A 60,361-nucleotide genomic window follows, 5' to 3' on the forward strand; every position below is an offset into this window, starting at 1 on the left:
AAAGGGAAATGAAAAGGTATTCTCGTTAAGCTGCACTTGGAACTTGAATAGCATCCCTAATACTGTTTCGTCACGTCTAGTGCCAGAAGCATCTTTTCACGCAGAGGTATAAATTCTTTGGTGTACCAGTAAGTGCTAATTGTTTCACTTCAAGCATAATTGTCTAAATGTCCATAAATGGTTCTTTTTTGTTACGTAGTAAAAGATTGACAGGAATTAAACTCAAAATAACTTTATCAAAAGGTTTTCAGGAACTACCGGGAAATGAAACTTAATACTTGAATACTAATTTTAAATTCAAAGTGGCCCATACAGGGTTTCGGCAAGGCCGTACCACTCTTGCGCTCTTTCATTCTTGAGGGATTTCTTTTCAGTAGGTGCCGAAGCCACTGCCATCTAGCGGTTATCTGCAGTAACGACGCGATATATAAATGGGCCCTATTTCAGATTGCCTTTAAAAAACGGTGCAATTTTGTTTAAATCACAAATTGTTCCAACATACAGTACTGTATGTAAATAACAAAACACACATTCCCCTATCCAACAGATACGACTGCAGGTGTATACCAGCTGAAAATGACTCTTTTCAAAATATTTGGAGATGGAATTGCCCACTGAAATCTACAAACCAGACCATGTTATTAAACACTGTTCTGTGCTGTACAGTTTTTCAGAACCCAGCTTTGAATCAAATGTTTTTTGAGTGAACACAAAATGTAAGCATGTCAACTTCACTTTTCAAGAAACTACAGTCAGGCTAGGATGCACTTTTTTACACAAAAGGCTGTGGGAGTGTGGCACAAGCTTCCCAGCCACGTTGTAGAAACCAATACCCACAGCTGGATTAGATCCTCAGATCATTAAGCTACTAACTACCAAACAGGCTAAATTGTCTGAATGATCTATCATTTGTAACTATTGTTGCATAATGTCCTGTTACAACACCTTGGGACATATACTTTCTGGAATTTACCAACCCCCAAGGTATTTCGGTCCTTTCTGTAATGGGTTGTTTTTGAAGAGGAGCAGGGAGTTGAACTGAAGTCATATCAGGAGCTCGGCACGCTGGGAGGTACCAAGTCTCGGTGCGCGCCGCCACAACCGTGTGTGTAAAAATATTTGCCTTCCCTTTATATGCCGTTTTGATATCGGCTAGATTTTAGCTCATTTTACATTTTTAGGACTGTGCAAGTAAAAAGTAACAGGCTCTTCCCACACTCCCATTCTTGGTGGTAAATATGTGCTTCCTGTGTCTAGTTTTAAATGTCCTGTAGTCTCTGGTTTATGTGTCGCTGTTCATCCTGAAGTAAATAAAAGACACGATAAATAGAGCTCACCACAATTGCAATCTAAAGAGCAACAACAAACAAAGGATTGTGTTAAAAATATATAGACACACAGGTTGTTCAGCATTAGAATGATTAAAGCTGTAACTAAAAAAAAAAACCAAAGACAACTCATGAAACAATCCATATACCCAAGATGTGTATTGGAAAAATCTAGTTTAATATTTCGCATCATAAGAGGGAATAAGTGCTTTTTCCTTTAACCTTTAACAGCACATAACCTTGCAGTTGCTTTTAAAAAACCTTTTTAAAATATATATACACACACAAAACACAGTGCAGCATATCCCAAATGTGACCACAAGCATGTGTCCCAGCACCTCCTTGAACAAAAACGGCAGTGACGGCCCAGAACAGACAGCTGGCCCTCAGCTCTCAGAAGCAACACTTGTTCCTTCAGGGAAAGGAAACGGATTCCTTGCCAACACCAATCGGCCGCGTCAGTTTCAAATCGCCGAAGGACACAGGACTTGCAGCTCTCCGGGTCGGGCCAGGTGACCAGTCTCCCTCCCCGCCGCTTACTGGCTTATAAGAAGCCAGAGATCGCCAGCGCTTGAAAACGTGGAGTTCATTCCCGCCTTAGGAAAAGGGAGCAAATAATTGGTTTCTTCCAGCTAGGAACGGAAGGAAATGGAGGTGTTCCAGTTTATCTTCGGTGGGGTGGAATGAGGTGGCCACGTTTTTCAAGTGTTCTCATCACAACACACGTTGCCCGCCTCTAGTGCCTGGTCTGCATGAGACCTGTCTGTCTAGGACGACCCTTCACATAATTTGAACTGAGTCCAGGGTGTGGGGGAGGAGGTTAAGTACCACCAGATCACACAAAGCGGACCTGGCTGCCCTTTTCTGAGTCGCTCCGACGCAGCTTCAGTCCAGAGAGAACCTTCTGGGCTGTGTGCTCTTCCCCCGGATGTCTCTTAAAAGATAACTTGTCCCTGCTGGCAGGCCTGGCCCTGCTGCCAGTGTTGTTATTGGACTGGTTGGTGTTGAGGTTGGCCAGGCTGCCCGCGGGGCCTTCAGCAGGCCTGGCCTCGGGTCCGAGGCCCGAGCCGGCCTGGGAGAGCTGCCTGGTGGAGCCGGTACCTGAATCCGCCTCCGTGGTGCGCTCCGGGACGGGCGGGTCACGCAGGCCCGAGCAGACGGGGAGGAGTTCCTCCTCTGGGTGGTGTCCAGCTTTCAGGAGCAGCCGGGCGGTTTCAGGGGTGATCTCTAGCCTGCGCCGGGTTTGCCGCAGCGCGCCGGCCTCCGGTGAAGAGCTGCGGCTGCTGTTGGCGCTGCCGGGCCCGGTTCGCCGAGGAGGGGAACACCCCTCACCCTCTGGGTTCCCCCCGTCCCGGAGGGCTCCAGTCCGGGTCTTTGTGATGGGAGTGGCCTGCCGAGAATGTTTGATGGGCAGCCGACTGAAGTGACCTCTTGACTGAGCTCCTGTGACCATCTCCGATTCCTCGGCCTGTTCCTCTGGAACGCCGGCCTCGCTTACAGGTGAGTCCACAGCTGCGGGAGAGAGAGAAAAAAGAAGGACGGAGAAGGAGTGAGAAGAAAGGACCTGGAGAATTAAGGAGAAGAACAGATGAGGAGATCAACTCAGAGACACAACAGAGATGTACGGACACAGGCCAAGGAGCAAGACAAAACAAACACACATGCCAGAAAGAGAAAAGGAGCTGTAGAGAACACGCTCACTATGTCCTCTGCTTTCAACATCTTAACATCAGTGGCGTCTAGCTCAGCTCAATTCCTAGATGGTTGTGCTCATAACGCAACGTAGCGCCAACGTATATACAAGCATAGTGTACAAATAATGAACCACATAGCCGAGCACAGTTGAAACTGGCATGTGGCAGAAACAGCAGGCATTGCAAATTGATCAAATCCAAAAAAAGCAGGTGCAACAAAGGGCTCTTGGCCTTTAACAACTGTAAGAGATGCATTAGAGGTCCTGAAACTGTGTGTAAAAGACAAGTAATTTCCTACGAAAACTACTTTTTTAAAACCAGCTCGATCTGGAACCCTAAACAGACAACACTCATTAGCAAGGGGATACTCCATTAACTCGGAACTTCAGATGGAATTGTTCGGCATTGGCATATAGACTCAACTCGGTGCCAGTAATTTATGAGCAGGTGTTCAGTTTGGGGCAGCAACTGCCTTTAAGTGGCCCCATGTTCAGCTCTAATGGCAAACGAAAGCAGTCGCTGCATGCCTGTTCAGTAAGCTTTCACTGGCAGATACACTGTCCCTTCTCCCTCACTGGCCCGCCTACCTGCTCTGTCATTGGCCTCTGGGCTGAGCTGATCCACCGCCTCATTGGACGAAGACTTGTCCGATATATAGCCCTCGCTCGAGTCTCTCTTCATTGCAAGGTTCTGTTAGAGACCAAGAGAGAGGCACAGAGGGGTGCCAGTGTCACGTACGCTATGCAACAGTAAAGAGCCAACTCTAGGTTGATTTCTCTCCCTGACTCTCTCAGAATGTCACCGACCACTGCCTTTGTCCCTTATGTGTGCGGTACAGTCTGGCCGATGCTTGACATAGAATTATTACTCCTGCAAGCATCAACTGACAATGATCCCTTCTATTTTGTGGTCCTTGTGGCCTGTGTCAGTGAGAGAGCTCCTGGATATCTTGTATAAAAAAAATTTAAAATGTTAGGGAAGGGTGGTAGTGATAGCATAGCTGCCTCCCTGGTCTGCAGAGATTTGCTTCCAGTTGCTCATTGGCTCCGAGTACACACAGGGCCATTCCCTAGACAGGTTAATCTTGTAACTCAGAGCTCTTAGTATGCAAGCAATTGACACATGCAAGTTCTATAGTGGGTGAACAGCATTTTACAACCACTCTGGAAGCAGCTGTGCCTATTATGGGAGTCCAAACGGGTCAAAACCCCCAAAGCAGTTAGTCCAAAGCCTTGCCTTGACTCTATGCACTCCACAACATGCTGGAAGACAACTGGGGTATGAGTCTATTTAGCTGCTAAATGTTCACATGCTCAAAGCATTGAGCGCTGCAAGCAGTTCATTAAAGTTCATTCCTAGAATGAGCTTACATTCTCCTCTTACCTTACTGTCTCACATTCTCTGCCTCTATCACAGGTGCACGAAGGTGACTTGAGTCTCCCAGCTAACCAACAATAAGACCACAAGGATCGCAACAAACTGCATCCAATTAGCGTAAAATGTAGCTCATGTAAAAACCCTTAAAGGGGAACTGCAATGCTGTTTTTATATTTCAGGGTTAGAAAGAATCGGCATTGATGAGTTCATTTCAAACCAAAATTAAAGTGAAATGTACACAGTAACATGTTAAACCTCCAATTTACATCACAAAATAGACTAAATTTCCAGGCATGTGCAGAGCCATATTCTGCAATTTAGAATAAGGCAACAGAACGTCTGTTTAGGTGAAGCAGCCCAATTACACTGTAAACAAGCAGGCTTGTAAATACATCTCTTTTAATTCAAGTAGAAATACTTCTCTTGATTTCTATAAGGGTTTGCCAACAAATACTTGGCATAAAAACAATTTACTTGTGAACTGCATGCAGAGTTAACATTGGAACCTTTCTGAAATGCCTGCTGCACAACCTGTACATCACATTACATTAATCATTACAGTGACTAGTGAGCAGGAAGGGCCGCATCATGTTGCAGTTTGTGGGAACTCAAATGTGAGTTTGTGACATGAAAACTTAGCTGTACAAAGTTATTGATTTTGTGCTTAATTCAAAATTAATAAAATGTTTCTATAACAAAAATGATTTTTCTTTTTTACTGCAATTTAATAACTGAGAAATTGGGACTGCAGTTCCCCTTTAAGAACTTTAATATTTAATCAGTAAAAACCACATGTCCACCAGCATATCCAAACGTCCAACACATTAAAGTGCAACAACTATACACAGTAAAGAGCTAGTCAAGCAAAATAAACAAGTAATATCAATCAAACAGGTTTTGTATGGTAGAAAGCAATATTTCAGGACAAATTAACACTAAACTGGATTCAATCAATTCAATGGTTAGCTGCTCAAGAACTCAAGGCAGTGTAGTTTAATCAAGCCACGTTCTTAAGAGTGTCTAACATTGTCCTCTTCCTTATGTATTTAACTTTGCCCACATTATCAAACTTTGTTAATGAGAAAAGCCAGAGCAAAATGTAGCTTTTTAAGAAAAGCTGAAAATAAAATCAAAGGACACATTAGGACTCAAGCACAGAGCATTGACTGCACACTTCAGCACAAAAAGCAAGACTCGGCATGTTAATCTGAAAGCCACAAATGCATTAGTCCTAGTTTAAGGTTAGGCCTTGTGCACTGTTATTCTGGCAAGAAAATAAATTGTAACTGCAGAATGGCGGTGGAACTGCCTTGTGTGTTCATTAACAAAACTCCAAACTGATTCGGTCACAAAGGGGTGGCTTCATAGCCTTGTCTTTTCTATGGATCTCTCCCAACTATATTTTCACACACAATTTAATACTGAATGTTCAACAACAGACATGGGTCAAGAGGTTATAATAAAGGAGATGATAACCTTTCAACTTTAAATTATGATAAAAGAAAATCAACCTGTTGAAGCCCAGACACTGTTCATCTCCGTCTCATTTAGAATTGGCCAAAACACACAACTAGACAGTGATATGTATGGTGTCAGTTTATCATTTTGTTTTCTTACTACCTACAAAGTAGTAAATCACAATGTACCATTGAGGTATTGTACAGTGGTGAAAGAAAGAAAACTTTTTTTTTCTGGCAGCAGTCATTGAACCAGTCTGGATATTGCCTTCTGCCAGATATAAAGAGAATGCATCTACCCTCCTAAAACCTCCTTGACAGATATGCTCTTGGGAAGACCTAACATCAAAGACAAAACCTTTAGCCATGCCAAGTGTGGAAAATGCCACATAATAAAATTTAAAAGTTCAAAATAAAAGTTGAAACAATCTATCACAGAAATTTCACAGCCACTGTTGTGTGGTAAGGTATGAGCTCCATGGATCACATCAGGCCCACTCAATTGCATTGGGCCAATGGGATTCTATCCATTCATCCATTTTCTGAATGCTTCTTCCAATTCAAGGTCACAGGGCAGGGCAGCCAGAGCCTAACCCATAAAGCAGGATACACCCGGATAGGATGCCAGACCTTCAGAGGGCACACACTCACACTGGGGCCACTTTTCCCAGAAGCCCATTAACCTACAGTAGCAGTAAGTCTTTGAACTGTGTTGTGGGAACCAGAAGACCTGGAGGAAACCCAAGCAAACATGGAGAAAGCAAACTCTAAGCAGATGGCACCCCAGATCCAAAACTGAACATAGAGCCCCAGCACTGTTAGGCAGCAATGCTAACCTCTGCGCTACCGTGCTGCTCAAATGAATTTTACCGTGTTGCATATTTCTTAAATGACTAATGATATGGTATAGATCGGACCTGATGTTGTCTGGAAAGACTGACCAATCCTACACCCAGCGGTACTTGGTGCCCTGCCATTGGGTAATCTCGGTCACTATCTGCTATGCTCATACTTTGTCTGCCATCATTTTGGATTAGCTTTGCATGTCTTAGATTTAAGTCTTTCGATTTCCTAGGTTCTGGCTCGTGCTTGTCCAGCGTTCCATAATACCTCTAAAGACCTTGGGCGCTCCTGGCTGACTGGAGAAGCCTGTTCAGGTGGCTGCTGTGTCCTGGGACTTCCTGGCTCCGTTGATAAGACAGGCGAAGAGCGTGGCAAGTTCTCCGTCCCAAAAATGTGCTCATAGTGGGTAATGAAGAACTCCACTAATACGGCCTGGTAGCTGGTCTCCAAGAGATTGATCATGGACACATCCCCTGCCACAAGGGGGCGCATGAGGGTAGGCCCAAAAATGATGCCCAGGTTTTCTGGGGACATCTTGTTGACCTCAAACTGCTCTGAAACCCTGGGGGGAGAGAGACGAATCCATCAGCGGTAGACCTCATTTTTTTTCTTAGATTTAGGAGTTCTCTGCCCTCCTCCTGCCCTTAAGTCTATAAAGGGAAAGTTTAACATTTGAATTTCCTGTACGAATACAGTTCTCTATGTACAGTACATAAGCTCCTTCTAGCACTGACATCTAGGAATCATAGGGTCAGCTCATACTGGAGCTGACATTTTAATTCTTGCATTTTGTTAGATGAACTTAAGAAATAACACCATTATCACAAATTAAAAGGGCTAGCTGAGAAGGATGCAAGTCTTAAATTTGCAAAGTTTTGAAAACATCCAGTAGTCATTGCTAATCCACCATAGCAGCAGCAGAGCAAGGCCTGGGTGGTACCTGAAGAGGTGGGTGATGAGGTGGTGCAGGGTGTTGTAATGTGACACTGGCAGTTTGCTCAGAAGGTCCTTCAAACACTGCACCAGGTCCCCCTCCATTGAAACAGTCTCTGCGGTCGTCTCTTTCTCGCTCATCCGCTGGATGTTCTTTCCCAAAGTTATGAAGTCATCGTAGAGGTCAAAGATAACCAAAGGCTCAGGCAGCTAAACCACCACAAATCAAAAACCAAAATCAATTCCATGTATTCGTCCGTTATGGTACGTCCACAACGCACTGCATTTTGGAAGCAGGACACATTTTGACCAGTTTTGCCAATAGAAGAAATTTACAATCTGTAACGATACATATACATCTCCATAGAGAAACACTTCTTTTACTTTTTGAAACTCAAGCGCTCCAGCAATTCCTATTCCCCTCTGGGGAGAACAAGACCTACTGTACAGTCGTGCCTTTTTTTAAATGTCCACCTGCAACTACTGGCAGGTGATGCAAGCTCCACAGTGCTCAACAGGAGAGTCAGGGCTGAATGGGAGAATGGCGCATCTCTCACTGATGTCACTGCAAACCTTTAGGTCACCAGTTTCGTCTATCAGAAGGCCAAGAGAGGCTTGGATGACTAATCCCAGGCCAACCCTGCTGACATGAGTTGCACAGCACCACTACAGGAATCCCAATATAACTCAACCTGGATCAGACTAGCCATGTCTGGATTGTAAAGCTCATTCTGCGCTTTGAATGAGCGCCTTCACTGTTTCAGACACTCGGGCACTCCCATTACATGTGTAATTTTAACTGGAGCAAGCTGTCAAAGCCACAATTTCAATAATTAGAACGGTAATCTAAAAATGGGATGGAAATGTTCAATTAAATGTAAAAAAAACCTACCCATCTTAAACAACTCATTCAACAGAACATTTGCCACCAGTATCTCATGTAGAAGGGGAAGGTAACCTTGGTACTGCCATGCAACTAATAAGTCAGTCAAACCTGAACTGGAGTTACCGAAATAAGCAGCCCCCACCTCTTTGAAGAAGTGCTTGAGCACAGAAGTGATGTCATGGGGCGAGTGCTCCGACAGGTCCACCTGATCCCGCTGTATCTCGAAGGCCTGGCACAGTTTCTGAATGCGTGGCTTGGAGCCACTGACGCGATAGACGCCCTGAAAGAGATGAAAACGCCCGTGTCAGTTAAACATCCGACAGCGGTGTCATCTGATCATATTGTATTGTATTGTGCCAGCAGCCATATAAAACCTGCAACTCAAAACTGGCAACCCACTGAAGCTCTGCAGGTATGAGCCTGGTCAGTACCTGGATGGGAGACCTCCTGGGAAAGCTACGGTTGTAGCTGGAAGTATCAGAGGAGCCAGTAGGGGGCGCTCACCCCTCGGTCTGTGTGAGTCTTAATGCCCCAGTAGATTGACAGGGACACTTTGCTGTAAAAAGGTGGTTCAGACTCTCTAAGGTGATTAAAAATCCCAGGGTGTTTCTATAAAATAGTAGGGGTGTTACCCTGGCATCCTGGCCAGATATCCCCCTGGCCTTTACCAGTCATGACCTCCTAATAATCCCCATCTGTGAACTGGCTTCATCACTCTGTTCTGCTCCCCACTGATAGCTTATGTGTGGTGACCATACTAGTGCACTATGGCTGCTGTCGCACCATCCAGGTGTGCCTACACATTGCTGGTGGGGGTGGAGGGGAGTCCCCATTACCTGTAAAACGCTCTAAGTAAAGTGTCCAGAAAAGTGCTGTTAGTGCAAGTAATTATTATTGGCAAAAAGGAGGCCATTCATCTGCAGAGACCCGTTATGCCTACCTGTACGGCCAGTGCCCGGCTCTCAATCTCAGTTGTGCAGCGACGCACCACAAAGGGCACCTCCTCTGGGAAGTCCCTGGGTACCATGGAGAAGTCCAAACCAAACACAAAACCCCGCCTCTGGTCACACTCCTGCTGGCACGAGTCCAGGCACTTCCTGTGGAGGACCAGACTGCACTGCAGGACAACAAGATAGTTATCATGAAGCTCACTCTCATTCTTATCAAGCATTGCCCTGCCACCGTGTTTAACACTAACGAGCTTCGTGATGTAACATGTCAGATCCCCAAAACACATCGGAAAATGTCAGTGTTTTACAGCAATACTTTCCCGAATGCTCGAGTCATTCTGGAAAGCCAATTGTGCTAAAGTGCATGACCAAGAAAAAAGGTGTTATATCAAAAATCTCTCGGGATACCAAGAAAAAGCTTAAATTGCATGCTCCTTAAAAGAAAGTGGTATTAACATCAACGCATCTGGAAAGATCAGATGAGACGAATGAGCTGTACTCCATATGCAATTTCCAAATTTTATTTAACCAAAACAAAAACACAAAGGCAAAAATGTACAAAGCCGGTTTTAAAAAAGGAAATCTGACCAACGGTTGCTCTCAAAAATTCAAGTCTTATATATTGCGCCTGAAAAGCCACAGCCTCCTTTGGGATTTTTATTATTTTATCTGGGCTGCTCAAAGATCTTGCGTATAAAGACGTCACTGTCAGCGAAGAGCTGGCTCGCTCATCTTTGGCGCTGCCAGTTCTGGTTTTCCATTTACCTCCTCACACTCAATCCCGTTGACCAGGATGAAGTTGTCGCACTGCCGGCACTTCGCCATCTTTCCCTTCATCTTGCGAAGCCGGTGAGTCTGTGCGGCTCGGGACTGAGTGCGGATCTTGCAGATGCTCCCCAGTGTCCCCGTGTTCTCGGACGATGACTCGCTGGCATCTGAGAGAACGAGACGGACGCGCCCGTCATCACCTTCCTCTTATACCGGGAATTCTAGTGCCTTCTTTTATCCACCCAATTTCTAATTGCTTCTTTCAATTCAGGGTCGTGGGGGAGCCAGATCCTGTCCTGTCAGGGTACACCCTGGACAGGACTCCAGTCCATCACAGAACACACACTCATTGTTAATCATAATTTTCATAAAGTTGTAGGTGTCATTATTGCAATACTTATTATTGCTCTTCCGTTAAAAGAATTACTTTTGGCACATCTCAGTCATAAGCTAGTGAGTACCACATGTGCCGTTAACCGATAGACTGAAGGATTTAAATTAGTCAGACAGATTTGGGGATTAGGGATTTATGTGGTCTTTAAACTCCTATTCAAAGGGATTGATAAGGCAAAGTGCTCTGTGATGATGTTATGCGAGAAACCCTTGTCTTGGAATTGCAGATACACCCTGGATGGGATGCCAGTCCGTCACAGGGCAGACAGACACAAAGAACACATACAATCACCCAGAGCCAATTAACATACCAGTATATCTTTGGATTGTGGGAGGAAACCCTAGTGAACATGGGGAGAACATACAGACTCCGTGCAGATAGCACCCCCCAGGTCTGGAATTGATCTCGGGGCCCCAGCACTGTGAGGCAGCAATGTAAACTACTGCGCCAACCTGCTGCATGTAATCTTATGTAAAGGGTTTATCTCCGTGGATAATGGACAGAATTAGATGTATACTTTATTGATCCTGTGAGGGAAATTGCAAAAAACTGATCTCCGGGTTATTTGTTACTGACTCACCAATCTATTTGGCTGAAGTTTCTACTTTAAAATACGAGCAACATGGCAAACTGTATGCATTTGTGCAGGAGTAACACTTGCCTTCATAGAGTTGTCCCGCCTCCTTATCCTCCAGGTCCTCGGAGGACACTGTACCAGTAGAAGGCGCTTTTAGAAGTTTCCGGTTTGGGTGAGCTGTTAAAGAGATTTATTACTTGGAGGGAGATGTGAATAAGGCCACATTCAATCTTCTCTCAGTTCCTATTGCCAAAAGTTGAATTTTCCCCAGCTGCTGCTGAAATGGGACATGGCATGCTGGTTGAGCACAGCTGTTAAAAACACAGTAACACCTCATACCTTCAACAGCAAAAGAGCTACAGATAAATACAGCCCATGCAAAACGTTTAACAGATCAAATAATGGAATAATTTGGTACTTTAAATAAAAACAATAGAAAATGTTGACTGAAAAGGGGTAAGAAGACTGAAAAAGGAACTCTAGATTTAGGAACAATATATTTACACTGTATTCAGCAGTACTTCTGCAGGAATAGCCCTAATGCAGATTTAAATTTAAGTTTGACTTACTTAAAGGATGGCCAACACAACAGCATTTAGTACAAGAAGATGAACATCATGGTCACATTGCAGCATTTGATGAGCTGAATGATACACAGAACTCATTAATCATGCTACTGAAGCTCAGTTTAAGGATTTTCCATCCAAGAGCTGTTTAGACCAAGAACAGTGCCCCCCCCCCCCACTTCAAGAACTTTAAAAGTTAGCTGGTCTATTCAAATAATATAATGAAGGCTCTGCAATATGGACAATTTGCACATATACAAATAGGACCCTGTGCACTCTTGATAGTATTCTGTACAATTTAAACCCTTGGAAACCATGGTAATGTATCGTGTGGTTCCACCTGGATGTGTATCATAATAGCTCTGGAGTGCACAATCCACATGATACAGCTGTTTGAGAGCACCATGTATCTGCACATTAGAACCTCACCTGGGCTTGACTGTGGGGACTCCAGGCTTCCTCCAGTGCTCTCAGTGTCACTAATCCCGGTCTTTGTACATCCAGAATTACGTGCAGCTGAAAAGCATAAAACAAGTCTCCTTCAGAGAGGCAAGAAAGAAAATAAAAACACCAGCATTTAAAGGTTTAAATGTACCACAGTACACCAAAGTAGAGAACGTTCTGCTCACTGAAAGCCGAAAACCACAGATCTCAACTTCAGCCCTTGTTGAAATGCTGTTCTTGTTTTAACACTTCGCAACCATGCCTGTGCAGAAACATGTGATCGGAACCTCAGGTCCTATCACTGTGAAAGCTTAAAGGAACTGGTTAATCAGCTCTGCAGTTGTAGGAAATCAAGCCAACCAATTTGACGCAAACGAGCCTGAAAGGTTCAGAAGGGCACGAAAAAGGGTTCGAATGCACAGAGGGTCATTGGGCCCTTTATGTTCATTTGGTTAGTTCCCTTCAGGATTCTTGACCAGCACTGGCTGTATTAGGACCATCTGATGAGACATCAGGCCCCTGCTCCTCTGAAAGGGACAATAAAAAGCAATTTGACATTTTACACGTTTTTTGCAGGAGGAAAATGAGGAGCCCAGTAAAAACCCCAACAGTCAGACACCCCGAACTAATACGGGAGCCCACTTGGTTCGGTTTGAATGAACCGCATGCAACAGGCTGGTAGTTGCTTGTATTGCGCGTCTCTGTGCACCTGTATGGGCTGGAAAAAGTGGTGGTGCGGTCATCAAGCTTGGCACCTCCAATCCAGCCCACAGCAAGGTTACTGCGCCAACTCATGCTTAATGATCAAAGTCGCCAAGTCAATTAAGCAATTACGGATAAATTTACTCATTCTTCAATTAGGTTCACAGTCCTGAGTGGCAGTACCGTGTTTGACTACCCCTTTGCTATAGCCACAATACTTCACTTCCCAAAACTATATATACAGTAGGCTGTATGCTGTTCAGTAAACAGCTAAATTAATTACATGCTTAGCTTTTAAACAATGTTTTTTGTTTCAGCCAGCTTTGACTTCTGCTAATTGCTTTGCTGGAAAGCTTCTTCTTTTAGAGTCCTAAATGTCCTTCTGCTATTTTATTCTGTATGAATCATAAAAGTAAAGCTTCTCTTTGTGTACATCAGTGAACCGCATACACAGTTATAAACAAAACCTTTTAACCTATACAAAATAAACAAAACAGGGGGAATATAACTGAACATTCCAATTTTCTGAAAACATCGAATTTGCTCAATTAAATCTCAATGCCTCGAGGTAGTTATTCATTTCAAAACTAAAAACCATGTTAAACTACCACGTATTCAAAATTCCCATCTTGGAGAGTCAAGCAGGCTAAAATATTGTCAGCTCCTTAGACTGGCGGTCTGCAATTCTTATCTAGTAGGGCACGTGTGCCTGCAGGGTTTCTGGGATGATTTAGGTAAATGAAGAGCATACATGGAATGAAATACCCTCATATCACCAACATCTTTGCAATTATCTGTATCACGTTCTGCACAGTTCACGAGATCAAACTTCTAGATACTCAGAATAATGTAAGGGCTTACCGCTTTCAGTGGCACTGGAGGGTCGTTTGACGCAGGTCTCTTCAGGAACTGGATAGGGTGAATTGGTCTTCTTGCGACCACTAGAGGGAGACCTGAGAGAATGCATTAAAAGCAGTAGTTCTTGACTGCAGCCTGCACCTCTTTGGTTATCCAACATGTTAAAAAAAGTATTGAGGTAATTTCAAGTAATCATTGAGGTGTTTTCAAATATTACATTCTAAAGCAAATCTGGCACATCGTGCTTCCCCAGAAAGGGCATCTCACAACCTCAAGGTCCCACAGCTAAAGAACCACTGCATTAAAGCCTTGTGAAACTAGATGGAGATTGAATTTAAGAATCACAGAAATGCATGTATGTCCTGCAATTTGCTGCAATACCTGCACACATTTTGAGCGTTTCCTTTCCTGCTGCTGCTTTGCATACTAAGTTATTCAATTTCTGTGGATAAATGGAATATGTTCTGAGAATTATAGTCTGGAAAACACAGATGGTGATTTTAGTCAGGCGTTATGACAGCAGCTTTGTTTTATCAAGACAAGGCCCTTAAGGAGCCAACAATCAGCCGATGGCCAGTGCTGGAGTAAGGCCGTGCTCCTCCATCCCACCTCTTGCTCGACTCGTTGAACTCCTGGAAGGCGAAGGTCTTCTGAACCTGTTCCCTGCGGCGTCTCTTGAAGATGTAGCGCACGTAGGACTCCCCGGGCTCAAAGGGACGGCAGGTCAGATCCAGGTTGTGGTAGCCCAGGGGAACAGGTTCGGTCATCTGCCTCTGATAGTAGAACATGTTGATGGTGTTCTGGATTCAGAGAGATGAAGGGAGGGAGGAACAAAGACATTGTCTGAGCAATCTATAATAGATGGGTTCCACTGAGGCTAGACTGGGGGGAGATCTTCATGGTTGAGTGCATATAAGACCCGTTGTGTTTAATGCGTCAAATCCTATGCTGAAGTTAAGCACTGAAAGAAAATCTGCTGCTTGAAACTAAACCCCTTGATCTATTTACATTTAACATCAACTGAAGCCTGGAAGTCTGAAAGCATTAAAAACCTACATCACGTTACATCCCTTTGGCTCCTATAAGAAAGTGAATGGGTGCAACACAGGCAAAGGAATTAACTCTCGAGAGTATGAGCTAAATATGAGAAACTAGATGTAGTAACTGATTTTGATCTAGTGCCAAGAACCCAATAGGGCGCTTGCAAGGTTACTCTTCCAGCTTGAAAAACTGTATTGTGAGAACTGTGCACTAGAGACCAAGCAGCCAAATCACCCTGCAACTCACAACTGACAGCCCGCTGAAGCTAAGCAGGTGTGAGCCTAAGCAGGTGTGAGCCTGGTCAGTACCTGGATAGGAGAACTCCTGGGAAAAATCTAAGGTTGCTGCTGGAAGAGATTAGAGGGGCCAGCAGGGGACACTCACCCTGCAGTCTGTATGGTTTCTTATGCCCCAGGATAGCGATGGGGAAACTAGACTGTAAAAAAAAAAAGGTGCCGTCCTTTGGAAGAGATGTAAAACCAAGGTTAATGACCACTCTGTGGTCACTCAGCGGTCATTAAAAATCCCAGGGTGATTTCCAAAAGAGTAGGGGTGTTACCCCAGTGTCCTGGACAAATTTCCCATTGGCCTTTACTAATCATGGCCTCCTAATAATCCCCTCTGAATTGGCTTCATCACTCTGTTCTCCTCCCCACTGGTAGATGGTGTGTGGTGAGCATACTGGCACACTATGGCTGCACACTGGTGATGGTAGAGGAGAGTCCCCATTACCTGTAAAGCTCTTGGAGTGGAGTGTCCAGAAAAGCGCTATATAAGTGAAAGGAATTATGAAATGTAACATACTGTACAAATACATCCATGGGGAGTACTGGCAGTTCACACCAGAGGGCACTAGATCAGCTCAGCAAGAACACCACTGCTGTCGACTATGACTTGCATGATTGGAAGTGCACTGCACACAAAACATAGCTGTATAAAACACTGCTGTTGTTCACTGAACCTGAATCAACACCACAGTCCTGCAGGTGTAAGTCTTACATTGTCGATAAGCTTTGCAGACTCCTGCTCAACTTCTCCAAATTAAGCAACAGATTGATCCCCTTATGCCATGCAGAGCTCAGGTTGAATAAAACTCAAACACTCTCCAGGTCCAGGGCTACAGAGCCCTGACAGAGGACAAGCAACTTTATATAATGGTCAAGGGTATGAGGATGGACCAACAAAGCTTGAGAACAGCACAGTATAATCCACAATGTGAAGGCTGTGTATTTCTCATAATAACATTTACCAGTGAGAAGTGGAATTTGGTCCATCTGGCCCATTTTGTTTGTAGTAGTAGTAGTATTTGTAGTAATTAACCCCAGGATCCCATCTAGCTGTTGCATGAATGAATGGTACAGTAGTGTAATGTATTGAGCATTGCTGTGCACCTGTATGGGCTGGAAAAAGAGTGGTAGTGCGGTCATCAAGTTTGGCACCTCCATTCCAGCCCACAGCAAGGTCATTGCGCCAGCTCATGCTTAATGATCAAAGTGGTCTTCAGTAGCCAAGTCAGTTAAGCAATTTAGGATAAATTCAGTCATTCTTTACCTAATTAGAAGGTTCACAGTCTGGCTTGGAATTACCAAATTTGACTATTCCTTTGCTGGAGCCACTGTACTTCACTAAAAGGGTACTAGCTTCAACAGCGGGACTGGACAGCTTCCCAGTAGGCGGTCAGCGTTCATGTCCAGACACTCACCTCTTTCAGCACAAAGTCCCCCTGGCAGATGAGCTTGCGGGTATGCACAATGATCCTCTCCTTGGTCTTATCCAGTTCCAGCTGGCGCTGGGTGGCATCATTCACACAGCTTCTGTACATAATCTCAGCCTCCTGCACCTAATGTGAGAAGACATCATCCTGTGAGAGGGGGTGGCATGGTGGTGCAGGGGTCAGCATTGCATCTCAGCGCTGGGGCCCTGGGTTCAATCCCTGATGTGCTATCTGTGTGGAGTTTGCATGTTTTCATCGAGTTTGTGTTTTTGTCAGAAAGACTGCTCCAGTTTCCTCCCACAGTTCAAAGATTTACTGGTTAAGCTGACTGACTTCTGGGAAAATTGGCCCTTACATTTTCCCAGAAAATGGTGTGCAAGTGTGTGTCTGTGTGTCCTTTATGATAGACCGGCATCATGTCCAGGGAGTATCCTTGTGCCCAGTGCTTTCTTGGATAGGCTCTGGCGTGACCTTGAATTGCATAAGTGGTTATGCAATTCCACTTACAAAGCAACATTGATTGAATCAAGTTTTGCCAAATAATATGAGGATTTTTTGAATATCCATTTGAGAAAATCCATTTTAAATGATTTGGCAAGAAATTCAAGTTTATTTTAGCAATTGACCATGGATGGCTTTTGGTTATAAGAAATTTAAAGAAGTCTCATTTTTGGATGTTCATATACTCTTCAAAAGTAAAAGGAAAAATATTTGTTTTACTTCTTAAACTTCATTTAAATATTTTTTTTTGTAAAAAAAGGTTTAAAAATGTACTGTCATTTTTTCTATCCTACATTCCTAGTGTAATTGGGCCAACAATAGTTTTCAGATGCTCATTCAATATCACTGAAATTTGCCTCCCATACACAGTACACCCCATCAGATGAATGTTCCATCTTTAACTGGTCAATAAAAGCTGGATTCAATTCTCCAGCTGTGCAATGAAATACAGGAACCCAGTTTGTACATCAAGCATTTCCGGGGGAGGTCTGACCTATGCGCACAGCGAACTCTGACCTTGATCTGTGCCTCGTCTCGGGATCGCCTCCGCTTCTCAACAATCTTACTGCCGCTGGCGCCAGCACTGGTGGTGTTGCTGTTCTCCTCCTCTGCTCGTGCGCTCAGAGCCCGCGCTTTTTCCAGCTCCTCACAGCGCTGGATGTACTGCTGACGGGATTTCTTCAGAGCCGCAATCGCCTCGCTCTGCAGGGGGGAGGCAAAACCAGGATGTTAGAGATGGGCTGCACGCAATTCACTTGGAAGTGACATGATGTAAGGCAATATAAGATAAGATCACTTTATCGACAAGAAATTTATACAATTTCTTGCATTAGGAATTTGTCTTTTCGCATACCCCAGCTTGCTCTCCGTGAGACACACAGGCACACAGATGGGGAGAGAGAAGCCTGGGGTCAGAGCACAGGGTCAGCCATTTATACGGCGCCCCTGGAGCAGCTGGGGTTAAGGGCCTTGCTCAGGGGCCCAACAGAGTAGGAGTCCTCTGCCGGCCGCGGGAGTTGAACCAGCAACCTTCCAGCCACAGGTGCAGAACCTTAGCCACAGTGCCGATGCTCCAACCCATGTCTGCTTTTTGTAACCACAGCATTGTACCCCATTACCCTTGTTTCCCAGGATTGGTGTGACCTTGTGCTTTTAAGTTGAGCATGTAACCATTTGTATTTTTCTACTTGAATGCTCATCAAAAAGTATGTTACAATCCACCTACTACTCAGGGACGAGCTGTTTCTATGATCCAATTCTCTTGTTCAGTGTTCTGTTCCTTCATGCTGCTTAGTGCGTCAGGCTAGTACAGAACAGCCAGTAGTGTGTTCCACCCCAGGTAATCAACTCCACGCTCTTCAGTGTCTAACTGTTGGCTCTCAAAAATCAATCCGAGATGCTTACAAGGGCCAAAAATGTGCATAAAATGGTCATCCCATTCACACATTACTAATAAATCCTGTGAAATTTAGCCAGGATTCTAGGGCTAAAATCCATACCCTTGTGAGTAATGTCACAGAATCTTTAAAGACCATACATACAGAAAGACCTTAGTTTATATTCTCATGTGGAGGACAACACCCGACAGAGCAGTTCCCCTTGATTTGGAATGTATGGTGTAGAAGAAAGAGCGTCACCTACTGGTCCTCCAACACTACTTCTACATGATTTTCCCCTAGAAGCTCAGATATGCCATGCGGACAGCTAAGAGTGACAAATATGAAACACGTTAGGCAGATAAGCATGAGAAACTGACAGATAATTGAGGAAGTCAGACAGATAGGCATGAAAATGCGCTGGTGGTGATGGGAATGGGGGTGGGGAGAGACTGTTTAAGGGCCCCACCATTCTCCTCTGCTCCCGAATCCACTGATCCTTGAACTCTCGGCGCCACTTGTCAATCTCATTCCTCTTAGAAGCCAGAGCCTGGAAAAGGTAAGACCATCAATAATTAATCAGTACCTAATCAAAGCCAAAGAGGCAAGTACATGTGGAAAGTCTTCCATCACCTGGAAAACTCCCAGGAAGATTTAAACCACTGTGGGCTGAGTACGCGTCTATCATATTGGGTTGTGTAAACTATACTAAATTTAGGTTTGGTTTTTTTCAGGTGTTTTAGGTCTCTTTATAGCAGCAGCACCTTAAACACTTGTAAGTTTCAAATTAGACCAATTAAACCCATCATTAAGAGTTTCATGGCTGCATATACACTTGCTCTATTTAATAACATTAGGCTTGTCTCCTTTCATTTATTTTACAAGGAAAGCCAATTGAAATTATTAGAGCAATAACAATTGAGAAATTTAAGGGTAATAACTTCCTACAAGACCTCACCCAGAATTTGAACCCACAACCTTCTGGTCTAGAGTCCAGAGACCTAACCACTGCTCCATGTTGCAGCTCCTCTGTGCGAGTCCTTCAGCTTTAAAGCCACGGTCATGTGTCCATACCTGGCAGCAACGATGCTGTATAGTTTCTGTGACATTTTTCATCAAGCCCCAACAGTTGATGTCATGTTCTACGGCCATGGTGTAGATGTACTGCAGGGGCATCAGATCCTATAGAGAAAAGAACCAATTATATGACATCATACCCCTCACACATCTATCTCAGAGCCTTTCACAAATAAGGTACCAAATCTTTTAATTAAAAACTAACTTTGAACACATGGGATTTTGATAAATGATGAAGTTGGAGAGAGGGCTTTCCTTGTCTTATTTCTAGAAGGAGAGCATTCTAATCCTTAGGCCAGGCGTTTCTAAATCTAATCCTTGAGACCCCTACAGCAGGTGTTTGGGTCTCAGCAAAGCTCTTAGTCAGGTGCTTGAAGCTTGACGTGGGAACAAATGCGATTCATTTTCACTTGTTCCCAGCTATTAAAACATTGGAAGTGTCTCCAACTTTTGCAAAAATGAAGACTTTTGTGAAGGTTCCAGTGAAGCAGCAAGATCGTCTAGAATGAAGACTAGCTTGGGCAGGGCATCGAAAAGTGATTTGAAATTAAATTCTCAGATTTCTAAATATCACCCTTCACAGACACACTGACAAGCTTCCACCAAGACTATGCTTCCTGACTGCAGTCCTGGCGAGACACTTATGCTACAAAGAGGTAATTGAACAGATCAATCCATGCATTGAGCAATTAAATCACTTTGACCCCTGACCTGTTGAGTGACAATGGACCTGGCGGTCTCTGCTGCTTTCACCATGTTCTTTGAGAACTCTTGCTCTGGAAGGGAAAGGCAAACATTTAGAGCTCTTTCAAAACAGAACTTCATATAGTTTTCCTTTCTGTGGCAGTGTATTGTAAGCGACAGTGATGGGTCTGATGATCCTAAGATGCATCAATAACTTCACTACTGGAAAGAATTTCAGATTGGGTAAATGTTACCATTCGACAGACAAAACTCATCTTCATGAATTGGCACAGTAAATTCATGATCTGGCCAGGTTTTCATGCTCTTCTGGTGCACAAATTACATTAGCTTTGCAAACTCCTGCCTGCGTTATTCGGTTTCACTATGCTCTAATACTGTACATGGTTTTCCAGAGCAACCCTTAAGAAAGAAGACATCTAACCATCTTACTTTTTTCTCCACTTTTTACATTTGTGGTTTGATCACACCAGATGCCTATTGCAGCAGTGGGATTTTAAATTAAGATGAAACTGGAGAACATTTCTATACAAGAAAAAGAAATCATGATCTAGAGCACAACACAAATGCAATTAACAGGTAGCAGCAACCATCTTCCCACGGGTTAAAGATGGAAATCCTGGCAGTCCTGTAAAAGGAATGGTAGTTTGCCAGTGGATGAACTGCAAAAAGTTATATAAAGGATCGCTTCTCTCCAGTCTGTGGAACTCCTTATCACTTGTACTGTATAATCCATGCCGTCATTGCCGCACCACATTTACAAATCTGCTTATTTCCATAATCTTCTTATAATCTCCTCTGCCGCACCTCTCAAGATCAGGGTAGGTCATTGAGGATGACAGGCAATTATCAAGGATTTGATTTCAACCGAGACACTGCATGAAATTTCACCGAGCAATGTACATGGCCTGCATCCTTCTGTAGGTACCTCCCGTGATGAATATCACCCAAGTCTATTGTTAGTTCTCCTTCTGTCATGTTTCCATGCCCCACCACTAACATACCAGTAGCCCACACTCCAGAAAACCGTCAAGGAATGCTCAGACTTCATGCTGCTAAACCTCTAATCTATTTAAAGCATTTCTAAGAGGTGATAGATGATTTAGTTTGAGTTTTCTACAACTTAACTTACAATTGCTTGATGTCTGAATGTTAGCCAGATTCTGGCTTTCTTCACTCTTGGATTTCCAAGTATTTTGTAGTGGACTTTGTTCAGGAATTAGCTGCTTAAATCCCTAGACAGAGTGCCTTTGAAAGAGCTATGCTACATTTGTAAATATTATGACACTTAAAAATGATTGATGTGCTATGCAGAGTTTACTCAGTGGTATCTGCAATTAATGGGACACTTCTAGACATGTCTATGTAAATGTTTTCAAGCATGAAGAATACTGTCTATTAAGGCAGTGTAATGTGTGAGTGAGACTGGAGTTCACATATGAGTTACGATGTTGAATTACTGGTGTTGTGCAGGTCACGCACGCCTGAATTAAAATGGTCAGACTAATCCCATGGAGGTCACTTTCATTGGAATGCTATGATAAACACCTTACGTTTTTTGGAAAAAACAACAACATTGTCTTAATTTCCTCATGGCTTTTGCCAGGACTTTAGACATAGATAAATGCACCTCAGCTCAGGAGTATTAATAAATGCTCCAACTTTTGAAGGAGTTTGACATCCCCATAATGTTAACTTAAAAGGCTAGACTTCTGCACAGACCTTACCATTAAGAGGAAAGCTTTTAAAAGGAGAGTGTGGAACAGAACTTACCTAGAGTGAATCGTTTATCCATCCAGGTCAGCAGATCCTTAGCATATTTGCACCACATTTTAGCATACTGGAGTGCTATCTCCACACCCCCCTCACTGCGCTGCAGGACCGTGTCAGCATCCTGGACTGAGAGAGTGTACACAAGCATTATTGCCAAGTAAAAGCCTGAAGTATTGTTGGAGAACACCAATATCCCTATCCCTCTGCAATCTGTAGTTTCCCCTCGCTCCCCCAAAGTCCCAGTTCCAAAATCACTGGCCGTTTGTACAAAACCATTCCACTTCCAGAATTCAAGCAATCACATCTTCACGGCCACAAGAGGGAATTCACAGACGGACACAGGAGAAGGGGCACCTGCCACTGGCCAAGCGCAAAAATCTTTCCCTAAGAAATTGTGAAAATTGGCAGATCCTTCACACAGCGGTAACGGAACAGGAAAGACAAACTGCTTTGGATTTATGACTGATTCGAGACCATTTCAGGTACACTGGAGTTTAAAGTACTGTCACTCTCCCATCACACTCGTGCACAACAAACAGGACTGGCTTACTTCTCTCTCTATCCATGTCTTCGATGCCCAATAAAGACGAGTTCATCTATTCACCTCAACAGACCAATCTGCTTCACAGATTTACTAGACCTTTCTTCTTCATTTGTGGTCCAAACGCTATGAGGGATTTGTTAAAGCACACCTCCTCCTTTCTAACAGATCCCCAGCTGATCAGTCTCTCTCAAGTCTCCTGTCACTGAAGGATTTCACCGCAGGTTTGCAATCGCCTCTCTCAGCCTCTTCCCACGTAGGGCAACTCGTTTCCCTGCACGGCGTCACAGTGTGACCAAATTTATCTCCGCTGTTCCTACACTCGGCATTGCAATTCTCTGTTCCCCTGGCCACCCTGAAAGATCAACACCCGCAGCTGCTCCTAGGTTGTACCACTGGAATGACTGAATGCTAGCTACTTCCTTCCTCCCCAAACTGCAGTTTGAGGCTTCCTTATTGGTTTCTCAGCATACTCACTTTCCTAACAGCTCATCATCCGGCCATCCTCGACACCAAGATACTTCTGACACATCAATTCCTAACTATACTGCCTTCCCACAACGCCTTCATTTTCCATTACTATGGACAAACCAATACTAAGACCCTTCCCAGCTTCACCTATAAATGAACTGCTTTTTTCTTGACTTTCTTGTTAAATACCAATGACTCTTACAGGAGAGGTTCTAACATCTTAAGTTCAATTGTAACAGAGAAGAAAAGTCTCTTTCACTTTCAGTTTTATAAATGTGCATCAGCGTCTAATCCCTTTACCCAAAGTTAGCTTTTTCACTCTCTCCTACTTGTAAGGACGCGCCAAGGCCATTCCATAACCTCACGCGTCTCTAACCAAGACAGCCACCTCACGGTTCCAACCACAGAATTCCTCCAGATTTCACAGTCCCATGGGTGCAAGTGCTCACATAGTCCAACAGGGTAAATTTGTATGTCCACTCCGGCCGATTTAGACCACTCGGATGTGCTCCAGTTTGAGAAATATTATTAAGCCAACAACGCAGACATGCCTGTATAACAGACTGCTTTTCCCCCTCTGCCTCTCGCTCTCCCCATCTTTCTCTGCATCAGGATAAGGATTAGCTCTGTCCTGGAGCAGACTGTGGCAGTGACAGGCATTAAGGAGGAATGGGATTTAGCACCAACAGTGTGACAGGGCTTGCCATGGAAGATGGTGGAAGCTTCTTTTTCTCGCGGAGCTGGGCCAAGCCCCTTTCCAGAAACCGCAAACGGGCTGATTGCCTTGCAATGTGGGACACAGTTCAATCTGGTTCTTGACGTAAGTCAAGGATGGCCAATGGCCTTGGGAGCCATGAATCACCAGTACTGGCCCCTGTGCTTTTTGGATCACTTGTCCGGGACATTAACAATTCTTGGACCTCCAGGTAGGTGGAACACCAGTGAAATTCACACCTTTCTGAATCTTTTCTGCTGTAGGAAGCAAGTATGTAGTCCTATAATCAAGAACTGAAACATTCTCATTTTTACAAGTAATTGCACTACAGCAGTGTTGTAATCTCTCCATATACAGATACAAGTCTCTTAAGGGTTGTGGGAGTGTGGACAAGCTACACTATCGTGTTTTTAAAGCTGATACCCTGGCTTCTTTCAAGACAGCTGGTTGCCATTGCTAATCAGGACAGGAGGCACTTACTGACACAAAAGATTGTGGGAGTGTGGGACAAGTTACACACCATTTTGTCAAAGTCTATACCCTGACTTTGTACAAGAAATGGCTTTATGAGATGCTTGGATCAATTACTAACAGGCTCAGTTCACTCATTTGTAATTATGGTTTTACAAACAGGAGAAGCACTACTGTAGTCATCCTTAGGACATACTGTACATCATAAATGATGATTTTATTACAAAATAGCTTTCAGCACTGAGTAAGCAATGGAAGGACTACCGCAGACCAATTCTTTTAGAATAGCTGATTTTTACATCTCTCCGATAAACTCGGTGATCTCAAACCAGACTGATATGTGAATTATCATTAAGGCCCGATGTATGAACATCCAAAAACAGACTAGCACGGTCTTACATGGAAATTCCAGCCAGTCTATTAACTGATCCATTTACTTGATACAATGCAAAGAACATATGTTACACTAGTTCAGGTGGGTAGCTGCGTCAGCATGCGTAGGCTGCAAAGGAACAAGTAATAGGTTTATTCCATGCTGAAAAAAAGAAGAAAGAAAACACGTTTCGGCCATGGAGCCTTCTTCAGGTGTGAGAAAGACGAGGCATATGCTACACTAGCAGAAGCCCTCAAACTGAGCCCACACTGTAATCCCAAAAAGTATTCTGTAGACATTAGGACCCCTTTGGAGAAACACTATTAGGACAGTCATTAAAGACAATGGGAAACCCTGACATGTAAACAATTGGTTCACTTGTAAATGTTAAAGGTTAACAACGCCAATATTTTCAACTGCTTGATGCGAGCGAGAATCCCAAACCCCACCCACCCAATTCAATGTACAGTAATTAGAACTAAATGGGGAAAGAATGTGGCAACAGCCACTGGACAACTGTTCAGCTTTAGTGAAAGAGTTAAAAAAATGATTTCCCACATTAACCTTTGATAAATCAAGGCAATTAATACACTGTGACAGAATTCTGGCACTTCTCTATATCCCTTACATAGCTATCATCTGTCACCTAAGCCCAAATCCTCTTCAGCTTCAAATCCAGCTGTGTGGTCTGCATGTGTTTGAAGAGACAGCTGTCTTTGACCGAAAATCAGATTAAATCAGGTAGAGCCAAGATTACAGTGTGTGAGAGAGCATATTAATGATAGACCTGCCCTGGACGGAGAACCAATGTTGGAGGATATCAATACTGAGGTCACTGTAAATTAGTCTGTCATGTCAGATTCAGGGGAAAGCCAAAGCCCAGCTCGGCCAACATGCTCACTAGGGGAGAAATTGGAGAATTTTTGCCCTAGCATTCATTGATGAAATCCACCTCCAACAATCCCGCTGTCACTAACTTAGCGAGAAACCCATTTACTTGTTTCACACCGGTTTCAGTACTTAAATCTGCAGTTATTTACTGAAACCTTTTAATTCATTACTGCCTATTCCCTTTTACATTGGAGTGGCAAAGGAATCGGTCATCCTGTGCCTTTTTCACATGTGGATTTTACATGTACAGTAGCTTGCAAACCTGCTGCAGAATGAGGTGAAAAAAAAATCGATCGGACCCTGTCAATAATTAAAGATTTTCCTAGGTCACCCCAAAAAAGAAAAAAATACAGCACTGATGTGCTGATTTTTGCACTCGTTTATTTTGATGGTGGGATTTAATTTCCTGAAAGTTCATTAAAAATTAAAATGCATTTCTAAGAAAACCCGCATCACCACCCCCGACACAAAAACACTGATGGAAATCTATGGGGAAAACCCTCTGGTACATCAGAAATGTCACACATGAGATGATTTCTCTGGAATTGCTGTGAATAAGTCACTGTGAAAACTTCCCCATTTCTGAATGTGCCCACGACACTTTCTGGGATGCTCTTCCTTAAAACCTTTCTTTCGTTGTTTTAGGCATTCTACATTCCTGTAAGCATTACTATGTAGCCATGAAGGCCAGCCGTTTGCTAAGACACAGTTTTGTTCCAGAACCCAAGGGAGCTTCAAGCCCTTTTTAGCTGAAAGTAATGTAACTCAATATACCGCCAATCATTATTTGTACAACTGACTCATCTTCCTGATAAGCATCCGTTCTTTCCCACTACAATTACAACACAGATGCACAGACAGAAACAGCTGGTTTACCAAAATGGAAGACAGTGAAACCCATTCAAATTGATTCATTTTTACCGTTTCCAAAGAACAAGAAGATAAGAAATTAGAAAGTTATTTGATCTGCACAGACAGCACAACTGATTGAGAGTGAGGACCTGTTTTATGAAAATTTTAGCTCTTCAAAAATGTCTGATTTGTTTTTAAAAAGCAGAGGCATTTCAGAACTGTACGTTACAGCTCTAGCAGTGGGTAGGAAGACTGATCCTATTTATCTTTTCAACAGCATCAGATTCCTGCTCCAACCCCAATTATTGCAAGTGTTTCAGTGGTTGGATCAACCTGTACTATTAGGACTCTGAACAGATGTGATCCGAGAATAATCCACAACTCCTAATCCCATTGCCAAAGGGCAATCTGTTAGTGTGACTAATTACAAACAATCAAGAGCAAATTAGCTAGGACTAGGCTGTTAAAACACAGTCCAGCACTGCTCCATGTAATTCAGTAACGATTCGCATTGTGGATTTGCATGGAAATTTATACCATGGGTGTATTCTGGATCAGCATGCAGAAAAGCAGTGTTCAGGAGATTCCTACAACAGACTATGACAGCACTACAGTAAATGTTAAAGGGCTGCATCAGGTAGCCCCCCCAATGTTATAGTATGGGAAATTATGGTATTAACAGGGCTTTCTGTAGCAAGTATACAGTAGATAAACCATAGGAAATTATGGGGATAGGGGGGAGAAAAAGGCAGTTTACTGTTAAGGTGTAATCTTTCATACCTTGGAGGTGTATCATATGGAAAAGCATACATAGTAAATCTGCTCCACATAATGCATTATGGTAATGCCATAAGATATATGACCTGGCTTTAACTTTTAACCTCCACAAAACAGCCACACAAAGGCATAACCGCCAATGCCAGGGCCCATTACAAGAGTAACAGACCAATGGGGTGATCAAAGTCTCTCCTTTATTTCGTTAGCGACTAAAACCTGACACGCATGCTGCAAAGCAGAACATGATAAGCGCAGTGCTAAAACACCATTGAAAAGTGATCAAAATGCTGTCTTTTGGACTACAACCAGACCACATCACCATCCAACTGAGCTAAACAATTTTTAATTCAACCAATATCCACCCTATTTTGTATTCAAATAAGGATAATATTCCAACTCTGTGATTCAACTGCATTGTGGCTGACCATTTCCCAATTAAAGAATTCGTCCCTGGGCTCAGGCACACATCCTCCACACCAAGGACTTGCAAGGTGGGGAAGGGATATCCCCAAAACTTCATGCCCTGGATGTGCTGAATAGGGGTCCCCCAATGCCCCCACAGCTCTTCATATTTCAGGTAAAGGCAGAGAAATGTATCAGGGCATCATCCTCAGCTTGCTCAAATGATATGGAACAGTCTGCTGAAATAGTCAATCTTTCCAGCACTACTCTGTATAATTCAGTAACTATTAAAGAATAAAGCTATACTGTACTCGCACAGTAAAATACTCAGGCAACTGCCTCTATTGCATCAATATCTATGCTATGATTATCCTTCAAAAGCCATAGCTCATGACACTGCACGATTCTGTCAAGTCATATTAACACATCAAGTTCTTTGCCTCTGCAGGCCTGGATTTAAGTCCGTTTCACCAAAGGGCCTAACATATGGCAGAGCAGCAATTTAATCTCCGAAAGCCTGGTTTACAGTCCAGGGGATTATTAGATGCAATGGGATTAGACACCAGCCTTTCACTTCTGCAGCCTGGGGCTCCTGTCCAAGGGTCTGTGTTGGGCACCCAGTTAATCAGCAACAATGCATTGGTGTTTTCTTAGCACAGCAAATGCAAAAGAAAGAAAACAACTTCATCATTTTACTTACTAGAGAACATACATTCCCGGTCTTCCCCATCACGGTACTCCAAATAAAATGTGTCATCAGACTGAAATGAAAAGCAAAATGGTTACCCTCCTGATCTGGCTCAACACTGAAATAAATAGCTAAGTTCTTTATCACGTTAGATACACTCGATCTAGATGCTTGAAGATTAAAGGGATTTGAATTTGTTTTTTCAATGCATTATGTACATACTGTACACTTTCTCTACTTTGAGTTTATATTTTCTCTTTGTAGTCTTTTAGGATTTGGTCTCAGTAACACAATCTGACATGCTGACAGCTGAAGGAAAAATTGATTCTTAGAAGCTTTTAAGGACAGGAAATGGTCCAGAGAAAGTGTTACACACATCTCATCTCCTGTGGATTTTATAGGGTGGTGCAACACTAATTCCCTACCCAGGAAGCTCTACCACCTCACAATTGAACTAAAGTTGAATGATAAATATAGAGATCCCAGCATTACACTAAGTTTCATTAACTAGTACTGTAAAATGAGGGGTTGTCAGTCTTTTCAGTTATTTGTTTTCAATAAATTCCTCCCAAAAAACATTTAATAAAATAGGAACAAGTGATAGGTTTATTCCATGCTAAAAAGAGAAGAAAGAAACATTCTGTTTTCTTTCTTCTCTTTTCAGCATGGAATAAACCTATCACTTATTTCTTTGCAGCCTACGCATGCTGACGCACCTGAACTATTCCATAAAATTTGCAATTAATAAGGATTCCATCATTACAAAATCTTAAAAGTAACATTTCAGGTAAAAAAATGCAGATCAGGCAGTGCCAGAGCAACATATAGCCATGCCAATTTGAGTGTGCTAGATGAGGAGATGAAGTATTGTCCCACTGTTCCTGAAGTCCCACCGGACAGTCTCCCAGGACCTCCACGACCCAGTAGAACCCTAATCAAGAACCCCTGGTGTAAACTGGTTTCTGTCAAGGTGAAATGTGATTGTGCCATTTGGACACAGTAGATAGGTTAGCGGAATTCTTACTCACCGTGAGCTCATCTATTTCTGTGGTTTCAGAAGATACAGTCTCTGTGATGGACTGGGTGTCGGGGTCTGTGGCAAGAATATCCACGGTACTGAAGGACAGACAGGAAATAAAAAATAGTTCCTTTCTCCCCAGTTCAACATAGCCCTAAGTTAACAAAAAACAAATGTAATGTTGACTCCAAATGATCCAGATCTGAAGGTCTACCGTAACTCCTGCTTCTTTAAAGGTTGATGAAAAGTACGTTTATCACACCCACCACATCTTAAGAAGGGCTTAGGAAGATATCATTGCATTTGGCCAAAGAAACCGTGAGATCACAAATGCCCTTATTCTAGATAATTAAGGTGATCAGGGAACATACCTCCTTGGGCTCTAGCAGAAATGTTTAAAAAGGTCCTTGACCCAGGATTATGGCACCAGACAATAGGCCTTACTGGAAACATTCATGGCAGCCATAACAGCCTCCCTGACAGTGGAGAACATATTGTCTGAAATGGAGATGTGGCTTACATGCCTGGTAAACTTACTTCTATTTATTCCCCTAAATGAAAGCTGCAGCCACCAAGCAGTGACCTCTGGAGTTTCTACTTCACCAGCCAAGTACCCAATCCCAGCAGCACTCCAGCATGAAAGCTTTCCTCCCACAGAAAGGCTGAGAAGGAGCACTGCTTTAGGTTTTACACAACGGTGAGAAAAACAATGGTAGCCTTCTTTAACTGGAACACAAGCCGAATCACCACAGCAGCACACTGCAATAGCTACGCTGAGGACAAACAACATTAACTATTTCTGATAGCATCAACATTGTGGTTTGCGCCATCAGTCAGTGAGCGTTTTAGGTTGACTGTTGGCACCAGGTAGGATGTTGCACACTGTAGCGGAAACAACACTATCTCTGATGGCATCTGTGCCTTCCGAAGAGAAAATCTTATCTAGTGTATTCCAGATAACATCTAGCATGTCTGGTGGGGTGTCTGTGTGTGTGTTTGGGGGAGAAGCATCCAGGCAGTTATTGATACAGTTATGAGAAGGGAGGGGCCAGAGACATGATGAGGTTTTACAAGTAAGGCAATGGGCTCTTCTTCTGGGGAAAAACTTTTGAGAGAATCTTGTTTGAAGCCTATAAGAAGCTTAACTATCCAGCGGTACTTTAGAGAGGGACTGAAGAAATATACCAAAAAGCTCAAAGAAAATGTTTTTTGAATGTTATGATTATATGCATGTAGGCATCTATTTTACCTAAATAAAGGGGTACAATTATGAGGTGGGACACAGGTGATGAAGATCTCAGAAGATGGCCAAGATGGCACAAGCATTGTGCCAGGTAAATAAGCAGGCTTTGCAACACCCCCACTTTCCTTGGTACAGGCTTGACAACAGTAGGTTAAATATAAATAGGACTAAAAGCACACGGGGTCAAGCATACATACGATTGCGCAAGGGACATGTCCAAGGCGTCAAACTCCCGGAAAATCTCGCTGTACCTCTTGGTATCACTTCCTTTGGAGTGACTGGTCACATCTGAAAAAAGAAACAGACAGGGGGACAGGATTAATGCATTATTCCCAGAGAGGGAAGCAAACAAATACACATTCAAAGAAAAACGCCACTTTATTCAAGCACATTCACAATGCCATCTTCACACATCACTAGTTTTTTTAATTGCAGTGGAGGACTGTCGAACTGTTTGCAGTCCTGTTTATAATACTAATTGCTTGCACTTCTACAGTACTTCTCCAAAAGGATCACAACGCCATTCACGAAAAGAGGGGACCTCCATTCACCCTGAAGTGGACCAACCACTTAAGTATGGAGCTGTAGCTCTTATGCAAATTTAACGGAAGAATTTAACACCATGGCATCATGGGATCTTTAATGGTCAGGTTGTCAGGACCTCAAATGGAGGTCTCATCAAGCAAGTCTAGACCCTCCAGTTTCAATGCATGCTTAAGACTTGGAGGGCTGCTTTCTTCTGCATGAACTTGCGCTTAGATGTCTGCGTCTGGAGTCCTGTTGCAAACCAAAGCACACATAGAGGTTCTCCGTGCCAAATATGGATTAATACAAGTTTTAAGCCATTGGGTGCTCTCTAGTCTGGGCCACTCTTATCCTCCCTAGCTGGTGGGATGCAAGCCAGGCCTCCAGATGTTCCAGTACATGAACACTGTACAGCTCTTCTGTAAGCCTCTGCTACATTTGGAAGGCTTTTCAATTTGAAGCAGCCAGTAACTACAACGAGGTACTGCAGAAGTTAAAATCAGGTCAGCTCCATTCAAAGGTTGCCTTAAGTCAGCAGTCTGACAGAGCTGACCCATATGTGGCCTTTTTACCCACATGCCTGACCACTAATTTTGTCTATTTGTGTAACCAAGTGGAATTTTTGCCTTATAAGTAAAGGTCTGCACTCAGTTGACTGGTCAAGTTAATTGCATATATATAATCAATTACATCCAGCTGATTGTATAGTTCTACTGTTCCCATGGCTTTGTTTTACTATTATCACCACAATTACTGCTCAGCTTCAGTCTACATATTGGATTCTATTTCAAGTCGAACCCTAAATCACCTACAGTATTTACAGACTGGGAATCCTTGTACTGTATAAGCAGTATACATTAAGCAACTAAGCAAGCAATGTTTCAAATAAAGGTAACGCCTGTCTTTAAGGACAGAAGGATATTCCGATTTGTGTCCTAAAAGATCTCTAAACAAAAACAAACCACCTCGTTAAATCTATCAAACTTATATTGTTCCAAGCCTTTAGAAATGAAGTATTTAAAGACTACCTGTAAACCCTGGATTTTAGTTTTCCAAGACCAGAGTTTGAGATCCCCTGTCTTTTGTGCTTCATAAATACATGAATAATGGATTGCTGTGGACAGGAATATTATGACTGCAAAGGAATTGTAAAGAGTAATAACTTATGTAGCACCTTCCCAAACCCAAGGCCACTGAATAAAAAAACAACTTCTAAATTAGTTTTTTTGCAGAGAGGACAGCTACAGCGATCACCTGTGAACAAGATCAAGCTGTATTTAATACCCATTTTTTTGCTCCGTTTCCAGTTTTACAAAGCAACACTATTTGATTACATTTGGAAATGCATAAACTGTTCAGGCGTTATTCCTGTAATTCATTGCACAATCCAGTCAGCCAAGAGCAAAAGTTCAGACCTTATCTTTGCCCATTAGCGCTCACGCAGAAAGCTCCCCTGTGAGAGGGGCATTGGGGAAGTATTTTAGAGAAAGAAGAGAGTAAGACCCTTTTTCTCTGTCCAGAAACCGAGCAGCAACACACCATACTCCCTCTAACCAAGACAGCAAAAGAGCTCTCACAGGGACAGAACGCTAAATAAAAAAAAACGACTTCAGATCTTGCAGTCAACATTACCCAGAAACAATTACACACAGGTGCCAAAATTAGCAAAGCCCATTTTTAAATAAACTGTGCTGTTCATAATGAATCATAATGAAGATGTGTTGGTTTTTTTTATAAGAGGAACCAGAATGGAGTTCTACACTAAAGGCAGACAAGTCAACACAATCCCTCATTTCTACTTTCAAATAAAGCTCCCAGAAGGCATACTTCCATGTGCACAACATGGAAATAAGACTTTCCAAATGCCAAGACTTTCAGACCACTCAGAAATGCATGTGAATCATTAAGAAATGTTTAATGCTTTATGTTCCAATTCTATACTTGCATATACCGTGTAAATTTGAAAATCGTCCCAATGGAGCCTGAACCAGTATAAGCTCTCACTTCAAGTACATGCTCTCTCTCATTCATTGTTGTTTTTCAAATTCTAAGCATTTCTAAAACGTTTCAGATAAGGATTAATTACATTTAAGTGCTCAATCTAAGAGGTCATTAAAGTAATCATTCTGTTTATACAAGGGAAAACATGAATGAAAACATCTACAGTATGGTCCGGACAGCATGATTTAGATACTGGATCACGTCATTGAACGTTTTGCCCAGGACTGTCCAAAGAGCAGCACACAGCTGTACTTTCAACTGGCATAGGGTCAGTTAGCCAGAGCTTTCTTAGCAAAACAGCACTATCTGCAGTTTCCCAGGCTTACAGTGATGTCAGCAAGAGACATACTGTACTCCTCCTCCAATCGGTGCTGCCTCATCTGTAAGGCACTATGCTGATGATATGCCAGCAGCCATATCACCTGCAACTCACAGCTGGCAGCCCACTGAAGCTCAGCAGGTGTGAGCCTGGTCAGTACCCGGATGGGAGACCTCCTGGGAAAAACTAAGGTTGCTGCTGGAAGAGGTGTTAGTGGGGCCAGCAGGGGGCACTCACCCTGCGGTCTATATGGGCCCTAATGCCCCAGTATAGTGATGGGGAAACTATACTGTAGAAAGGCACCGCCCATCAAATGAGACGTAAAACTGAGGTCCTGACTCTCTTTGGTCATTATAAAAATCCATGGGTGTTTCTCGAAAAGAGTAGAGGTGTTACCCTGGCATCCTGGCCAGGTTTCCCCATTGGCCCTTACCAATCATGGCCTCCTAATAATCCCCATCTATAAATTAGCTTAATTACTCGTCTTCCCCCTGTAATAGCTGATGTGTAGTGAGCGTTCTGGCGCACTATGGCTGCCGTCACATCATCCAGGTGGATGCTGCACATTGCTGGTGATGGAGGGGAGTCCCCATTACATGTAAAGCACTTTGAGTGGAGTGTCCATAATTGTAAGCAATTATTATTACTATCAATGTTGCATCATGGGGGAAAAAAACAATATTGCTAATGGGTAGAAGCACAGATAAGAAGAGCATCTGCCCATTCTTTTCACACAGCAAAGGATACATTAAATAAAAACTGCAACCAGATAATACCAGTGCTTACAAAGTCAAATTAATTCTGTTTTAGCGGTGAGAAAAACAGATACAGGAAAGAATTGTACACCAAGCCAATGTACAAAGAACTGGGGTTTCCTGTGTATTTGATACACACAAACGAATGCTACTTCTAAACCACCACTGCCATGGAAACAAGCGGCTTGGTGGAGCATTTCTCTCAATGTCTCTCAAACAATTGCAAAAACAAAAAAATAAGAGGCTGGTAGTCTCATCAGGTGGCACTCAAATCAGATCGATCAGGCATCAATGTTGTAGAGGGGACGGAGAACAATTCCAGACCTGAATGTTGCACCCAGAAACTAAGTCATTACAGGGGGTACATTTAACATCTCCCGATTTTTATGCCATTGAGTATTTATGATCGTGAACGTGATAATTCACTGATTTGATGCCCAAATGACAAACTCCACCCTAAAAAGCAGAGTGAAAATGGCAAATTTCTAGTAAAAACAAATCATTGCAAAACTGTTTTTGTGTCACATAAAAATCATATATATATATAGAACTATTAGTTTGAGATGTTTATTTAATTATGTCTTTTCTATGCCTGGCATTTAGAGAAAAGTGGAAAATTTCAAGCAGATTATTATTTCAAGCAAGATAAGATCACTTTATTAGCCATATACAATTTCTTGCATTAGGAATTTGTCTTTTCACATACCCCAGCTTGCTCTCCATGAGACACACAGAGAGAAAAGCTTGGGGTCAGAACAGCATTTATATCCAGGTGCCCCTGGAGCAGGATTCCTCTGCCAGCTGCGAGATTTGAACTGGCAACCTTCCAGCCACAGGCGCAGATCCTTAGCCACAGTGCCACCGCTCTGCCCTTATGCTGCTAGATAAGCCAAGTAATGTATTCTGTATTTAATATTATTTTAACTTATCAAGTAACATAGTAGTATACACTATTAGATGTGCTTGTATATCACATGGTATTTAATGCAACTATGTAGTATTACAGGGCACATAAAGGTGAATTTCAAAGTATTCTGCAGTGTTGCATTCATCTTCATGTGTACTGTTAAGTATTATTAAATGTTCAGCCCTCATTCTCAATGCTCTCTCATTCATTATTTTTCAAATTCTGAGTGTTTCTAAAATGTTTCATATAAGGATAAAGTACATTTAAAGTGTCCACTTTAATGGATCATTACAGTAACCATTTGGTTTATACAGGGAAAACATAAATGTACACTACTGTAGACTTCTGTCATCACGTCCTGGTCTCTCATACTGTTGAAATGGATTCTTAGAGAAATGTCACACTTAACATCCTCTGTGAAATATTTATGTACTCCTGGTCCCTTAACCCTGTTATTTTTTTAAGGGAAATAATTCCCTGCTTACCATTCTTTTTTTTTACGGTCCCAATAAATTACATTAATATTACCAAAAATATTGGTAGCTGGAGTTTACCCCAAGTAGTTATTATTAGCAATACTTTTTTTTTGTCTTTGGTGTCCCACTTCTTATCCAAGCTATCCTAGCAAAGAGTAAAACAATCTAGCAACTTATTTAAACTGCACAGAAAAATATGCAAACTGGCATTCAGTCAATGTTGATCAGAAAGCGGACCTTTTTTTTTGCGAATACTCAGGTACAGTCCACCTTTAAAACAAGCTGGCTTTTGATGCTTATCTACAAATCTGCACACGAACATTGGTTTGAAATGCAACAGCTTCCTGTCTGTGAAACAATAAAAGCTCAAGACCACAACAGCAGTGACATCTAGAAGGAAATGTACTGGAGTCTGAAAGGTACATTTCCCCCCTCATCTGGGTGTTTATACTACTTAATGGTTCTGTGCTCTGCTGCACTCACTGCTGTACTTCACTGTAACTATTCCACCAAATAAAACAGCCTTCTCCAAGATCTACAGGATCCAAGGGAAGAAAGGATTGACTCTAGCAGCAACTCCCCACCCTGGTCCTGGGTGAATTCAGTCTTCTGATTTTCATTCCAAATGAGATTAAACATTCTGGAGATACTCAAGGCCTTTAAATGCTCTAAAAACCCATCTTCCTGCACTGTCCTTGCTTACACAAATACTTGAACGTGGTTTAACGGATTCTCATCATCTTATGAAAAATCAGCTTCCATGGTTATGACTGAAAAGCTCTCAGATGTGACCAATTTACAGAGATCAGATATTCCTCCAAAAAACTTTCCTTCTCCAGGGACAATATATTAGGAGAGGAAATTAAGCTTAAAAACATACTGCAAATGAAAAATTAAGTAGCCTGTGATTAAGAGCACATTCTCTTTAAAGTATCCATGAACTTCTTATTTGTTGTATTTGTTTAAATGCAAACTTTTTATTTGCATTTAAATTAGTCAAGGACAAGACAGATGCACTTTTGTAAACATTAGAACATGTACAGTATGCACTCAGACAGGCTGAAAAGCATTACCATTACTTCATGTGCACTTACAGTACAGATTCAATTTCATTATGTCCCAGTTTCTTTGTACCTTTGCTCTTTTCTCTTGTCACTTGTGCACTCCGTTTAGAAGTGTTAATAAATATGCTCCGATTCTGTACCTCCCAGTTTGGAATTTATCATTGATATTCCGTTAGGCCACCATTCAAAGCATAAATCTTTGCTCATTTTTTCATAACAGTGCGTCCTCCCATTCACAACCACCTCCCTCTCTCTCACTGCCAGGCAGGCTCGCTCTCCTCTCAAACTCTTGCTCTTCAATCTTACTCCACCCCTCCCCCTCCCGCCACCCAACTCTGTTAAGGTCTTTCAAAATCTGCACAAAATTCAAGGAAAAGGAAGAGAAGTCCGCCCTTTTTCTTGCACAAGAGGGCATTCTAAATACGCCTTAGCAAGACCAGGAACTTTCAACTCCCCCATTAGAAGAAAAGTGACCACTTATTTTATGAAGAGATTGTTTTCATCACTCAAACTTTCTCCCAACTACAGTACATTCATAAAGACTGTCAAATACTGTAAGCAGTTGATACCTATAGTTTCACTCTTTGGTCCTTCAGGCGACATACTGTATAAGAAACATTTCTCTTCTCAAACAATCTAGGTAAGTCAATTACAGCAAAGACAGAACTAAGTGGAAAAATGTAACATCTATCCTAACCAACCAAACTTTCTGCCCATATAAGCAGCTGGGAATTTCTGCGGTGCAGGTAGAAACCTTGCTCAAAGATACACTGCTGTGTCCCACATGGTATTTGAACCCACAACCTTCCTATTCCAAGTCCTGAGCCTTACCCACTAGACCACACAGCTGTCATATGTAGCATGCAGTTCAGAACACATCAGACCATCGGGGTTTGGGCTTAGATTAGATCACCAATATAAAAACAGCAAAACCAGCAACTTCTACCAGAGTGATATCAGCAACAGAAACACCACTCTTCAAACTCTTCTCAGCACTGATGAGCTTGCAGATGAATGGGTATGATGAAGGAGCGTGGAGGCTCATTCTCATCCTGCTCATCTTTATTGCTCTGCTGGTGCAGGAAAGGATTTGTGTGGCATTGTGTCTAGACAAATGTCTTCACCATGCCTCCAGCTGATAGTGACCAGCTGGATTAATGACAAATTTAGTGAATTACCAGGGAATGCAACACCAGCCCTCAACTGAATAGGTGAGAGTGCAGACAAAAACTGAAATCTCCCTCCCTTTGCAGAGCAACATTCGAGCTTTCGCAAGGCAGAAGAAAATGTAATGGTTCAAAGAATGGATGACGACAATGGTCAAGAAAAATTCTATAAATATACGTGCAGGGGGTGTGATCGAGTCTTGTGATTAGGTGGCCGGCGTTGCCAGCTCGCTCAAACGGGAACTGAGGGCGTGAAGAAGTGAAAACTGAAGAAAAGCAGCATGACGCTGAACTTCTGCTATTGTCGACCGAGAGCTGGGAGAGCTATCTAGGGCAGCTGCAGCACCTTAAGAGTCCAAAATCTCCACCCACCCTCTCCAAGACACATTCGCCGCCATTGAGAACTGCCTACTGTCAGTCCACCCACCACTCTGAGCCCACACACATCTGGGCCAAGCCTCAGAAGAACACAAAATTTCCCCCACTTTCAACCCTGTCTATTTCCACACCACTAGCCAGAAAGGAAGCACTGAGCTCTAAGGCATTGCTGCACAGCATCAGCCTGCCGGTTCAGTTGTACTGCAGGACATCTGTCTGACCTCTGTACTGGGGATCACTTAAATTTTTTTTAAAAAGCGTCACCCACTAGAGGAATAGTACCAAAAACCATCAGAATTGCAAATACCCGCTTTGAATAACACTTTGGAAGACAATACTGGCACAGAGACAACCCAGAACTTTATGATAGCGATCAAGCTACTTGACCCCATTGCAGCGGGGACAGACTCATGGCCACCGCTGGGAGCTCTATGAGCATAGGAGAGAGCGCAGTACAGGCCAGGAATTTAGCCTGACCACCTACAATCTCCAAAACCTCTTTCAGACTGTGCCCTCTCCACCTTTATCATCTTATTTCTTTAAGTTTCACTGCCTTCAGGCTGATCTTGGCATGTGCAGTCTGTGCTTGGCATTGCAACCATTGTGGAAACTGCCTTAATCTTCTGTACTGTAAAGTGCTCCAAGATCCATCTGCAGTTTGTTGACTTGAACTACGTTTGCTGAAACGTGGACTATCATTTTTGACAGGTATAAGAACAGTCCTAATTGTAGCATGGCTATAAGATGGGGTCTCACACTCCATTTGCTCCATATTCTCTGCTCCATATTTGGTTGAATTATTAAATTAGGTGCATAACTTACATCTGTAACCAGGCTTGGAGGCGAGTTGTAGGTAACCATCTTTAATGACGTGAAGGACTTGTGTAATAAACTGTAAATACACTTTATTTTGAAAATGTGTTAATTGAACACTCACGTTCGAACAAAAAGAGATTCAAGGGGGCCTTGTGAGGCCCCTGCTTGAAGTTCCATGCCCGAAATAGAGGTTTTCTAGCTTAGCCTTGAGGCGCATGTGTGTATACAGCAGCTGGCTGAAGTTTTTATAAGCCTCTCTCTCTCTGGTTCTCTGCAAGGTTGCGTTCCAGTTAGGTCAACCACATCCTGCTTTCCTTGACGTCAATCACTTTGTACATATAGGTCCGATTTGGGCAACTTGTTAAAAAAAAGAGTCAGGAGCCATTTTAACACAGGTCTGGGAAGGTGGGTGGGGGAGGCAATTTTAAATTTCAGTCCTTCAACAAAGCTTTGGGGTGGGGTGTTGCTTCAATACTGAAAGGGATTAAAGCACCTCTGTGAAAAGCCATTTTGAAGAACAGAAATACACAGAGGCTGGGAAGCCATTCATATGGTAGAGATGGACGCCGATTTCAAAAGGAACCCATGGATCAAAGTGTTTGCCTGGCTTCAAGACCACTGCCCCTGCAGAGACTAGTGACTGTGCTTCTTATTCTGAGCACTGCATAAGTAAGGGCAATGAAAGAAGAGAAAGCAAGACTGTACGCCTACTTTCTCTGGCCCGCAAGAAACCTAGGTCAAGTATGCTTTGCCAGAATGCTCAGTAACCTTGACATCTTAAGCATTCCGAAACCGTACGTTGAGAAATACGATCTTACAGGAAGCGACACACAACGCCATTTAGTTCCTGGGCAGGGAGACAAGTCTGCTGTAGGTAACGTTGTTTAAAAAGCAAGAAGGAACAATGCCCGCCCACATATAAAACAGCATCTAGGTAGTGCAGTGCTTAAGGTATTTGCATGGTTATAAAGGAGACACTCAGCAGAGTTTTCAGCATGGCTAATGACTCACCGTCCGCTACCCTGAACGAGTTGCTTAATGTTCTTGTGCTGTTTTGGATGGGCTGTAAAAGCCATATGATTGAAGTGATTGCAGCCATGTTTTGTAATGCATAGCTCCCCGCCCAATTTCCCAATGCCACTTTCACTAAAGCCAACCCCATAACCCTTGATTATTATTATAAGGGTGGTCTCTGAAGCCTGCTCATTCTCTTTCATTTATTATTTGTGGGCGATTGCAAGGACAAGGCTGAGCTCTCAACAGTTTGTGGTTCACCACTGCAACTCAACCCATCACAAAAGAAAATCTTGTCATCCTGTGTGGCATGTCATTATACCTTAACGCCAGCACATGCCTGTGGTCATGACTGAAAGTGAGCAGCACATCCTTCCTGGGCCTAGTCTTAATAGCCTTCACAGCTTTTCTCTGCAGCACTGTGATAAGCCTTCCTGGAAGAGCTGCCAATTTAACAAGATTGACTCTCTGCTTTCAGGACCAGTTGAATTTCCAGAAAGCTCACAAGCACATTCCATCCTGTCATATCTTATAATGTGCAGATCCGACAAGGGGGAGAGAGTAAAAGTGGCAGGAAAAGATGACAAAACACCAATCATAAAACACAGCAAAACCAAATGTCCATTTCTAGTAGCTTAGTCTCTTGTAAATCCTTAAGCAGCAAAGCTAAGTTGCATCTATGGCTTGGGCACAGAACGGCCTTTATTTTGAAAAAGGGGTAATTTTTTCTGTGGCGGGATTCTACACATTCGTATCTGAGGGTACGAACAGATCTATTAAACAGGGAGAAAGCACTGCAAGTGTAGAAGGAATGTCCAGATCAAGTCCTGCATGCAGATTTACCAAGACCGCTTGCAGAAAAGGTGTACGATCACCACCCTAAACATTAAAAAAGCAAACCAGGCTGAAAGGCCTCCTTTGGTTACTTAGTTGGAATCCTAAACCAGTAACATTGCACATGGCCATATCAACTGGAAATAAACTGCAGGATTCCAATTTAGTACATTTTGGGTTTGAACAGGTTTTGCTGGAATTAAAGAACCACAAAGGGGCAACATTCACCCAGCCAGTCTAAGCCCATGCCCCAGTGCAAGCACAGCCAAAATCAATGTCTGCGAAAGCCCTTCGACAGCTCATAACCCACTCTCACATGCAGAGTACTCACCCTCTTCTACAGAGTCGCCCATTTCTCCAATTCCACTGCAGTCACTCTGTCTCCAGAGGACAGGCCCAGGCTGTTTCTAGATCCAACTCTGAGCCCCAGACTCTGCCATACAGATCACCCCACTCTCCCCTAACTGCCCCTTCCGTAGGAGCTTGTTCATAAATATGACTAGACTGGTCCAAATCCGTCCACAGAAAAAAAACGAAGACTTGTAGGGAGAAATTAAACCTGTTTCTCCCCCCCCCACCCCACCACACCACAGCAGGGATGAGAGGCTCTTGTCTTTTAGAGTTCCCTTCAGTTTTCTTCTTTCAAAGCAGAAAAGGTTCAGTGAGCGCCTTTCGTAAAAAAGAAAAGGCGCAGATGACAGCAACTGCCTAGCAAACCAATGTTCTTCCTCGTCTGCCGATGTGTACAGGAAGTGTCTCAGTCTCCCTCCTGCAGCAGGATGACAAACTGTCAGAGCGAGTTCTTTTTTTTTTAAAGAAAACGCAACTGCCTCCATTTTCCGATTACCTCCTCCTCCTGCGTATCATTGAATTACTAACGCTAAGCCAAACAAGAAAGACAGGCAAGCTGTGGGTGTCCTATAGTATTTACATACTGAGTAAGAAGAAACTTGCCATTCATAATAGAAACAAATCCACAGGGGTCAAGAAAACGTCCATCTTCTTTTGTAGCAGAAGCACCAGTATGATATGGGTAAAAATCACTCCACCCATTAATACTGGTGATCACCAGATTTTCTCCTATGAAAGTCATAGGCTTGTAGTGCGTGAGGCCAGCAGTGAAACACTGGGACACAGGCTGTGTGCCAGGTGGCAGATGCTCTCTTGCAGCCTTGTGAGATTTTGCCCAGACAAGCATGGGCCTGTTCACTGGTCTCTGAGCCCTAGATGCCACACGTCATCCCACAACATGGAGATGTTCTGTTCTGGAGAGCAGAAGATCGTCTTGCCATTCTCTTCACACAAGAAAGAGGTGGCTACAGCAACAGGGTGCGGGCATGCAGTGCAGTGCTTATGTCTACATGACCACGGGAATGGGGGAAAGCACAGGTCTCAGGACTCAAGCAATGGAGGGTTACCCTCAGTCACTGCTGGTGGAGACACTGCTGCCCAGACCATCACACTGAAACCCCCCATATCAATCAGGCTTTTCCATTCAACAACTAGAGCATCAATATGTACCAAACTCACCTACATTCATCAGCACAGTCTGTGCAAACCCTGATTCATCATGAAAGAGGGGACTTGGCTCCACTACTGGGAAGGCCATCAGGATGGGTTTTTTTTTTTGTACCAGGTCTGACATTCAACAGGTTGCCTCATTGCCTATTGCCTATACCCTCTCAGCTGAATGCATATACAACAATCAAAGTTACATGAATAACTCATCGGAAGGATTCCAAAAAACCTTTAAATAAAAGATTCCAATCTTGGGTATTGATTTTCCTAAAAACATGCACGCAAAAATTCAGATGAGATTACTTTTAAAATTACATGCATGAATAGCTTACATCTAATCTGTTGTTTTTCCCCCTGTTATTTACTCAGATAAAACATTCTTCGATATCGTTTTAACAATTAAGTGAAAAGGGCAAACTTGTCATTAGTTACAGATATATGTAAGCAGCTTCTGCGCTGAAATGTTAGTGGGCCCATTTCATTTTCTTCCATTTTGGTGTACCATACCCAAGTCTATGTTTTCCGTTAAAATATTTTTTCCTTTTCAGTTTCATGGGCCAGGCTGGCATGGTAGCACTGCAGTTAGCATTCCCGCCTCAGAGCACTGGGGCCCTGGGTTCAATTCCGGACCTGGGGTGCTGTCTGTGTGGAGTTTGTATGTTTTCCCTGAGCTCATCCGAGTTTCCTCCGGGTGCTCAGGTTTCCTTCCACAATCCAAAGACATACTGGTTGGTTAATGGACTTCTGGGATAACTGGACCTGGTGGGTCTGTCTCCTGTGATGGACTGGTGCCCTGTCTTGCACCTGTTGCTTACTGGGATGGGCTCCAACACCCCCCTGACCCTGAATTGGATGAAGGGGTTAGAAAAATGACAGACTTTCATGGGCCAGGAGGATAGCCAAAAGAGCCCCAGGGCACTCTACGAAAAATCCAGTGTAACAGTTTATGGTACATAAGAGTGGAAATGTGGTAACAATTAACATAAAAAAGGCTGCAAGGTTCAGAAAGAGCAATTGCAGAACCCAGTGCATTATCTGAAATATTTGCAAAACCTAGCAAGGGGATTTGGTGGAAGTTTCACTTTAAGATATTACACACACACAGCTCCTTTAAGGAAGTGGTTAAAGTGTGACTTTTGCAGCATTTTCCTGAGTGGGGCACGCTTCTTACAAAGAGAACACAGAGGTCAAAATAAAACGGAACCAAACTTAAACTTATCTGCTACAAAGGGGGTACTAAATCACCTTAAAAGTGGGGGCTTCTATTAAATATCAATGATTTCAGACAACTGAAAATGCACGTACACACTCTGGAAATATTGTAGTTGTTTGAAGGGAAAGAAAGTTTGGAGAGAAGAAGGAGGCCATCTGGCTTATGTTAAGTTAATCGCTGGCATATAATTGATCTAATGATCTCATCTAGCCTTTTACTGAAAGGAGCAATTGCTATTGACTTCAGCAACATAACTGGCTCTTGTGCCAGACCTCCACAACCCTTTGTGTAAATCAACATCCCCACAGTTTCCATCTGAATCCCCTTGTCCATGTTTCTTTACCGATTCTTAAGAAGTCAACTGGGTTGACATTGTCAATGCCTTTGTGGATTGTGAGTACTTGAACCAGATACTCGCATCGTTTTCTCTGTTTGGAAAATCTTTTAGCCTTTTACGAAAAGGATGTGACTTTGAAGCTGGTTTCTTGTCTTGGTATGCTTTGCAGAGCCATAATATTCTCATATTGCAATTAAATGTACTGTGCATCATATTCTAATTATGATTTTACATCCCTTGATTTAAAAATTGTGTTATAACTACATCCTAAACCTGTTTGCCTTTTTTTATTGCTTCGCTAATCACATAAACTTGGGCAAATAGGTATCCAAGTCTTTGGCAATCCCTTTTTTCAAGCTGAATGTTCCCCATTTTAGATTTACATGTCATAGTTTTATTTGCAACTAACAATCTTCCTTATCACCTAGCTAGAACAAATGTCATTCATGCAATATTCATCTCTATTATACATTTAATTTGATTCTAGAGTCTGCAGATCCATCTACAAACCGGACTAAAACCCATTACAAACCGGACTAATTTGCAGACTACAACAGAACATACATCATTGCTATAAACAAGGAAGAGCAGTGGTCTTAATACAGATGAATACCTACCACCTGCAATTTTAGAATAGAGGACTTCTAAAAATGAAAATGAAAAACCATCTAAAAAATAAGCATAACAACTTCTGTTTGTCTGCATTACCACTGTTGCTTGTTGGGGTCCTTCGATGTTAGTTAAGCATGATCTGCCTTTTCTAAAAGCATTCTAGCTATCTCTCAAAATCCTATTGCTATACAGATTACCCACTAAGTTAAGTTCAAATTGTTTTCATTATTTCATATACTGGTTATATTGTCCATAAATTGGGTTTTATTACCATTTTCATTGCTATATTTGCAATTGTCTAGACAACTAATACCATTATAGTCTTGAAGGACTTGAAGGAATGTCAAGTGCTTCTTAAGTGCTTTAAGTGCCTGTAATATGTCTGCCTCCTCTATGTCTAAGCTATTCAATTTAGATTGCACCTTGAGGCATATATATTCCTTGGTGAATACCTGTGTGAAATATTACGTTAATACAATAATTTCCCTTTCATTACCTAAAGGTTTTCTCTATTTATCTCAGACACTATCTTTAACTGTTCTTTTGCTGTTGCAGTACAGAAAACATTTTAGCCTCTTAGCCTTCTGAATATTCCTCGGTAACTGGAATAAATTTCCATACCTGGGTACCATTTTGTTTTAATGATTTTATCAGAGGTGTTTCCTGTCTAGTTGATTAACTGATTCAATAAACCATTTGGGCTACTGCTTTCCAGCCTTTCCATGCTCTTGAGGCCAATCTTTTCTGCATTTCCATTCCCACCCAAGATCCCTGATCTATACCTTGTTTCATTCTCCTCAAGACCTGTCTCATTCCTTCTTAGTCTGCTAATACCACAATTCCTCCATGCCTCAGTATTTGTTGGGATTTCAGTAATGGGGGGGCGGGCGGAAATCACACCCAAGATCAGATTTTTTGGGGAAAAAAAACACTTCACTTCTTCCATTTGGTTAAAATGGACGTGAATGACAAGACTGTAAAAAAAATGTAAGGGGTCATTCCTGTGCAGCTACTGCCCGCCCATATTAAGCATTTTCATCCATTGGGAACTATTGCTCTTTTTCTCAACTCAGTTCATGGCATTAAGCCCCAAATCACCACCACATACAGACAGGATTCCTCCACAAAGAGCACTACTCACTCTGTCAGTTCCACAGCACCTACTACAGAAACAGAACACGCTAGAGGAATGATTCAGCTCTCCTTAAGGAAACCAAAGGCACTTCAACTGTGAAGTAAGTTTCAGGGATGGCTGCAGGGCAGCAAGGCAGAGAGTGCCCTGTCTCCAATTTAAGTCAGACAACACACCAGATATGCTCGCTCAAAGACATACACCCATTGGGGAAGTCCTGGTCACAACAAGCTACTGCAAGAGCCTAGACTAGAAAAAAAGCCTGCGACACAGGCCTTCCTACGCTCCAAACAAAAGCTTTGACTGGTGGAGAGAGCCACTTGAGAGCTTCTGCCTGGTTTTCAACAGACATGGTCATAAAACTCCTGGCAGCAGAAACTCATCAGCTCATTGATTTCTTTTAGAGCTCTCCAGCATCCCGTTATAGTCTACTGGTAATCAATTCCACATAAAAGAAAAGAAACAACACATCTAAAATAATGAGACTGGATTGTTTCGTTGTACTTCATGTGGCCTATTCAGAGTTTCGGCATCAAAGGCTTTTGGAGCTACCTGTTGAAACTGGGCTCTACAATGGACTGCCACAGAACAAAAAAGCAAAGATGAACTGAAACTGAATTGGGTCTTATTAGTTAACACCGGCATTCAGCTTTCAAGTTAAGGTTTTCTGCTCAGCCAAGACAACGACTCACCACTGAGAGACTGATAGAGATCAGAGAGCAGTTGGCGCACTGGGAGGGACTGGAATCTTGGGTATTTCACATTCAGTGGCTGCAGCGCCTCCAGAAAATGGCGGAGCTTGATGTCAACCAAGTGCTGAGAGGGGCAGGCTGGCTCTGAAATGCAAACACCAACAAAAGTGTCATCAGCAGTCATGAAACGCCCACATTTATCAGAAAAGGACCTGGAGGAAAACAAAAAAATGGGGCTCAGGGAAAATAAAGCACACCTACTCAAATCCGTGACTCAAACTGCAGACAAACAACTTCATATCAATATTTTGAACTATAGTTTCCCCACTGGTTATGCCATCATCTGAGTTTTTGTGAAATTGGCCCTGGTGTCCACAGTGCTTAAGACAAGTGGTTGCTATTCCGAGGAATGGGGTTCAAATTCCCATCTGAGTGCTTTCATCCGAGTTATGATGAGAACTGGTTCCTATAAAATTGGCCCTGGTGTGAGTGTGCGCGTGTTTGTGTCTGTGTGTCCCCTGCAACGGACTGGCATACTATCCAGGGTGTTCCCTGCCATGCACCTGTGGCATGCTGGGATATGGTCCAGCTCCTATATTGGATAATGAGATACAGTATATGGGATGTGGGGATTGTCCTGGCCAGGAAAGGCTATCACAGCACTCATCACATCAGCCAGATGTTACCTGGCCACCAAGAGCGTATTCATTGGAACAGATAACTGGGAATGGGCCACTGTATTCTCCAACAGAGAAACTAAAGAAATGAATCTGTTGGGAAGCCATCTGGGGCAAGAAAGGTTCCAGCCTTTCTGTTTAATTAATTCTTTTCATCTTTGCCAATTAACACCATCACCACTTGACCACCTCAGAGTTCCAAGGAAGGATGCGATTGGACCAGGATAATTTTAACACAGGGAACCTGCACAATTCTGGTGCAGCTCTTCATCTTCCAAATCAAGGGGTTAGCAAGCAACCTTTCTAGAGCGGGTATTTCTCACTTTGTACCTAAAGAGCCCCAGCTCGGATAATCTTGCTGGACACCCTAAAGTTTAAGTAGTTTAGTAGTTCGTTTAAGTAGTTTAGAGAATAAGAATAATGAGTTCAGTTTTGTTCGCCACACTACAAGAAAGATATAACCGTTTGAGAGACGGCAGAATGTAGTGCAACTAGATTACATTATTTCCAGCATGTAGGAGGATGATATTTTTGCACAGACAAATTAATACCAGAGAACTGAATCCTTTTAGTGCAGAACAGATTTTGCATGTACATGGTTCAGTTTTCATAATTCTGAGACAGGCTGGGTTTAAAAACTTCAAAATATGAAACAAATTAAGAGCTCGAAGACAAGTGGAAACTATTCAGATGGGAAACAAGAGCACGTCTTTACACAGCATGTTGAAGGAGTCTGCAATGAATGAGGTTGAAATGACGACAGCAATCCGATTAGCCCGGGCTCCCGTCACCGCTTACGTTCAGGCGCCCTCTAGTGGTTTTATTTTTTCCTGAAAATGTACAGTATACTGCGTTATACTTTAGATAGAGGGTGCATTAAAACTAACAAATTTAAGAGATCTCTGCTTCATAGTTTCTACACTCGAAAACCTATCTTACCCTGAAACTGATGGCCAGTTTCCTTACACCAGTGGTTCTCAAACTTTTTGGACCAAGTACCACCCCTAATCCAACCAAAGCATCCAAGTACCACCTACAAGTCATCATCTCATAGGAACCCCAGAAATTCTCAATGACCAACATGAGCGCTTGTGCACACACTCTCACACATACATATAATAAATATTATAATAATAAACTTTATTTGATATAGCGCCTTTAAAGGTGGCTTCTCAAAGTGTTTTACAGAAAAAAAAACATTAACAACACCTAATAAAAAAGCACCATTCCAGTGAGAGGGGTGAGCCTGTTAAGTTGAGCAAAGCAAATGTGAATTAATTTTTCGAGCCTTGATACAATTAACAACCGAGTCTAACAGATATTAAATCGTCAGGCATTTTCTTGACGGCAAAGTTCTCGCGGTGGATGTTGAAATGCGTACATTAATTTCTGGAGCAAACTCTCTATTTCGTGCAACTAGTGGTTGTGTCGGCTTGTCACACAACCACTAGTTGCACGAAATAGAGAGTTTGTGTCGGCTTGTCATTGCTCTAGCACCGTCTGTACAAACTCAGACGCATTTTATCTAGTCGATGCCATTCTCTTCGATAAATTCATTCAGAAGCTGAAATATGTGCTCTCGTGTAGTTCCTGTTGGTAGCGGTTTACAGAACAAAAAGTCTTCATGGCACATGCCCTCAAACTCGTATCTAACGTAAACGAGCAAATTGGCCAAATCGACTACAGACTCATCTAATTGCAGTGAAAAACATCTGCTCATCTTAACGCGCTCTATCAGTGTACTTTTGATATAATCCTTCATTTCAATAATTCTATGAATAACTGTGTCTTTCAGGGGGAGGGGGCAGCAGGTCGAGCTGTTTAGCAGCTTTTTCTCTACACATAATACGTGTCTGCTCTTTTGCCAACGGTAAATAAGGTTCTTCAAAAATAGTGTAGCTTACCTGCTTTAGCAATACGCAAGCTTGCATTTTTCCGCGTTTCCGTTTTTATTTCCGTATTTAAAGTTTTTATTTCATGCGCATGGGAGCGAAACACAGAGACGCTCGGTGTATTTTTCTCAAATTAGAACAGTTCTTAAATATTTTTCTGTTATCACGCTTTCGTGTGCTCAGAAGATTACCTGCGTTCGTAGCACGTATGCTATGCATTCCTGTTTAGAACGTTGGCATAGTTCGAAAATCATGCACATTCTCCTTTCTCCCTATTTGCTGGAGATACAGTAGCTTTTTTTAAATACAATTGGTCACTTGCATCCGTAGCATGCATTCCTATAGAGTGGTATAGAATTACAGAGTATCTCTTGTGTCCACTGAAGTATTAGCGCGAACTGTATCGTAGTACGTACTGTAGGCTGCGTATTCGACACATTAAAATACAAAATATGAAAACCCGTCCCGATTTTTCAGCTACCCAGGTAGACATTTGTTTTGATGGAGGGATTAAAGAAAAAATATTTTAGATTCATAATACTGTAACGCTCTGGGGTTCACGTGGGTTTGCGCCCTCGCCGCTGCCGCCTGAGGTAGGCCCCCAACCGTCGGGGACTCGAACCTGGGCCTCCAGCGTCACTCAACAGGGACCCAGCCACTTGAGCTAAAAGGAGATCTTTCTTCAGCCTGGAGGCTGCGGCCCCTGCTATTCACAGGGAAGGCCGGTGACGTCACCGCGCTGGTAAGCCGGCTCTCACAACCTGCAATGGTGGCCGTATGCATTACAACATGCTTAATTATCACTAATTCAACAGGTAATTAATATTACTCCGTAAAAAGAGTCAAACGACGGACTATACTGCAGATCTACAATGTCACACCTACTGTACGTCTACAGTGCCGTGAGAAGCAGGTTAATTGTTTCAGAGCAATCAAGTCCTGGGAACATAAATGTCCAAAATGCTAAATCCCAAAGTGTGACTAGAATTTAGCGATCATTTGCCAAGAGGTAAATGCTCATAAACCGCAGGACAAATTCCTAAATGAATTCTTTCAACAGACCATCATTCCAACTGAGTTTAAAGACGCTTTATCAAGTGCTGCAGTTTTACATGTCAATCTCTAAGGTACGATTAGATTACAGAAATAAATTACATTCCTTAAAAATCAAGCATTCATTCTCACCCGTTTAAATTTCTCATTTGTCTCACATTTTCTATGAATGTCAATTAGTCGTCTTAAGCACAAATGCCTTCATTGTTTTACAAAACGACAATAGCTACACTAATACGTTTTTCAACACGGATTTTTACAGTTTGGCAAAGAGAATGCTGCATTGCCACAAACTGTCACATTTAATTTAACTACCTGCTTGAGTAGACATTTGGAAGACATTTCTGCTCTCAGACATTTCAAAAACACTCATCTGCTGAAAACAAATGGAAGGGAATCTTGTTCAATCTTTAACTTGCTTGCTTACTGCTTTCTTATTTCTGGCAGCAAATAAATGATGAACGCAGACGGTAATAACTATCAAATACTCCTAATGACTTACAATCCACACAACCAAAGAGTTTGAGAGTTGACATGAAACCAAGGTTTTTTTCTGGGTTGATACAAATGTGAACCATCCAAATGTGTAATTTCTTAATGTCAGTTAAGAACAAAGGTCTAGAGATCAGTTTCATTGATGGGGCTCGGGTGACACATCACTGGTAGACACAGAGGTCCTTCAGTAATAAGGTTGAGCGCCACTGGTTTCCAGCACAGCTGTGATGCACGAGTTCAGTCCAGGAGGACTACAGCATCTCCAGGTTTTCATTTCACCTCTGCTCTTAATGACCTGATCATTTTTCATAAGACATCATCTGTTGGAGGTCTGGAGAGACGTAGAATACCTGCTGGTCCTCACGTACTGGAGTTCCTATACAGTACAGTGTTTAAATCAGGGGTTCCCAATCGCTGGTTATAGGGGTCCAGAACCCCACAGGTTTTCCATATCACATGTGAATGGGATCTATTGATGATCTAACTGGATTAATTTTGCTCACTGGCATCAGGCATTGCTTTAAAGGCCTGATGAATTCTGGATTCTTGGACTTAGTGATGGGAACTGCTGTTTTAGATCAATTCAGTAGTCAATAATAATAATAATTCCTGACATTTCACTCAGAAGAAGACTCATTTCTTCCACCTCTGAATTGTAGTACCAAGCTTTGCAACACATTTTTCACCAGTCGCCCCACTACAGAACAGATCAGAAGAAGAAAAGAGATTTTGACAGTTGAATTCAGGGGAAACTCTTGGGAAGCCTGATTATACGAGACTATAGCAGAATCTAGCGCAAAAACTAGTGTTATCACGCTACTCTTAAAAGCTGAGCCATGGGATCTTTAATGTTAAGCTGAGATCCCAATGAGTTGGACAACTCATTCAAAGGATGGCACCTCCTAGACCACAGTATCTCTGGTCCCCAACAGCAACCAATTTTTTCTTAATGGTTTTTTATCCCAGCACAAAATGGGCCCAATCTTATCAAGGACAACTCAACAGTCTTTAAAACACACCTCAATTTTGAAATGAATTTTTTTAGGTTTGGATACCACAGTTTCCAGGTCTTTATGATGATAAATTACTTCTATAACCTAATGGTCTGCAGTTGTCTCAGGCCAGGAACGAATTTCCCTGCCAAATACTGTACCTATCACCTACCTATCACCTACCCAGTATTTGTACTCAAATTTCCAACATGATGTCACAAATACCGAACTTAAAATACAAAATGGGTGTAAGTTTTACATTCCATTCGTTTGTCTGGGTGTCGTCTTTTCAATTAGGAAGTTTGCAGTTTGCCCCGGTAAAATAAAATGGGCGTTATTCATTGAATTATCCCTGGCTGTACCTTCTCCTAAGGCCACGACAATTCTGACATAAATCGGTTGGATTCCACATAGTGTTGCTCGCGACCAGCAAAACCACATGAAACAGACACGCTTTCACAGCGTAAACCATTAAACGGACAATTGTACAGTATATACAGTAGTCCACAGACATAATTTGCTTATAACTCATTAACAAATGTACTGTATTCGCCGAGGGTATCATTACCCACGTTTTATACAATTTAAAAGCACAACTGCCAAAGTTCAAGTGACAGTACTACTGTAACCATTTAAAGAGAAATCTTACCGTCACTAAGCACAAACAGCTGGCGGAGCTCCTGGAGACTGCAGACTACGGCTCTCAGTTTGGATACAATCCACGACAGGTCGTGGTTTAACGAAGTTGGGTCCCGGGCCAGAAAGCGCAGAGTCTCCATCATTTGGCTCTCGTCTCTCACCCAGTAGTTAGAGCCCGCACCGAAGGCCGGACGAGATGCCCCATTCCCGGGGTCGTCGAGATCCTCCATGTTCCCCGAATTTCTTTCAGAAAGAGGTGGTCCTTTTTCGAAGGACATCTGCGATTTCTTTAAAACGCAAAACAATCTTGGCACATCGCTAGAAGCTGCTCAAAATTTCGACTTAGACTCATATTCATAAACACGCGAAGACAAATTGTTCTAATATTAATCCTAACGCCTGCAGCGGTTTAAAGCACAACCTCGCCAGAGAAATCCCCAAGCTGTCCGGTTACAACAAACCCTTTAAAACAGTCACGCCTTCTAAAATTTATAGACGATTTGGTTCTTGCATGGTAATTAAAAACAATAACAAAGCGTTTTAAGACTAATGTTCTACCATGATAAAGCTGATTTAAATGGTTGCCCCATTACATCAGGTCTGACATATAATACTCTAAAAAGGATTGCGTTATACAAAACTCCTCAATAAATTAAACTTGTTTGCGCGCCTCTATCTTGTAGTGCCTCTGCTAGTTAACGAGTAGCAACATGTGCTGGCTAATTACTTTACACAAAGTAATGATTTGTTGTTTTCGGGGGGGGGGGATATTGTTTCCTGTGATTATCACAAGTAAAAAAAGTGTTTCCGTAACTGAGTAAGCAGAGAGCGAGCTACGGATCACGTAAAACTCGGCAGAACTGGAGCATAACTTGGTGAACCGCATTCCTGTACGACATTCCTGGCGTGCTCGCAATAGATAAGGTGTAAAGATTCCAACAGCAGAGCAGAACTCTGATAAGAGACTTCGCCCACGATGACGCCACTTTCATTCAAACAACGGCCCGCGGTCTGGCCAATTTGAGTCATTATAACCCCCGGACATTAAGTGGTTGCCATGGTTAGCTGATTACAGTCTTGGTGAGAAAATTAAGGTCAAGATTACTTGTTAGATGTTAGCAAGGCTTTCGTTCTATCCGGCCGCTCGCTGGCCTTTGTTGCCAGCAGTACTTCAATAGTCAAGTGATTAGTGAATTGTCTGAGATACCCTGTCCCAGTTTTTTTTTATTCCACCTGACCTCAATTTTAATTAAATTGAATCAACCCACGCCAAAATCGGGCATATCAGTACACGTTTTAATAGATATATCTTACATTCAGTCATTTTCTAACCACTTTTTCCAATTTACGGTTGCAGGGCAGCTGGACCCTATCCCGGCAAGCAACGGGCGCAAGGCCATCGCAGGGCACACAGACTCACACACACACACCAAGGCGAATTCTCCCAGAAGCCACCATTATTCACCAATTTCTGAATGCTTTAATAATGTAACAGTGATCACTTTAATAGGTGACCTGTTAAATTACAGTAATTTAGAAATGCTTTATTACATGTTAATGTCATATTTCTAATCTTTACAAACGGTCACTTCTTACAGAGGTGCCTGGCTGTGGAGACTGCACACTTGTTGGGTTTCATTCCAGCTCATCGTAATTACTTGATTGTAGGCTTAATTGAACTAACATTTTGATTGATTGAATGATGTGTAAGCATTTTTACTTCTCATTCAATGCATTTTCTAACTGCTTTTTCCAATTCAGGGCACAATGGGCGCCAAGCAGGGTTCACCCTGAACACGACACCAGTCCATCGTAGGGCTCACACAGGAAAGCACATTCATGCCTAAAGCCAGTTTTCCCAGATGCCAGGATATCAGCCTGTCATTGGACTATGGGAGGAAACCCAGGCGAATAAGAGGAGACCATACAAACTCCACGCAGACAGCACCCCAGGTCCCGAAGTGACCTCAGGGCTCTGGCGCTGCCTCAGCAGTTCTAACCACTGCATTACCATGTCGCCTGTCACAGCAATCACAAACCTTAAATTCCGAGGTAGACTGTCTAGGAATCTCAACTATCCCAGTACTGCAAAAAGCCGGATATGAGCGTCGCACCTCTTAATCGCCTAATGACAAACGATGTAGAGCAACTGCTGGGCATTTTTTTTTGCTAAATGTCTCCGCCCAGTGGACATTTTGCATTCAGCAGGCAAGTGTTTTCCTTGAATCTTGATCAAAAGGTCTTTCAACAGGGACACATTATTGCATATCATTTCAATATTCATATACAAATTGCTTATAGCTATCAAATTAATAAGCTCTCTAAAAAGCAAGAAGCCATATTTTGATGGTGTCTGGATTAATGGCCTTTGCATTAAACACAAGAAAGACACTGTTAAAAGTGCCATAAGGCTTGTAGTATATTTGTACATTTTGTTGATGATTAATTTAATATTTTGATTAAAGCACAATTGATTATATGAACACAGATGAAAATGTCTCTTTGGTATCTATATATTCTATGAGGCATTAAAAACACAACAAATGCTATTGGTTGCAGTACTAATTTAATATTGTGTGTTTAAGGCTTCACAGTATATCTATATCTAGATATAGATATATATCTAGATATAGATATAGATATATCTATATCTATATCTATATCGCTCGCTGTATCACCTGCAAGTACACAGCCACCACCACACTCATTCAAGGCCCCTCAGGACAATTCCGGATCACCCAGACAGCATCTTGTACCTCCAGCAACCTTATTTACTGTATCTCTTGCAGTAAATGCCCAGCCATCTACATTGGGGAAACAGGAAGGAGACTCGGAGACCGCTTCAGAGAACACGTCAGGGCTGTGAAGATTAAAGATCTCTCCAAGCCCATTGTTTCTCATTCCACCTCTGACGGCCACGACCACTCTAATCTCTCCGTCTGTGTTCTCAAAGACGGTTTTCCGAACTCATACATCAGAAAGACCACCGAAACTAAAATTATTCTGCAGCTAGGATCACACATTCTCCCTTCCCTTAACGACAGATTACTGTTCTTTTAAATTTTCTCCATTCATTGGAAGTTTCATTTCACACCTCTCTGCACCCATTCTGACTTCACACCTCTTGATTGGCCTCTCTTTCTGTCCCCTGCTCCCGCCTCTCACTCCTCCTCCCTCTCAACCTTTGTTCTCCCGCTACTTTACCTTTGCCTACTGCCCTGTCTCTCTCACACCTGAAGAAGGCTCCACGGCCGAAACGTTGTGTTCTCTTTCTTCTTTTTTTCAGCATGGAATAAACCTATTACTTGTTCCTTTGCAGCCTACGCATGCTGACGCAGCTACCCACCTGAATATCTATATCTATACACACAAATTCATTTTGATGACAACAATTTCCTTATTAATTTACAGAAGACATTATAAAACAAGAGGAAACAGATCCACTAATTGTACATAATTGTATTCTAACATAAGAAAACAAACATTTTGTATTAGAAAGAAAACTAATTGTGTAATTGACCTCTGTGTCAAATTAAGGCTAAAAAAGAAACTGGGAATTCTATATTTTCTTTGGAATTATGGGAAAGTTAAAATACATGTAGCAATCTATTCAGTAATTTATAATTCGGCATACTGAGAAGCTACACCCCTAGCCAGATTATACACAATAAGAAGAGCAAAACAAAAATTGTTTGCACAGACAAATATGTACACACAACCTCAGTCATTCTGTGGACAAAAATGCAATATGAAATGACATAATGGAAAAATATGCAAAAATACATATTCATGAAGCAGTTATGGAATAATCCAATTGCAGTTCCACACAGAGAATATATATTTATAATTTGGATCATAATATTGATTTTTTTCACTTGTATGATTATCCTTCTAGACAGATTATATGCAGTCCTCCATCTGTTAAAATAAGGTAACCTGTGAGTTTATGAAATGATAAGCAATAAGTACATCTGAAAACATTGTAGTGCTAATCCCCAAAGAGATGTCCTGTTCTTCAAAGAAAAGTGCTGTTCTCCAAAGAGAAGTGCTATACCCCAAAGAGATGTTCTGTTCCTCAAAGAGATGTGCTATTCATAGAGATGTGCTGTTTCTCAAAGAGACATCCCATGTTCCTAAAAGAGACCTCCCATTCCTCAAAGTGAAGTGCTATTCCCCAAAGAAACGCCCTGTTCTTCAAAGCAGACACAGGAATGGTTTGGTCTGCTTTTTCAGGAAGTACAGAACCTGACTGCAGGTCCTGTTGCATCTTTCCTCTTATACACATGTCCAGTCAGCCTCTCAGAATGTTAGCTCCTGTTTAAAAAGCACTGTGAGCTAGCAGGGCATTCAGTAGAAAATGTTACATAGTGGTCTGCTTCTTGAACAGATCTTAGTCTTACCGGAGTTTGAATTTAATCAAGGTGTTGATTAAAGATAACCAACCTGTAATTTGCAAATTGCCCAGAACATGATGGCAAGCTTCCATTGGGTAGGGGCAATAAGCCTGGAGGAAGTAAAAAAAAACCCTTATCAAGTATTTTTTCTTAATAATATGTTATCACTTCCAGTTAGTTCATCCAGGCCTAGAAAGGACCATTACAGAGATCTTTACACTACAACTACCTTTCAGCGAGAGCCAGTGCTGATTGGCTGCTTGATTCAGACCAAGCCCCTCCCCCTTCAACCCCATGGATCCTGCCCCTCCCCCTTGCCATTCTGTGACCCCTCCCCCTCCTTTGAGTCCTCCTCCTCCTCCTTCTTCTTCTTCTTCTCCAGCTTGTATTTCAGGCGGCGCAGGGGGTCTGTGGCGCTGCGCATACGCATGTCGTCGAAGTCTTCGGCCATCATGAAGCTGCGATCGATGAGCTCGGCCGCTTCCTGCCAGTTCTTGAAGCAGTCTGGCCCGAGCCGGCTGATTTCGTCCACCGCGTTGGGGGAGATCATGGTACAATCTGGTCGCAGCACCACCACCGTAGGAATCTCCGCCACCTCGAACATAAGCGCCAGCTCCCTGTGCCACAGGGGGGAGAGAAGGAGAATTAAAAAGAGTTTTTTAGCCCTCACGGTCTCTGAGTGTGCAGGCTCATGATGAAATGCAAAGAGTGTTTGACTTTCTTTATCAAATGTATTAATACCTGAATAACACGGGCTTCAGAGAAGGAAGGAATGAAATCTGAAATCAACAAACCACCTCACTAATGTCCTTTTAACTTTATAACCTTGTCCACACCATTAATACCTGCACTCTGACCCCAAGCTTCTCTCCCTGTTTGTGTGTCTCATGGAGAGCAAGTTGGGTTATGTGAAAAGACAAATTCCGAGGAATTCAGTACATTTTAAAACTAAAAATGACGAGCTGGAGTTCTGGAAAAGTGTGATGAACACCCAGTCGCAAATCAACAGGGTTGAACAGGATGCATTGCTATGCTGTCTGACCAGTTTCTGGGATATATCCTGGAACGACCCAGATCATGTCTGGCTCAACACTGCCACTTTTCATCTTCTCTGGGATTCTGTCCATCCTTCTATCCATCCATTTTTTAACCACTTCATCCAATTCAGGATTGTCGGAGAGGCAGAGCCTTTTCCAGCAAGCAATGGGCACAAGGGGTACACACTGGACAGAATGCCAGTCCATTGCAGGGCACACACAGTTACAGATACAGTACACACACTCTTATACCAGGGCCAGTTTTCCCAGAAGCCAATTAAACTACCAGTATGTCCTTGGACTGAGGGAGGAAATCGGAGCACCTGGAGGAACGCATACAAAAACACAGGGAGAACATACACATAGTACCTCAGGAACTGAACTTGGTCCCCCAGCGCTGTGAGGCAGCAATGCTAAATACCGCGCACCGTGTCACCTTATTCTGTTAATATCTTTATTTTTGGGGCAGGTATGCACTGGTTCTTAGATGTCTGGATAAAACTGCCAAAATAATTGTTGAGAAAGACATTTTTAAAACCATTCCCCACAGGTGCAAAGCAGGCTAATGACTGACAGCCAATACCAGCTTAACAAGAGCAAAGCATGTCTCTGCTTCATGGGTGAGCCTCCCTGTGCTGACTTAAGCCCTATTTTTAGAAATAATTCTGGATCATCACTGGATGGAGGCTCTCATACTCTTGTGAAGGGGGTTATTACTTCGTAGTGTTGGGTTATGCAGCAATAACATACCTTAAGAACATGCCCTCTATCCAACAGAAAACGTACAGTTATTGTAGAAGCCCTACTAAGCATGACAGCTGAGACTATAGCTCTTCTTTCCCCCAGAGGAATACAAAACTGACAAAGTTGGGAATCTGCTACAGTGGCCACCGTTTCGTCTTAAAGGATGAAACAAAGAAGTAGTGGATTGCTTCCCTGAAAACCATTCCACTGAAGTCTGGAATGAGTGTGCTCATTCCAAGGATAGTTGCTTATCAACTGCCTAATTTAAGAAAAATAAAGACTTATTTATTCGCTTCTTACGTCTATTAGCATATATTTGGGGTATTTCATTTGGAAAATCAACTAATAAAAATAGACGAACGCTGAAAAACCTGAAAAAGAAGCGTCTGAACCAAACTACTGTACTGTACATACTTCTTGTATGGATCTTCGAAAGGGAGGGTAAGCCACCGTTTGGGCATGTCCTTGAGGAACTTGCTCTGTCGCTTTTCGCTCTGGTCCAGGGAAACGTACAGCAGGACAAGCTGGGCGGCTCGCTCCACGTAGAATTCGTCAGTCAGGCGGACGAAGAACTCCTTGAGGGTGGGCGCGAACTCCCGGCACCTGGGGCAGTCCCCCGAGCCGAAGAACAGCAGGACGATCCGGTTCTGGAGCCGCAGCAGAACCTCGCGCTCCGTGTCCAGCTCGTCGCGGTCCCTGTTGTTTTTTACCAACACTTTACCGACGAACAACTCCACCATGTCGCTAGACAAAAGAAAACACACACGCTGAAACGTTTCAGGAGGCGAGCTAGGCACAGCTCCGTTGATTTCTATACTTACATTTAAAAAAAGCCCGAATAGGCTTTTGTGTTTGCTACGAATAACGTAAATGCATTTAGAAATGGGGTGAATTAAACTGGCCGCAGGACCGTTCTTCCACAGTGGTACCAAAACCTCTATTAAACATGGTTCTGGCAATATGAGGTCATTTGAAAAGGTTATTGTCCATTACTGACATTCACTACAGTAGAGGTAGTTAGTGTCAATAGCAGTGAGCCATAAAACTGGAACAGAAGAGTGAATTCCACGTGGTTTGTTTAGGAATGATTCCTGGTACAAAGCTACAGAAACAAACCCGAGTCTGCTTTTCTTAAAGCGACGCAACTGTGTTCTTCTGTATCTGTTTTTAACAAGGCGTCCGGTGCTCGTCTCTTCCCGCAGTTGCTCAGTAAAAATCTTAGCAGCGCTTCCACCTTCGTGCTGAACGGGGCGAGGACACAGCCAGATCCAATGATGTTAACCGTGTGCCAGAAGCTGGCTTGCATCAGGACGAAGACGTTGGTGATGATGTTGCCAGTGTTAAATGGGTCGTGCAAAACAAAAGAACTTTGGGGAGCCGGCAGTCGAAGTTTCGTCCCTCCTCGGTTTTCAGTCCTGTTCTTTTGCCTGTGGTCAGATCAGCTTCAGCAGATGGGCTAGTTAATCTTGCTGCGTCTGTAAAATGCAAAAAGCGCATCCAAGCAGGCAGCCCCTGCTTTCAGCTTAAAGTACCTAAGAGACTGGGCTCTGCTGAACTGAAGAGGATTTACAGGAAAGGAGTCTCGTGCTGGGCGGTACGATCACCAACGACATCTCTTCAGGAGCATTGTGGTTAATGCAGGAATGATAAAACACATCCTGCAAAATAAGTGCAAGCAGGGCTGCGTTTTTCATTTTTGGAAGAATCCACCCGCTGTTGAATCCGGTGCCTTGGGATCCTTTAAGCCCACAGAGATCCTCTGATCGCTAACATACAGACATATTAAAGGAGTGTGTAAAGGCAAGAGTGTCTAAGCTTTGATTAAGTTTGCTGTACTGGGTATTATGGATCCTGTTCTTGGTTTTCTGCTTAATTATTAGGAAAGACTGGCTGTGTTTAAAGCTAACCAGGAGCTCAGATTGCAACTGCACGGACCCACAGTGCAAGAAACAACTCTGCTCTTTACTTCTCAGGTGCAGCTCTACTTTTGACCAGCAGGCGGCACTACAGCCACAGCCTTTTCCTATCTCGCTTTGTCACGAAAGGCTCGAAATTTGTCACGAAAATGATTGTCTGTGGGCCAGAAGATAAAAGATGAGGTCACTCCAGGATAGACGGAGTCTACTGTAACTGTGGGAATAGTTTTTTGCAGTCCTGGTTTTGTTCCAGATCTGACACATGACACCGATTCTGTCTCATTTTTCAATCTCCTCTTGTCATATGGTGTACAAGTCCCGAGCTCCTTGGAACAGCCACCATCTGAGCCAGACCCGGTG

General features: G+C 42.7%; 2 protein-coding genes across 5 annotated transcripts; both read right to left on the reverse strand.

The window, feature by feature from the left end:
- Positions 1-1,485: 1,485 nt before the first annotated feature.
- Positions 1,486-52,644, reverse strand: gmip (GEM interacting protein). Of its 3 annotated transcripts, XM_015349228.2 has the most exons (22): positions 51,921-52,644; positions 46,163-46,306; positions 30,601-30,691; positions 29,171-29,258; positions 28,155-28,215; positions 21,962-22,087; positions 20,198-20,262; positions 19,484-19,591; positions 18,879-18,959; positions 17,550-17,735; positions 16,521-16,658; positions 14,387-14,577; positions 13,781-13,872; positions 12,203-12,289; positions 11,292-11,384; positions 10,234-10,403; positions 9,459-9,635; positions 8,661-8,798; positions 7,640-7,842; positions 6,967-7,261; positions 3,610-3,712; positions 1,486-2,840 (listed from the first exon to the last, which is right to left on the reverse strand). In XM_015349228.2, the coding sequence occupies exons 1-22, from the start codon at positions 52,186-52,188 to the stop codon at positions 2,164-2,166; spliced, it is 3,582 nt and encodes a 1,193-aa protein (XP_015204714.2). In that variant the 5' UTR covers positions 52,189-52,644; the 3' UTR covers positions 1,486-2,163. The 3 variants fall into 3 exon arrangements, with proteins under 3 accessions (XP_015204714.2, XP_015204715.2, XP_015204718.2); XM_015349229.2 differs by lacking the exons at positions 46,163-46,306; positions 51,921-52,644 and adding an exon at positions 40,990-41,409; XM_015349232.2 differs by lacking the exons at positions 28,155-28,215; positions 29,171-29,258; positions 30,601-30,691; positions 46,163-46,306; positions 51,921-52,644 and adding an exon at positions 22,512-23,554.
- Positions 52,645-56,162: 3,518 nt separating this feature from the next.
- Positions 56,163-59,983, reverse strand: nxnl1 (nucleoredoxin like 1). Of its 2 annotated transcripts, XM_015348908.2 has the most exons (3): positions 59,202-59,983; positions 58,500-58,829; positions 56,163-56,921 (listed from the first exon to the last, which is right to left on the reverse strand). In XM_015348908.2, exons 2-3 carry the CDS (start codon positions 58,823-58,825, stop codon positions 56,591-56,593), a joined length of 657 nt encoding a protein of 218 aa, XP_015204394.2. In that variant the 5' UTR covers positions 58,826-58,829; positions 59,202-59,983; the 3' UTR covers positions 56,163-56,590. The 2 variants fall into 2 exon arrangements, with proteins under 2 accessions (XP_015204394.2, XP_006631707.2); XM_006631644.3 differs by having other exon boundaries at positions 58,500-59,982.
- Positions 59,984-60,361: the final 378 nt, after the last annotated feature.

The sequence above is a fragment of the Lepisosteus oculatus genome, chromosome 11, assembly GCF_040954835.1.
Source record: "Lepisosteus oculatus isolate fLepOcu1 chromosome 11, fLepOcu1.hap2, whole genome shotgun sequence".
NCBI lineage: Eukaryota > Metazoa > Chordata > Actinopteri > Semionotiformes > Lepisosteidae > Lepisosteus > Lepisosteus oculatus.

Coding starts and splice junctions, on each gene's coding strand:
- nxnl1 (XM_015348908.2), bottom strand. CDS start 58,825: ATGGTGGAGTTGTTCGTCGGTAAAGTGTTGGTAAAAAACAACAGGGAC. Junction 56,922..58,499: donor TTCGAAGATCCATACAAGAA/GTATGTACAGTA, acceptor CCTGTGGCACAG/GGAGCTGGCGCTTATGTTCG.
- gmip (XM_015349228.2), bottom strand. CDS start 52,188: ATGTCCTTCGAAAAAGGACCACCTCTTTCTGAAAGAAATTCGGGGAAC. Junction 17,736..18,878: donor TTCGGGAGCAGAGGAGAATG/GTGGGGCCCTTA, acceptor TCCCCCCTGCAG/AGCGAGGCGATTGCGGCTCT. Junction 7,843..8,660: donor TCAAGCACTTCTTCAAAGAG/GTGGGGGCTGCT, acceptor GTGGTGGTTTAG/CTGCCTGAGCCTTTGGTTAT.